Genomic DNA, 68,403 nt, shown 5'->3' with positions numbered 1-68,403 from the left:
GAATCTTGTTTGTTCCTGTTGGACTTGGTTTCAATAGACCTTAACTTTATCATGAAAAAACACACAAAACTAAAAAAACAACCTCACCCACATGGGGCAAGTGACCTATTAAGGAACTCTCTAAATCTATCAGCCCCGGCCATGATCCAAAGGATACATTCATTGACCACTATTTAGATAACTAATGTTACACTAGGGTTGATGGTGTTGAACCCATTTTTTAGATAAAGAAAGATTTTATTGAACTCAGCCAATTACATCGAGATGATACAAAAGCACTGAGCACACTTCCGGCCTCTGCATAACTAGGATGTGCACAGCCAAAACACACACATCTAAAAGTTTATAAGAAAAGAAATTACAGGAAGTACCGAAGTATTATGGGCCATCAATCCTAAGACTAGATCGCCACCCATGCCCCTGGGTAAAAAAACTCCCTGACAACCTGTTCCAAGCATAGACATCTCATAGTAACCGAATCTCGCGAATCCAGTTTCTGTAGTATAACCCAAGTGCACAACCAATAGATAATTAATAAAGAGTAAATTGCATCTTGGGCTACTTTTTCTTACCTGTGTTGCAACTTGGACAAGGGTAAGTAAAACTTTTCACTTTGGACCGGTTATCTTTACACAAGGTTTCAATTTGGACTCTCTTCTTCGTCCAGCTCCCTTTTTTTTCTCTCTTTTCTTTGTACAGCTCAAGGTCTCTTTCTCGATTAGGTGTAGTGCATGAGAAGCAAAACCCTTCACAACATAGCCGCCTGCCGAAGTTGAGCTCGAGCTCAAATGCAGGCGGCACGGTGAATGGTGGAGCTTGAGCGCCGCAAAACTTGCTGAAGCTCGAGCGGCACATGTGGAAATTTAGCGCAGCACAACATGTAGCACTAGCGGAGGTCGAGCATGGACTTGAGCGTGGCTGTCTGCTACTTGGCCTAGTTCTTATTGTCAGTTCAGCAAGTAGCAACAGTTGTCTGTCATTGCTGGCCAGCTTCTTCGTATGCTAGTTGCTACAGTAGGAATACTTCTTGTGCACCCTCTGTTGTCCTTGAAATTAATCCACAAGCACTAGCTACTCGATGATTGAAAATGCAAACTACCCCTTGAATTCTTTGGAAGACTTTACAGTTTGGAGGAGAGAGGAGGAAAAGAGTTGGAGGAAGAAGAAGGGAATCCAAATTGAAACAACATGTAAAGATACCCGGCCCAAAGTGAAAATTTTGGCTTTAGCCTGGTCCAAATTGTAACAATGGTAATCAAAGGTGGCTCAAGGTGCAATTCACTCTTAAATAAACAACCTACACAGGAGAAGAAATAACTTTTCTGTCCAAAACTATATCATTTCTGCATAACCAAAGCGACCAACAAGCAACAAGTAGCAGCCGCCCCTAACAGAACATACGGTTGTAAATCTTTTTGAACTCTCCAAAGCCAACTAGTAAACATGTGCAAAACACTATGTGGTGTAGTAATTCCTAACACGACATAAATGATTGACCAAACTAAGTTAGCAAAATGACATTCAAAGAACAGGTGTTTAATTGTCTCCTTGTTGTGACTAAAACAACAATTTTGATTGCCTTGCCAGTTACGTTTAGCTAGATGTCTTTGGTTAGCACAACTCCACAATGAAGGTATCAAAGAAAAATCTTGACCTTCAGTGGCACCTTCAATTTCTAGAGGCGTCTATTTATATTTGGGACACCACTATGAACTAGTGCCAAGTAGTGAGTTTTCACAGTAAACTGCCTATTAAGGGTCAAATTCCATCCGAACTCATCTTGCTCCTGGCTTAGTTCAAAATTAGCAATCCATGGTAATAAGTTATTCCAAGCTACTAATTTTGAACCAATTAAATCTCTTCTCCATGAAAAGATTGGAAAGCCAAATTGAAAGACATCTGCAACGGTACTCCATTTATGACTTAACAATATTGTAAAGGCTAAGGTACTATTCTCGAAGGGTTGCATCTCCCAACTATTTGTCTTCCCAGAATCTAATTTGGAAGCCATCCTTAATTATAAATGATTTGAAACGGAAAAAGTCTTGTTTCACCTTTATTAGGCTAGCCCAAAAATGTGAGTCTCCAGTTTTCCACTGAACTTGAGAAAGAGCTTGTGAACCCAAATACTTATTCCGTGTTGGCTGTTGCCAAACTCCATCCGTAGTAAGCAACCTATATAAAGCTATATTTTAAATTTCCAGATCATGATTTCCTAAACCCCTTGGTCTTTAGGGCGGCAAAGAATGTCCCATCTAGCAAGGCGGTACTTCTTTTTCTTACCATCACTCTGCTAGTAGAACCTACAGCGATAATAGTCAAGCTTTTTGTGTACCCCTTTTGGTATTGCAAAGAAAGACATTATATACATTGGGAGGCTACTAAGCACTGAGTTAATCAGAGTAAGTCGTCCTCCAATAGATAAAATCTTTCGTTTCCAGCTACTAGGTCGCTTCTCAAATCGTTCCAACACATCTTTCCACTCGACATTTCTTAGTTTCCTATAATGTATTCCAATACCCAAGTACCTAATAGGACATTCACCTATGGAGAAACCAAATAGTTCAGTATATTCTTTTTCAAAGGATTTAGCTTCACCAAAGTAATATAATTCACTTTTATGGAAGTTTATCTTAAGACCTGATAGTTGCTCAAAAGCATAAAGCAATAGTTTCATGTTGCTAGCTTTCTCTAAGTCATGTTCCATAAAGAGAACCGTATCATCGACATATTGCAGGATACAAAGACCACCATCAATGAGATGCGGCACTACTCCTTTAATTTGCCCATCTGCTTTGGCTCTTTCGATTAGAACAACCAACATGTCAACTATGATATTAGAGAGCATTGGCGATAAGGGGTCTCCTTGTCGTAAACCTTTCTTAGTTTGGAAGAAATGTCCAACTTCATCATTGACTTTTACCGCCACACTCCCTCCCGAAACAAAATATTCAACCCAAGAGATCCACTTAGGCGAGAAACCTTTCATCCATAAGGTTTGCAACAAAAAAAGCCATTTGACCTTATCGTTGGCTTTCGCAAAGTCAACTTTGAAGATAACCCCATTCAACTTCTTACGATGCAGTTCACGTATTGTCTCATGAAGGACAACAACGCCTTCAAGAATGTTACATCCTCGCATGAAGGCAGTTTGTGTAGGGCTCACCACATGGCCTGCCACAGAATTAATTATGTTTGTCGCGACCTTGGTGAATATTTTAAAGCTTACATTCAATAGATACATATGTCTGAATTGTTGTATTCTATTTGCTTCTTGGACTTTCAGAATGAGTGTTATTATCCCAAAGTTGAGACTAAACAATGGGAGATTTCCTGCATAGAGTTCTTTGAACAGATTCATCAGATCAACCTTGATGATATCCCAAAATTTTTTATAGAACTCCGCTGGAAAACCATCCAGCACATTTTTTGGAATAGGAGATCCGAGGAGCCATGTTTGGGATGTTGTTGAACCCATAATTGTTTATATGTTTCTATTTCCCCGAAACCACCAAAAGAAATGAGCGAGTTAAGCTTTTTTTTTGAAGTCATTGTCTCTACCTCTAAGGCTCTTACTGCCTTGGACCACCACCTTGAGAAATTGGTTGTATCTTGAATTGGAGCTATGGAAGCTAGCCCCAACCTTTGGAGGATTATATACCAAACATGCTAAGAAAAGACGCATTCGACCAGTAGATGATGGATGGTTTCCACTGCCTGATCACAAAGTGGGCAAGCAGAGGGATGTGGCAGCCTTCTCTTGGCAAGGCAATCAGCTATCCAGCACCGGTTATTAAACACAAGCGATATGAAGAACTTGCACCTTAGTGGCGACCAATTCTTCCAAATTCTTCTCCAAGGTGCGAACCTAATTGTGCCAACAAAGAAGTAGGCTGGTTTGCATGTATTTGCCGGTCCTATCAAGCTTCCAACTATATTGGTCAGAGATATCATTTTGTAGTCTCACACCAGCCACCAAGTCCCATACCTGAAGGTATTCCAAAATGACTTGGACAGAAAGCGCTCCTTTGATATCCGTAGCCCATCCATGGCTTTGATCGTTTGTGCTAGCTGCAGCAGTGCAGCAGTAGCCGGCAAGTAGCACAGCCTTGTTTATGCTGCTACAAATCAATTGTTCTGTGTAGATTTGGGCTGGCTGGCTGCGGCTGAGCTGCTGTAGCCAGCACTACCAATCAGCCTCTATGATTCTTCAAAGCCTGCACCACAACACGGTTTTTTATGACCTTTTTATGAACCAATTTGATAAGAATAGGAGGCACCTCCGCCACAGTCTTGCCTTATAACCATCTATCTGACCAAAATAAGATTTTTTTGGGGAATACGCGAGAGGCGCATCTTTATATTAAGAAGGAATAAAAGTATTTACAGAGCGGGCCAAAAGCTCAAAAAAAAAAAAACGAAAGGGACAAGATATAGGAGGGGGAAGAAGAAGAAAACAGAAACCTAATCTCCCAACGAATTTGGCGACCTATCACCCGACATAGGGATTGCCATGGCCGGTATTGCGGCTCTAGCCAACCGCCAAAGATCCGCTTCGCCCGTCATAGCCCTAGCAATTTCAGCCCATGTCCTGCTCTTCTGGCTGAAGACCCGATTGTTTCTTTCTTTCCAAATCGTCCACGCCACCAAAGTTGCAATGGTGTCGAACCCCCGGCGATGTTCCTTGGCCATTCTTTTGCGACAGTCGCACAACCAAGAATGAAAAGATTGCTCATTGAGTGTTAGACACTCTGTTAACGCCAAAATTTGGTAAGCCCAAAGTCATCATCGGCTTAGAGTAAATATCGGCTTTAGAGTACTGGAATTAGCCGATGGGAGTCGTCAAGTCGCCAGCAGTTGTGTTCTTGATGGAGTTGGATCAATTAATGGAAGCTTATCTAGAAGAATCCGAGTTCGAGGAGGATGCGGCATGGCAAGTGTATCTATTAATTAGGAATAGTTTGTTAGTTTCCTTGTATCTTTAGGAAAATGTGTTTAGTGTCCGGTAAGGACTTTATGTTTTCCTTTTTATCTTTAGGAAGGTTTCTTTCTTGTCCTACAAGGACTAGTATCTCCTAATGGGTATAAATATGTACACCCGGGGTTATTGTAAATTATCTCTCGATTAATACTACTCTCGGCGCATCGCCACCCTCTTTCCTGAGGTTTTTACATATCAACCGGCGGAATTTGGCACCTGACGCAGGGCTGCATCGGTTTATTTCGATCTCCGGCGAAGGGGTAAGTCCTACGTTCCGCCGGCTAGTGAATCTATCAGCTACATTGGTGTTGTTCAAGGCTGCATCGCTTTGATCTCTTGGATCGCTCTAGTTTGGTTGATATATTTTCCTACCTGATATCTCAATTCTATCTCTAGTTGCATTGTGTTTAGAGACGCATCGGTTTAGTTGGGACTGTCTCGGTTAGGTCCGATCTTCTGTCTTAGCCGATATATCTCTACAATCATAATGTTGTTATAAATAGATTTGTTATATCCATCACATTAGATAGATCTATCGGCTCATCGAGTATTAGATTATCATATACAATCTCGTGTTGCATCGGTTAGGTTCGACCTACTAAATTGTTGTTGATAATATAAATCTTGTTAAGACGATAGGTTCATGCTAATGTTTTATCGGGGTGCTAGCCGATAAGTTATTTGGACGTTGCATCGACTTGTAAGGATTGCATGTACATATAAGTTGGATTTAGCCGATCGCAACAAAGGTTTCACTGTTTAATCTAATCATGTAGATTGTATGACATCGGACCTCCAGCCGATGTATGCTTTAACCTTCGGATCAGTGCTTATATTGCTATATCATATTGTTAATCGATTGGTTTCTACTGGATTATATTGCTATATTATATTATCATCAGCCGATTGCCTTCATATCATTATATACATTGGACATATAGCCGATTGCTCAAAACCCTATCGCTATTGGCTGGTATCGGCATCGGCTGGAACTACTCCATCGGCTTGTCAGCCAATCGGCTATTTGATCTACTGTTTACATATCTTGTCAGTTGCAGGATCAAACTGACTGGCACGCCCGCATCTCATCAATCTTTGGACCTGCACTGGAGCTAAGCAGATCTCCCAGGCCAGTGTGTGTTTTTCGCATCAACACTCTCAGAATGACCAATAGCTATAAGAGCAATCCACCACAGCTGGCGAGATTCCGGGCAAGCGACCAAGAGATGATCAATCGTTTCATCGCATTGATCGCAAAGAAGGCAGCGAGCCGGGTGCGACAACCCTCGACTCCGAAGGCGATCCGCTATCCAACAACGAATGAGGACGACCAACCACAGGAAGTACCGACAGCGAGGGGGCGCTAGAGACTTCCAGATTGGCTTGTGCTCGAGGCGAGTTCTTCCAACGAAGCAAAGACGATACGCCAAGCGTGCGGAGTACTTCCCCGAACTCTCCCAATGCCAAGAGATCGTGTCCGGTTCCTCCACAAGCTGCAAAGATCGAAGAAGGTCCTAAAGCTTGAGATACTCCAGGATTGCATGGATCCCTAGCGCCGCACAGATGTCTCGAATCCACCTCCTGTCTTGCAAAGCCTCAGCCACCATTTGCCTGCTCCGGAACCGAGCGGGAACAGCTGCATAGACGGCCGGCGCCAACGAGGAGCCCTGTAGCCAACAATCCTCCTAGAACAGCACTAACTTCCCGTCGCCCACTGAGCATACCATAGAAATCGAGACAAGGTTGCGTTCCTTCTGCGAAACTGGGATGTTAAGTCCCTGCCACGGCTTATCCGGCGAGGTTCTTTGTTGCCAGAGCCATCACGACCTCAATGCTATACCCAATCTCTCCAGATCGAGGATACCCAGACCACCGTACTCTATGGGCGAGCAAACTCGAGCCCATGCAACCCGACAGACACCGCTGCTTGCCGTGGCCTTGCCGGCCCAAAGAAATCCACGGCGGATCTTATCGATCCCCTTGATTACCCACTTTGGCGCATTGATTGCCATGAGCAAGTAGATGGGGATTGAGCTCAGAACTGCTTTCACCATGGTGGCCTGACCAATAGGAGTCATCAAGTGAGACATCCAGAGAGGCAGTCGACGGCCGATTTTGTCAATTAGTGGTTGCAAATCCTCCTTCTTTAGGCGAAAGATGGAGAGAGAGGGACTGTCCATTCCCAACCTTTTCTTCCATGGCCATATCAAACACAGCATGAGCGTTGCGTGGTACTTGTAGAGGCATCAATCTTTATAGCTTAATATTATAATATTTCTTTCAAGTACAGACTAAACAAGCTCTATATTTTCTGTGGAAGTATGAAATATGGGTAAACATTTTAATTTTACTACTGTTCATTCTACTTAGGAATTTGGTGGCAAATAATTTTGTGGTTGATAGAGACAATGAAAGCAGGTGTGTACATTTCTGAATCTCAAGTATAAATAATTATCCCTCCATCCGAAAATATAGCTATCTTCATTAAAAATTTAGTCCAAAATATAACTACTTCTCCACCTATTCCATCTCAATCAATCATAACCATCCCTCATTTAATTTGTACACATAGCTTCTCATCTTTGCCAATCATAATCTTTCTCCATTTAATTTTACCCCTCTCCTTAATCCCTAAAAAGGACTAAAGGTAGCTATATTTTGGGCCAGGGTAATATATTCCCTCAGCTTCTATGCATTGAAAATGTTGATTTTCGCATCTGCAGTAATGTCTTACCTACGGGGCTGATGTGCCTTCAGCGAAATGTGGTCTGTTCTCTTGGTTTTCCACAATGTGAGCCTTTCACCCTTTGCAATATCAGGAACATCCAATATCACAAACATCCTTAGTTTTTTGTTCTTTTCTGGGGGAGGAAAGAATGTCCTTAGTTAAGAAACATTAAATCTGAACTGCAGATTTTACTTAATTAGTCAATACTAATATTAATTGATCTTACTTGCAGCTGCCTCCTTAGCTGTGAACTGTGGTAGCAACAGATTCATATCAGGCTCAGATAATTTCAGGTACCAAGCTGATGATTTCAATCTTGGAGCTGCATCATATTATGTTGCAGGACCACTAACATGGGGTGTTAGCAACGTTGGAAAGTTCGTGGATGCACCAAATGGAAGTTACATAATCTACAGCTCGCGCCAGTTTCAGAACACCCTAGATTCAAAACTGTTCCAGACTTCAAGGATGTCGCCATCATCTTTAAGATATTATGGTATTGGACTTGAGAATGGAAACTATACAGTCACTCTTCAATTTGCAGAGTTTGGAATCGAAGACACGCAGTCTTGGAAGAGCCTAGGGAGAAGGGTTTTTGATATATATCTCCAGGTTGGTTCTTGTCTAGCTTATAAACTTTTTTTTTGTTTAGCTTACAATCAATTCAAGATTTTCTTGTCATGTTTTTTCTGCAGGGTGAACGTCAGGAGAAGAACTTTGACATCAGGAAGGCAGCAGGCGATAAATCTTACACTGCTGTTAAGAAGTCATATAAAGTTCCTGTGACCAAAAACTTCCTTGAGATTCATCTCTTCTGGGCTGGCAAGGGCACTTGCTGCATTCCTGGTCAAGGCTACTATGGGCCCACAATCTCAGCTTTGAGTTTAAGTAATCCCCTTGACTACAAAATCATGGTTCCAATATGAAAGCGATGTATTATCTTGGGTTATCTATTGCACTCCACTGTAAATTACAATTTTTCTAACAGGTGGACTTTTTTTTTGGGGTCAAATTCACCCCTACGGTGTGTGATTCGGCAGAAAAAAACAAGAGAACTAGCAGTGAAACAGGTGTAATTGTTGGAGTTGTAGTTGGTGTGACAGTGTTAGGTTTGGTAGTCCTTGCTGGAATCGTTATGTGGAGACAGAAACGGAGAAAGCTATCACTGGAGCAACAAGGTACTGGGCACATGGTTAATAATGTACAGTATCCTTAACCGAGCAAACAGGAAGCTAATAAATTGATGGTATCTTTTGTGTTTGCAGAGCTGTACGGTATTGTTGGCAGACCCAACGTATTCAGTTATGGTGAACTAAGGTCCGCAACTGAAAATTTTAGTTCCAGCAACCGTCTTGGTGAAGGAGGATATGGGGCAGTTTATAAGGTTAGTGCATCTATACTATATATGAAGAAGTTGTTCTGAAGTTTTACCTAAGAAATTGATTTATCAAAGATACATATCATTGTACAAATTCTGTTTGTTATGCATAACAGCTAGATTCGTTGCATTCTATTTCTGCTCTAAGATGACGCATATGTAATTAACAAAATGGGGAAAAATTATGCCAATATATCCATTACAAAATACAAAAGATGTTCGGCATTGCAATACCTGAAGCTTGCATTTTGGTGAATGCAACCTTGCAGGGTAAGCTAACGGATGGAAGGCTAGTGGCAGTGAAGCAGCTATCTCAAACATCTCATCAAGGGAAAAAGCAATTCGCAACTGAAATAGAAACTATATCCCGAGTGCAACACCGTAATCTCGTGAAGTTGTACGGCTGCTGCCTTGAAGGCAATAATCCACTGCTGGTTTATGAGTACATGGAGAATGGAAGTCTTGATAAAGCATTGTTTGGTACAGGTTACTTTCAGTTTGATGCAACTCAGATTCTGAGAATTTGTATTATAGTAGATAGAAATCTAAAGTTCAACCCCCGCATTTGTAGGAACTGAGAAATTGCATATAGACTGGCCAGCACGCTTCCAAATATGCTTAGGCATTGCGAGAGGTCTGGTTTATCTTCATGAAGACTCAAGCATCCGTGTTGTGCACAGGGACATTAAGGCCAGCAATATCTTACTTGATGCCAATCTCAATTCTAAGATATCAGATTTCGGGCTAGCCAAACTTTATGATGACAATATGACTCATGTTAGCACGAAAGTTGCTGGAACATTGTAAGCATTCTGCCTTTGCATTATTTTTTCAAAAATTTTCATAGCATTTTATTGGTATGCAAGAAACAAAGGGTAATCCCTTAAGGGGCAAAAGAGGCTTTCCTGTCTTTATACTGCATGATTTGGTTATTTGGGGATTGGGGTGCTGTGCTCTACTCAGCAGACAATCTGAATTTAGTAAGCAAACTTTCGTACGAGCCCCTTGAAGACGTCAAATTACATCAACAGCTTACAAATTATTATGTACTAATTCCTAAGATAGTTGTGTTTTTTTGCTCTCCTTTGTCCAGTGGTTATCTTGCACCTGAGTATGCCATGAGAGGTCGTATGACTGAGAAAGTTGATGTCTTTGCATTTGGCGTGGTCTTATTGGAGACTTTAGCTGGCCGGCCAAACTATGATGATGCACTTGAAGAAGACAAAATTTATATCTTCGAATGGGTAAGCTCTCGGTAGCTCAATGATGAATTCTTTCTCGGTCTGGTCTTTGTGTTATTGGCATAACGTACTCCGAAATCTCTACAATTGATAAGTGAATCCCTGTGCGAAATGTTCACAAGTGAAGTGAATCTCAAAACTAACCACGCAATCAACAAATTAAAATAATGGTATTTGGATTCACACGAAGACAAAATAGCTTAAAAAAATCTGAGCTGTTGGATAGAGGAAGTAGTAATCCTACTTTGTCTACAAGCCTCCTTTTTTTTGCGGGGGAAGAAAGGGGTTTTATTAAGCTTCAGAGAAAGGATTACAAGCTCAGCAACACACACCGGCGCCTTCAGGCGTAAGACCACTGCCTCCCTATTCCGAATGGCTAGCTGAGCAAGCTCTTGAGCCACCTTATTTGCACCCCAGCGAATCAGAGCCGTGCGAGCTTCAGGAGCAGCCCGCAGACCCGCTCTCGCTTCCCTGATTAGTGGCCAAATCTGGGACAACTAAGAAAAAAGTATTAAGGATTTGGATATAATTCCGTAGTTTATTTTACAAATAGACCCTCATACTCTATCTACATAACGTTCCTAAAAAAAAAAATACAAGTAGATCATTGATTTATACAAAGATCCAACGGCCAAAGAACAAAAAGAGCAAGATATAAGGTTGTGCATATAATTTTACAATTCGCACCTTAAATAAAGATTTTATTACAAATAAACCTCGTCCTTTAATAAATATTCATGGGTTAGACTAAGCTTCACATCATTTGAAGTATATATATTAGTGGTGAGCGTATATGTATATCTGTGATGCACTAATGTGGCTATCCGCTATGTACCCGTCGAAAGGTACTTAATTTACTCATAATGTGGGTGTTGTTATGATTAATTATCATTGTAAATCAAAACTCATTGTTACTACGAACAACATATAGAAACATTCAATTAAGAGGGAGGTTATAGTTACACGGACACGCAACTTAATACACCTTGCGAGGTATCACAGCTAATACAGTAGTTTATAGTTGCCACCATGGCGTTGCAATTATACCATCTTACCATAGTTTGCAATTTGTTAAGCGAAAAAAAAAGCATTTGTTCTGCCTCAACCCTCGAGCATTCAATTATACCATCTTACCATAGTTTGGCGCACAGATTTGTCACTTTTTTGTACACAAAACTGCAGCTATCCCCACGTTACTTCATCAAATATGCAACCGCGAGATTTTTTTTTTTTTGAAGAAATAAAACCGCAAGATTTAACATACTCATGTTTATATGCTGCTTTAACCGTTTAACACAATTTTCTGGTTTTTATCATCATTGCTTGATTATGTATTTGTCTTACTGAACAATACGGGATATCGAAATTCAACCATTTTATTGTAAATTGCTTTAAGATCATGGTGAAAAAATGCATTTGATTTTGCTCTGAAAATAACAGCAGAAATTTCTGAACATGCCATCTCTTCAGGTGTGGGGGCTGTACGAGAGCGACCATGCTCTTGATATCGTAGACCCAAACCTCACAGAATTCAACAGGGAGGAGGTGCTCCGTGCCATTCACGTGGCCCTCCTCTGCACCCAGGGCTCACCTCACCGGCGGCCGGCCATGTCGAGGGTTATGGCGATGCTCACCGGCGACGCCGACGTGGGCGAGGTGGCGGCGAAGCCCAGCTACATCACGGAGTGGCAGCTCAAGGGCGGCGGCACCACCACTTCCGGTTCCACGATCAGCAGCACCGCCGCCAACGGGTGGTCGAGCTCGGCGCTGCCGCCGAGGGCCACCTCGCCGAAAATCTCGTCGCCGTTCTTGAGCTCCGTCATCGAAGAAGGCAGGTGATGACTTTCGCGCCGCCGCTTGCCGGTGCTTCGTCGGATCAAACTTCTCAAGAAACTGTGACAGATAATAGCTGTTATGCTGTTGCAAGGGTCAAAGGCTTTGTGAAGAGCTTATGTTTGGGATTATACGTACATTTACCGATAATTGTTTTCTAAAATTTTCACAGATATAATTATAATAATATAATCGTAGTGTAATTATATATAACTTGCATGTAACTACAACTTTTATAAATTCTTTCGTAACATGTTATTTCCATAAAACAAAGACCGTGGCGGACAACAATTGAAAATTATGTAAAAGTTTTGTTGTTTTACCACTAAAAAATTTATGTAAAAGTTACATACAGGTTGTATTATAGTTAAATACAGTGTAACTACATAACGATTGTCAAATTTTTTAGGAGAAAGATTGTAAAAAAATATATATAGTGAAATTGAAATATACTATTATTTTTCAGGGAGTCGAAATAAAGCAAATATAGGAATATAATCTACACTGGGCCGTCTACAAGGTAGGCCCACGAAACAAACGAAGAGGGCTGTCATCAACTTGGGCCGTAAACTTGCCTTATCCGGATAATATGGGCTCAATTTTAGCCCAACTTCTCAGTGCAGCAGGCCTTCGGTGGTGGCCGTATTAGGCCCATGAGGACCAACAGCAATTTGATCGCAACCAATTCAGCGATCCAATTTGAGCTACAAAAATGGCCCAGAACTTCAGTGAGGGCCTGTGGAGTATGCTACCATGAGTCCACGAAGACAACCCACGACAACCAGCGATAAGTGGACCGCTGTCACTGGTAAAGGGGGGAGAGCTATAAATCGGACGTCCGTTCATATAAAAAACCGAACGGTCAAATGTTTCAGTTGACCGTTGTTGCAACATTAAGTTATACGTAGTGAAAAAAAAATCAGCCCCTGAAACATATAGCAATTTTATGAAACACAGTGAGAACACATGGTGCAACATACTGCTATCACGTATGAAATAATAAGTTTTTATTGTTTGAAATATATGTTTTTCTTTCATCAGAATATAATCATGCGATATCTTATTGTCAAGATTTAATTATAACGAATTTAACAGTGTGATCAAATCGTTCATCGGATAAATGGTTTAGAAGAAAAGACATTTTTAAGATCACTAATACATGCATGCATACATGGTGTGGGAGGGAGGTAATAGAATTGCAGGAGAGATAGTAGGGGTATGAACATCCCATACTTTTTTGTTATCATTGGTGAAACATTGAGTTATACGTGGTGAAACACAATATTCAGTTAGTGAAATATTTAAATTTTTTTACGAAACATAATTAACACACATGTTGAAACATATTGCTAACACGTCTAAAACATTAAATTTCACGGATTGAAACATATGTTTTTCTTTCATCGGAATGTAATGATATAATATCTTGTTATAAAGATTTAATTATAACAAATATAATAGTGTGATCATATCATAGATTGGATATGTAGTTCAGAAGAAAAATTATTTTGAAAATTATTATAGCATGTATGAATATGTGTAGTTAATAGGAAAGTAGTAGTTTGCTTGTCCGATTTTTCTTGTTGCGTCTGACGCCTGTTACTAAGCATTTCCGAGAGAAAGGATGTGCCACATCGTACAGCAGTATGGTATCCCATCCCCATGCTCTCTCGAAAAGATCTGCACAGGACAGCAAAGATAAGTAAATTTCGATGAAAACGGGGCAATTTAAATCCCTCTACTCTGGAAAACATTTCAAATATTGCATCATCGTCGAAATCACATCGCTGTTCAACACTGGCGGACGGAGTAGTTAGTTAACAGCTACCACCAATTTCAATGGAGGAGGAAGAAGATCTACCTGGGTGGTTGATGATCTCGAAAGGCCGCGCTGGCGGGTGGTGACCGAGTTTCTTGCGACTTTCCGCGAGTATAACAGCTGGGATCAGCATCTCCCTAGCGGTTGCTCGAAACTCGGCTGCACTGGCACTCCAGTGTGCCTCCATTTCCGGGGTAGCTTCGATTTAAAAGTCTAAGCTGGTAGCTTCGATTTAAAAGTCTAAGCTGTTTATCCACTAGACCCCCTCAAGTCTCAAGCGTGAAATATTGTAGTGGGATGCAATTATTTTATTTAATTTGTGCGCTAGCCAGGATTTGAACTCGAGACCTCTGGCTCTGATACCATATTAAGTTGCATGCACCAGCCAGTTGCACCTAAAAACCCAAGCTGATAGGGAAAGACGGGTAATTCACTTTATACACTCTAAGAGAGGGAAGGTGGCTCCCCGCTGGACCGTTGGTTAATTGATTCAATCCCCATTCTTGTTCTCGATGCGAGAAGTGCAACCGCGGCGGCTCGCTGGAGCGGCAGGGCTTAAAGAGGGATAGGAGTAGCTTCCTTTTCGAGGCCTACATATTAGAGTAGCCCGTGGGCCGTGGCCCATACAAAAATCGCACCAGTGCGGCCCAAGAATGTTTACATCATGCTGTTAGGGAATAAGTTAACTTAGGTCTTGTCCCCGAGTTGTGATTCTTCCCAAAAACAACAATATATAAGCCGTCCACAATCTTGCAAAACCAGATCAAAGTTTGCAGTATTGCTTCTGATTTTGGCCGACGTGGCACTTTTAACTCCGATCAGTTGTGTTGAGTAAGCGTAAGACACACGTGGGTCCCACATCCGCATGTTAGCAGCCATTTTTTTCTTCCCCCCTCCACCCTCTCCCTTCTCTTCCCCATCCCGCCTGCACAAGGGCGGCGGCGTACCCCGAGAGAGAAGGGAGGAAGAGAAGAGGGGAGGAGTCATGGTGCCCTTGGTCGTTCCTGCTCACAAGCAGCGAAGACAGTGAAGCGTCGAGCGCGAGAAGGTGTCACAGTTGTTGGGTTGCTCGTAGGCGTTGTAGACGAGGGAGAGAGGAGGGAGGGAGAAAGAGGAGAATGCTCAGAGGCGGGATGGGGAAGAGAGGGGGTGGGGAAAAATGGCTACTCACATGCAGGGCATGCGTGCCACGCTGACTTAGCACAGCCGACTGGAGTCAAAGTGTCAATGTTGGACAAAACTAGAAGCAATACTGCCTTGGTATGAAATTTCATCCAATTTTGCGAGTTAGGGGATGGTCTATAACTGATATTACAGTTTATTGATGAATTTCAAACTTAACGAAAAATTTGAGAGACTCAGGGCCGTTTTGGATTGGAGCCAAAACATGCCCTACCAAAATTTTGGTAACTTTAAATAGTAAACATGCTAGTTTGGATTGAAGCCAAATAATTAGTAGTGCCCATACTCAATTTGGTCACATTCTAGAAACTTCTTCATCGTGTTTCTTTGTTGGACTAGCGGCGGTCGGTCACGCTTAGCGGTGGCCGGTCCGGTGCTAGACTTTTCCTAGTTCTGTGTGTTGGTATTGTGGGTGTGTGGGTGGTAGTATATTTTTTTCTTTTTCCTGGTTACAACATTCTAGGGTTGTAATCTTGTAATTTTTCTCCTGCTCTATCAATAGAATTTCACACCATCTTGTGCGAGTCGTTCAAAAAAAATATATTGGTATCAAATCAAACATGGGCTAGCCTACTTTGTCCTACTAAAAAAATTGGTGGTGCCAAAATTTGCTTAGATTTTAGTACTACCAATGAATTGGTAGGGTAGGGCAGAGAACCAAATAGGCTCTTAAGAGAAAGTTTAATAGTATAGCCAACTACTAGCCCCAAATCATCTATAGTCAATGTAATAGCCAATTTATACAATAGTTGCTTACTATACCATTAATGCTTGGTCTCACTTATCATACACATATTACGTCTTGGAGTCCGTGCTGCAGCTGAGCAGGTACAATAGCAGACTATAAGCCATCTATAAATATATTTTAAGGAGATAAAAGAGCAGTGGGCAACATATCTGTAACCAGCTGCAGCACGGACTCCAAGATACATGTGTGTATGACAGGTGGGACCAGACATTAATTATATAGTACTTCCTCCGTTTCACAATATAAGACTTTCTAACATTGCCCACATTCATTTAGATGTTAATGAATCTAGACATATGTACATGTTTAGATTCATTAATATATATATATATATATATATATATATATATATATATATATATATATATATATATATATATATATATATATATATGTATATGGGCAATGCTAGAGAGTCTTACATTGTGAAACGGAGGGAGTACATGCTTACTGGTAACTATTGTATAAATTAGCTATTTAATTGACTATAGGCTGCCATCATAAAGCAAGTGCTTTGGCTTATCAGCCAAACTAGAACTTTCCATTTCAGCCAAAGAATTTCCATTGATTGGTTTATTGCTAGATGCAGGATCTTCTGTGGCTTACATGATCGTAGCTCACGGTTGATAGTAGCATATACATATAATGGGTTTAGGAATTGGGGATGCAGCAGGAAGGGTCACATGATTAGTTTCCACACACAAGTATGCATATAGTGCTGGGCCCACAATTTTAGCTGAAAAGCCACAGCCTTATAAGCCAAACGATGGGCTTCGGCTGAAAAGAAAAGGCCCAAGCAAGCCATCCGATGACAACCATAGATGATTTGGAGTCAATAGTTGGCTATACTTATTAATGCCGTTAGCATCCACCAACCTGGCTGCTGGGCGACGCTGGCTGGGTCTTCTTCAAGTTCCTCCACATGCCCATGGCCACTTTTCTGGAGATACTAACAGTTTATTATTATTATTTTAGAGATACTAACAGTTGTTTCAACATCTTGCACATTGCGCAAATTGACAATTGGTTTGTACTATGTACTACTTGTATGCCGTGTTAGATAGATCTCCCTCCCCGGCTCAAGGGGGCCTTGACCCGCGCCCTGATCGGGGGCGCCCAGCCCAATGGCTGGTGGGCCCCCGTCACACTGTGCCATATAAAGAGGGGTGGAGGACGGGACGGGACAACACACAAGAAACGAGGTTCGTCGCCGCCGCCGCCACTCCACCCCATAAACCCTAAACCGATCTCGAGGGGGCGCAGCTAGTGACGGGAAGTCCACCGCCGCGCCACGCCCCGTCGACGACGCCTACGACCGGCCGCTGCCTCGACCGCCGTCGCCACCGAGCACACCGTCGCCGCCGTCCTCGACAAGCAGAGCGACGACAACGACGATGGCCGGGACTTCCTCCTCATCCAACACGTCAACCGGTCACATCCCTAAACCCTTTTCCCTTAATCTCTATTGTTGTTCAATCATCCATCGCAAATAGAACCACCCGACTAGATCTAAACCTAGGTGATCCAATAGACAACCCTAACAATGGTATCAGAGCAAGACCTAGAGTTTAGATTGGTTCGGGAAAGAAATCCAAAAGAAAAGCAAAGAAAAGCAAACGATCCAACGGATCGAAAAGATCGAAACCCTAACCCTAATCTTACCTCGTCGCCGGCCGTCGATGACGCCGGCCACGGAGGGGGGAAGGGCAAAGAGGCACCGCCGAGGAGCCACTCGACGGCCGCGCGCGCACCCGCAGGTGCACGCACGGGCCGGCGAGGGGGCCCGCGGCGGCGCCGCCATCTCCTTCGGCCGCCGGTCTCCTCACTTCACTCGGTGGAGGGGTGAGACGGTGGGGGAGAAGAGAAAAGAGACTCGCCGCCGCCGGCTGTCGCCGACGCGCACGGGAGTCAACCGCCGTCGGCCGTCCTCGACGCCGCGCAGAAGAGATGGAGAGGGCAGACAGCTCCCGGGCCACAGCACGACCGCTCGACGGCGGCGCACTCACCCTCGGGCGAGTGCGCGCACCGGCGAGAGGATGTGCGGCGGCGCCGCCGCTCGTCGTCGCCCGCTCGAGCTCCAAGAGAAAAGAAGGGCCGGCGCCGCGCCGCCGTGCTCGCCGGGCGCCGTGTCGCTCCGCCATGCCGCCGTGTCGCCGCAGCTAGGGTTTCGGCCGGCTAGCACGGCTAGGGTTTCGGCCGGCGGCTTGGGGTGGGGGGGTTTGTTTCCCCGAAAGAGGCGCCCGGCCGTCCGATCGAAAACCTAAGATCGGACGGCCGGCAATGGCTGGGCCAGTTTTGGCCCAAGAGGGCGCGCGAGGGGAGCCACTTTCCCCGCCCAGGCCCAGGTTGTGGCCTGGGGGGGAGGGGGCACCCGCGCGTGGTGAAAGCCGGCCATGGGCCGACCGGCAAAGGCCGAAAAAGTTCAATTTTGGTCCCTCGGGGCCGAAAGAAAAAGAAAAGAAAAAGTTTAATAAAATCCCCTCTCAGAAGCTTTTTTAATTATGTATAATTATTGTGATTATTTCTAAGCAATTTGAACCAATGTGAAAATTGTTTAGAGAATAGATAAATGTGAGAAATGCTTCTGAATATGTATTTTGTATATTTTCATGCAAATTACAATAGAATTTTGAATTGTTTTTTGAATGTTTTACCTCTGTTTAAATTTGAACCAACGGGAGAATTTTTACAGAGAGTAAACAACATAGTTTTTGTTATTGTTTATATGAATTGTATATAGATCTTCCGCTGCAAATAGATGAAATAGATGAAAATTAGTGTTTCTAAAATTAAATTTCGAACCAACGGGAGATTTTAATTTTAGGAACATTAATTATGTACTATAATGTTGTAATTTTCTGACAAACGTTGGAAATTGCAATGTTATAGTTATGGCTCTATGTGTTATGTCTATTTTCTGCCCAACGGTGATGTAGACTTAATACATAATAATTTTAATGTTAATTTTGTTCTCACAATACATGATTATATCAGGTGGCTACTCCTTGATGGGTTACATTAAAGATATTCCGATCCTGAAAGGAGATAATTACGAAGAATGGAAAAGAGAACTCGACCTTGCTTCTATCTTGGGAGAGGTGGACTAGGTGTTGACTACCCCATGTCCTATAGAACCTGCTGAAATTTTCAGAGGTGAAAATGAGTCAGATGTTGAATGGCAAAAGAGAGAGAGGGACAATGCTTCCCTCATCATGTCGTATGACATTGAGCATGCGAAATGGTCCTTAGCCAACAAGAACTGTTTGGCTACGGTAAAGAACACGATTGAGCCAACTATATTGGGCTCAATCCCAGAGTATGACACCGTCTCTAAGTACCTCAAAAGTATAAAGAGCCAGTTTACTGGTTCTTCAAAGTTTCATGCGACACAGCTGATAAAGTAGCTTGCGATAGAGAGGTACCATGGAGGTGGTGTAAAAGACCACATTCTTAGGATGAGCAACATGGCTTCCAAGTTGAAGCAAAAATATTTGGGCATCTCAGATGACTTTCTGGTCCATCTGGTTTTGTCCTCATTGCCAAAGAACTTTGACAACTTTGTTGTCAACTACAAAATAAGTACAGAGAAATGGAATCTTGAAGAGCTCATCTCTAATTGTGTGCAAGAGGAGGAAAGACTCAAAGAGATCAATGGTGGCTCCATTAACCTTGTTAAAGATAACAAGGAAAAGAGCCACAGGTCACCCTCCTCAAAAAGAAAACAGCCTCAGCATCTGCCTCAACAACAACAGTTAACAGTTGAGACAGGATCAGTGTCTCCACTGCAAGAAGACAAGACATTGCAAGAAAGATCGTCCTGACTTCCTGACAGTGATCATGGCAAAGAAAGGTGAGAACATTATTACATTTGTAAATGAATCTCATTATGATTGGTTATTCTAGATCCACATGGTAGATTTATTCTAGAGCAACTATTCATGTGTGTAATTGTTTAAAGGGATTCCGTTCAATGAGGACTATGCAAAGAAGTGAAAGATCCATTAGAGTTGCCAATGGAGTTAAAGCAAAAGTTGAAGCTGTTGGAGATCTTCGCCTAGAGCTCGCGAATGGCTTCACACTTTTACTTCCAGATGTTTTTATGTCCCTTCTTTGCAAAGAAATAAGTGTATCCAAATTAGATTTTGATAGATATGATTGCCATTTTGGAAATGGCAAATGTGAACTATGGTATAATAATGAATGTATTGGTCTTGTGTTGCAAGATCAGCTTTATTTGTTATCTCTTTTTGAGAATGTGAATGTTGTGTCCTCGTTGACAAAAGAAAAGAAAGCGAACTCCTGATGTCTCATCGAAATTATGGCACTAACTTTTAGGCCATATTTCGAGGGGGAGAATTGAGAGACTGGTTAAGAATGTAATTCTTCCTCCATTGGAGTTCTCAGTTTTAGAACAATGCATACAATGCATAGAATACATCGGTGCCCAAAACACCGTATGAGCTATGGATCCTCCGTGTGTGGGGGAGTCCTGCAAAGGATAAAGTATTTAACCCAAAACAGTAAGCTGCCATTTTATTGGCTATTCTGAAAGATCAAAGGGTCATCGTTTCTACTGTCCAAACAGTTATACAAAGTTTGTAGAAACGAGACACGCCGTCTTCTTGGAAGACGAAATGATTAGGGGGAGCTCGGTAGTTCGAGAAATTGATCTTGAGGAGAGGCGGGTGTTTGTACCCGCTCCGTCGACTCAGGAACCTTTCTTCTCTCTACCTGCTGATGTTGTGCCAGCAATGCATGCCGTTGCGGTACCAACACCTGTTGTTATCTCTCCTGTGGCAACAATGAATGAAAGTGAGGAACCTGTTTTACAGGATTCAACAGAAATTATTGCCACACCAGAGGAGGAGTTGCAACAGCCTCAAACAGATAATGTGCCAGAATAGGAGGCCCCTAGAAGGCCTGAAAGAGTAGCATATGGAGGATGATCCCACCTCATATGAAGAGGCCATGAGAAGCGCTCGCTCATCTGAATGGTTGGAAGCCATGAAAAATGAAATGAAATCAATGAAATTATATGATGTCTGGGATTTAAAAAAAATTCCTAAAGGAGCCAAATCAGTAGGCTGTAAATGGGTCTACAAAACCAAATATGACTCCAGAGGGAATATAGAAAAGTTTAAAGTGCGACTTGTGGCAAAAGTTTTCAAGCAAAGAGAAGGCATTGATTACAATGAGACTTTTCTCCAGTCTCTTGTAAAGATTCCTTCATGATTATAATGGCACTAGTGGCACATTATGATTTGGAATTACATCAGGTGGATGTAAAAACGGAATTTCTAAATGGTGATTTGAAGAAAAAAGTATACATGTTACAACCGAAAGGTTTCGTCATGAAAGGAAACGAAAATATGGGATGCCGTATAAAGAGATCCATTTATGGATTAAAGCAAAGCTTCGAGACAATGCTACTTGAAGTTTGATGGAACAATAAAGATATTTGGGTTTCAAGAGAATATCGAGGACAACCGTATTGATTCAAAGTCGTATTGATTCAAAGTTAAGAATGGGAGATTCTTAACTCTGTATGTAGATGACATTCTACTGGCTAGTAGTGATGTCAGTCTACTGCAGGAAACAAAGAAATTCTAGTCCTCAAACTTTGACATGAAAGACCTCGGTGAGGCTTCATATGTTTTGGGCATAGAGATTCACCGAGATAGAACAAAGTATGCATTGGGATTTTCTCAAAAGGCATATATAGAAAAGTGTTGAAGAAATTCAATATGTACAGATGCAGTGCTACACCTGCTCCTATAGTCAAAGGCGAAAAGTATGGGGCATCGCAATATCCTAGAAATCAGTATGAGCTCAATAAAATGAAAACAAAGCCATATGCGTCAGCTATAGGAAGCCTACAGTACGCGCAAGTGTGCACACGACCTGACTTGGCATTTGTTACCGGGTTACTTGGCAAATTTCAAAGTAATCCAGGCCCAGTGCACTGGAAATTGGTATAGAAAGTCTTGCATTATTTGCAAGGAACAAAAGGTCTCATGCTGTCTTACAGAAAATCAGAATCGCTCTAGATAGTGGGGTATTCAGATTCTGACTTTGCAAAAGATAATACAAAGTCAACATGCCGTTGTCTGAATGGTGATTTGAAGAGGTGAACAAGTTGGTCCTTGCGCATGCATGTTCCCCTTCTGCTATCTCAACCGTGTCTGTCTATCATAATCACGTCTCGATTTTCTGTCTATCATAATTTAATCACCTCTCTCAGAAGACTTCAGGAGTCAATGGAGGGTGGTAGTCTGAGCTAAAGATTAGGTAGAGGATCAGAGGCAGAGAGGAAGAGTGAGCTAGGTCGATCGATGAGGTTTCAGGTTGAAGGCAAGGTGATCATCTGGTGATTCGGCTCCCATCATGGCTCTCTCTGTGCTCCTGCTGCTTCTTGCAGCGGTTGCTCAGGCTCAGAAAGCACCGACGGCGACGACTGATCCGAATGAGGGTAAAACATTCTCTCTTTTTTCAAAACTGTTCTCTCCGACGATGGAACTAGCTGTGATGAATCATCTCGAAATTCAGTTAAACCAATCCGTTTTTCGGTTTCTGTCTTCCTCTTTTCCTTCGTGATTCCGGCTGGTTTTCGACATCTCTGTTTTTTTTTTTACTGTGTCTGACTTCTCCTGAATTTTCTATCGTTTGCCCACTAAATTTCTGCATTCGAAAACTTGTTTTTTTTTTTCTTAACGTAAACGCACTTGCGAAATCGCGATCCAGATCAGGCGACCTGTAATCCGTTCTACAGTTTCTGGACGCTTCAGAGTTGACCTACGTTGTCCTGCGCTTGCTCCTGGCTTCCTCGCGTCCGATCGGCTCTGTTCTGGGTAATCGGACGGTCGAGGAGTAGCCAACCGTTTGCTCATAAGTTCTCTCTTGACGTGGCGTTTTGCAGCGGAGGCGCTGAACGATGTGTTCGCGAAGCTCGGGCAGAAGGCGGCGGCGTCATGGAACACCACCGGCGATCCGTGCAGCGGCACGGCGACGGACGGCACCGACATCAACGACTCCAGCATCAACCCGGCCATCAAGTGCGACTGCTCCGACCAGAACAACACAGTGTGCCATATCACCAGGCTGTAAGTGTTCCCACGGTTTGGCACCCTTCTTTAGTCTCTGCATGCACACGAGGTGTTCGACGGAATGCCTAGCTTGCAATGCGTGCACTCCAACTACAAACTGTCTGATTAATAATGTCTGTGCGTAAATTGAGAAGGCGAAAACTAATGCGTTGCATGCTGATGCAGGAAGATTTATGATAGGAATGCAGCTGGCCAGATACCAGAAGAGCTGCGGAACCTCACACGCTTGACCCATCTGTATGAACTCCCAGATTTCTTACGTGGAGTGGTCATGATCCAAAGTACTGCATTCGTAGCGCACAATATGATTTAGTTTCAGGATAGTTTGCCATCCAACAAAAAAAAACACGAATATTAGGGAATGACCTAATATCAAATAAATAGAAGGGGTGAAGCTTTGAATGGTGGGCTAGCCAGAAGATCCCTGGGTGTTTCTCTACCATCCAACATTCTCCCAATGTTTTACGCATTCTAGTTCTATTTTCTAGAATATAAGAAAATCGCTACAGAGTTCAGTTGGCGTTTTATTGATTAGTGATTATCATCATCTGTTATTGTGAGCGCTATTTCTTATAGGATGTTGTAACTTTAGAAGTGCTAGTTAGTTACATACTCCTGCTTACATTTAATTTACAACAGTTGAGCTTCACACGAAATTTCATCATGGGATGAATAAAATCAAGAAAAAACCATCTGACAGAAACTCAAACATCTCATTCTAATATCGAACAAACTGACGTTGATACCTGTTTTGTTCTTGATTCAGGAATTTGTCCAAAAACTTATTGATAGGGCATATTCCATCATTCATAGGAGAGTTGACTTCTATGCAGTACATGTGAGATTGAGAACTCAAAACATTATTACGTTAAATGCATTTGTTTTGCAATAAATCTCACAATTTTCTCCCTTGAACACACTAGCTCTTTTGACATCAATACATTATCTGGACCTGTTCCAAAGGAGCTCGGTAACCTTACAAATCTCATATCACTGTAAGAACTATATTTACATCCTTTTGTGGACCTAATTCCTCATACAACTATACTATCATGAAAAAGCTTATAATGTAATTTTGTCTTACTATAACCTTAAATTTATTTAACTGGGCAAAAATTATTAGAGAAGCAGTGAAGCAAAGCATAAATTGAGAATATATGCCAATTTCCTCGCGTTTATGCTATTCAATGAAGGATTCTAGAATTCTGAGCCGAAGAACAAATGGCATATTTATTTGTTGTGACATTCTTTTATTTGTGTATTGGAGTTTAACTCAGTTGGAAGAAAAACTATGCTTATAGTGTTAATTCAATTCTAATACAACTTTATGTTTTTGTTTTTGGTTTATCTTCAGGGGTTTCGGCCCAAACAATTTTAATGGCTCCCTTCCTTCAGAACTGGGGAGCCTGTTCAATCTTGAGCAATTGTGTGTTTTAACTAATTATTTGTCACTAAATTTATTTTTCTATCAAAACATTTTATTTTCTTGGACTACTCAGCCTAACGTGTTCTGCTATTTGTATCTCTCGATTGCAGGTACATTGACAGTGCTGGCTTAAGTGGAGCACTACCATCATCGTTTTCCAAGCTGACAAGAATGAAAATATTGTATAGACCTATAACAAGACATGTTCATGTTGATATGGATGTTCCATTCGATTAAATCTTATGTGCTCTATATCCTTTTACTTGTGCAGGTGGGCATCAGATAATAAATTTACTGGGCAAATACCAGATTACATTGGAGGCTGGAATTTAACAGACCTGTAAGATTGGTATTAACCTCTATGCATAGTACAGTATTTTTTTTCAAGATGACAATAGTGAAGCTGTTAACATTTTCATGTTATTTCAAAGAATTTGAGTACAGTTTGCTACAGTATCCATAAACTGAGCTTTAGCTTGAGAAAAAATTAAGTAGGTTTTTTTTTTTTTTGAAACTAAACCGGCAGGAGAGCTTGAAGGTCAAATACTATCCACTAAAGGTTTTTTTTTACTATAAACCTACTTAAAGAATACAAGGTCAAGTACCTTTAGTGGATAGTACTTGACCTTGTATTCTTTAAGAGATTTCTAGAATATTCTTTCATATGAGTGAGCTGAGTCGCCTTTTAGAGGCCTATTTAATATATCTTCAGTGAGCATAAATATTCTTCTCTCGCCCGGCGAATAAATATTCTTCTCTCACATGAAGAGATGGGTGCTAGTTTTGAATAAGGTACTAGTAGTATTGGCAAAGATTGGATCTGTTCCGCCATAATATACTGTGAAGAAATTGTACGTTAGCTTACATTCTTTTGTTTTTACCCCTGGAGTTGTTATCTTTACTTCTGTCACTTCAAGTTGGCTTAACAGTAAATTATTGTGTTTAAATGACTAACTACACCTATGAATTTGTAGGCGGTTTCAAGGAAATAATTTCCATGGTCCACTTCCTGCTACTCTTTCTAATCTTGTCCAATTAACAAACTTGTAAGTTCCTAATGCTGGCAAGAATAGTGATGCATTGTTCTTATATATCAATGGTTGCAGGGGAAAATGAATAAACTGTTTCTATGGTCCAGGCGAATTGGTGATATAGAAAACGGAAGCTCATCTACACTGGCATTTATCAGTAAAATGACATCTTTGAGTACCCTGTATGCATAAATCTCATTCACTTATCGCTCAAACTACAGACTGGATTTCAATGTAGTTCATGACAAGTTTTTAGCTCCTATAATATGTAGCATCTTTTTTTTTTCAGAGTTTTGAGGAACTGCAGGATATCTGATAGTCTTGCATTAATTGACTTTTCGAACTTCTCGAATTTAACCCTACTGTAAGCATTTTATTTCTATATTAAGTGTGTTTTTGAAGTGAAGTGAAATATTAAGTGTGTTTTATGCAAATATTTAGATGCAATTGCCTCTGTCCATTTTCTCTTTCTTTTTAAACTTCTACAGGGATTTGAGTTTTAACAATATCACTGGCCTAGTACCACAAACCCTGTTGAATCTGAATTCTCTCAACTACCTGTATGGATTATCCTACCTTCCAAAGCTTCTATATATCTTGTAATAGAAGACTTGTTTATTTATTTCTCTCTCTCTAATGTTTGCAAGTTTTGTATGATCAGATTTCTTGGGAATAATAGTCTATCAGGAAGCCTTCCAAGCTCAAAGGGACCTTCACTTACAAATTTGTATGTTAATATGGCTTGATCTGGTTTATTTGAACAGCAAAAGGAGACTGTTTATTAATTTTAGTGAGCCTTCGACATTTCATCTTTTGCAGAGATTTCTCTTACAACCAGCTCTCGGGAAATTTCCCTTCCTGGGCTAGCGATAAAAAATTACAATTGTAAGTACCAACTTCTGGAGTTTCTTAACAGACTGAACCAAAACCAGCCCAATCAAGGGCATGTGTGGTCAAGGTTAGGCTTGTGAGCTGGCTTATTTGGTTTGTAGTATATGCATACTAGCATTACTAGTGTATTTTATAAATTTGAAAAATATATTTTTGGCACATCTAGTATAAGTCTTCATAAAGTAGTTGGTTCTTTAAGACATCTATGTTCAGATTCTTTGGGGAAGTGAGACTAACCTTAGAGCTTAGCACTGAAACTCGGTCAAGCTAGAACAAAAAAGCTCTAAATATGCCATGAAAGAATGGGATGTCTGTTAACTCTTGTATATTATTGATTGAACTTAGGTATTTGGTGGCAAACAATTTTGTGATCGACAGATCCAACAGGTGCGTCCATATGAATATCTTGTCAGTAATTTTGTATAGTTACTAGGTTTTCTCAGCTTCTAGTTTGGATTCAAAGTGTTGACGTTTTACACCTGCAGCGTCTTGCCTTTGGAATTGGAGTGCCTTCAGCGAAACACAACCTTTTCTCTTGGTCCTCCAGTATGTGAGTCTTCCACCTTTTGTGATTTCAAGCTTGTAATGTGTTAAAGAACTAGTTCTGCAATGGCAGATTTATTAAATAATGCACATTGCTTGCAGCTTCCCCCTTTGCTGTGAAATGTGGTAGCTCTAGGTCCATGACAGACTCAAACAATAACTTTTACCAAACTGATGATGCCACTCTTGGACCTGCATCATATAATGTGAGAAAAACAAGTTCACCAATATGGGCTGTTAGCAATGTTGGAAAGTTCATGGATACACTAGCATCAGATGGGAATTACATGATCTTCTATAGCAGCCAGTCTCAGAATACACTAGCTTCAGAACTGTTCCAAAGTGCAAGAATGTCGCCATCGTCTTTAAGATATTATGGTATTGGACTTGAGAATGGAAACTATAATGTCACGCTTCAATTTGCAGAGCTTGGGTTCACAGAGTCTCAATCTTGGAGAGGCACAGGGAGAAGAGTCTTTGATATATATGTCCAGGTAAGTTCTGCAGGAACCTATACATCAAGATTTTTTCTAGAGAAAATTCCTTTATGTGCTAATGACTTATCAATCTATCCCATTCATGCCATTAAATTTCCCTAATGCTCTACATGCCCCTGTATATCTTAAATAGTAGGTGTTATCCTGAACCTTTATGTTAGGAATCACAAGTAGCTTAATTGTCCTTTTGAGCTTAGTCAGCTTGCCAGTTTCATGGAAATCGCTGGCACTAATTTAAAAAAAATCATCTTGCCTTCCATTCTTTGAATGCCTTCAAATTTGAAGGAATTTTTTAAAAGTTGAAGTTTAGAATATTTTGATGATTTGGGTAATTTGGCCACACTCCAAAAGAATAGTTATAACTAGAAAAGGAATTCCCTGATGAGGTTTCGATCTGGATGGAGAGGATTCTCACTTATGGTTATGAACTAGGGGAAATATTTTTTTCGCCGGGCCGGCGAAGACAGCTGGCCGATGTATATTAACAAAGAGAGGGAGAATGTACAATGTGGCACAATGCGTCAATGCATCGCCTTTACAAACATAATGTAGGTTTAGGGGTCAAAAACCTTAAGCTGTTCAGCAAAGCTCTTCGCCTAAAATGGCTAGCAACCAAAAGGGAGCACCTTGATCGCCCTTGGACAGCAGGGGCGGAAAAACCACCAAGAGAGATGCAGGACCTCTTTTACTCGGTGACAAGGCAGCTAGTTGGGGATGGGAAAAACACAGACTTCTGGAGGGTGGCTTGGTTGCAAGCGGGGAGTATCAAAACAAGTTATCCGCTACTTTTCAGCCACATCGAGTGCACTGGCTTGACCGTGGCAAAAGGTTTACACAACCATAAATGGGTGCGCGACATCATGGGGGCGCTCTCCAACAGTGCTCTAGCAAAATACTTCAAGGTGTGGGATGAAGTCCAAGGGATGCAGTTAGGGGGGAGGGGGGGATGATGTGACAATGTGGAAGTGGGCAGCCAATGGAAAATTCACTGCATCCTCTGCCTACAGCATGTTCTTTATGGCAAAAACAGTCGCTAGATGTGGCAGCTTGATTTGGCAGACAAGGGCCCCATCGAAAGTGAAGTTCTTCATGTGGTTGGCGGAAAAAGGACAATGCCTCACTGCAGACAATCTCAGCATTAGAGGATGTCCGCACCAACAGACTTTGCAAGTTATGTTCGTCACAGGACGAAAGCTGCAACCACTTGTTTGTAACTTGCCCCTACACGACGAGAGTCTAGAGGATGATCAGGGATTGGATCGCCTCAGTCTTCCAACTACCAGCCAAGTCGGGTTTGGACCTCGGGGATTAGTGACTAAGGGTGCGACTGAGTTTTCGGACGCACTACAGGGAGGCCTTCGATACTTTGGTTCTCTTTGTGTGCTGGATGCTGTGGAAGGAGAGGAATGCACGTATGTTCCACAACCGGGAGAAATCTGCTGGCTTTCTCTTTGGTGCCATCAAGGAGGAGGTCGTCATCTGGAAGGAAGCTGGGGTTCTTAAGGATTTGGGAGAGTAACAGCCAAGCCATAACTCCTTTTTCTTGTTTCGGGAGGTGGTTTCCCTAGCAATCTCCATTTGGTGCCTGACAGCCTCTTTTCGGGTCTCATAAACTTGAAAATTTGTACATACCCCCAATCTTAATGAAATTTAGTCGGCCTTTCTTTCGGCTGACCCGGCAAACAATTACAGGCTAAATTCTCGCAAGATGTTGCTACGGCATGACCCATCGAACTAACAAGGCCTGCCACTTTCCAGGTCTCCCATTCATCCCCCATGGCGGCGCAAAGCTGGGGTACTGTGGCTGCATGCCCGTCGAACACCCTCACATTTCGTTCTTTCTAGATCAACCAAGTTACAAGGATAACCCCGGCATCGAATGTTTTGCGATCAACTTTAACAACGGATTTCAGGGCAGCGAGCCACCATCCAGCGAAATCCGCAGACGGCGTTGAGCAGGATAGACCCAGGAGAGCATGCACCCGGACCCAAACCTGCTGGTGTAGGAGCAGCCCTGGAAAATGTGTTGACATGTTCCGTCGTCGTTGGAGCAGAGGTGGCACACCGGTGCAAGCTGCCACCCGCGGCGTTGCAGATTGTCGGCAGTTAAGCAAGCGTTGCGCGCAGCAAGGAACATAAAGAATTTGCACCTCGCCGGCACACGCGACTTCTAGATGATCTTGCCAAGAGGGAAAGTTGTCCTGCCTGCCGATAGCAGCGAGTAGGTTGAGCGCACAGAGAAAACTCCATCTGGGGCTGCCTTCCATATCATCTCATCTTGTTTTTTTTTTTGGGGATACGCAAGATGCGCATCTTTGTATTAAGAGAAATAAAGAGTATTTACACGAAGCCAAACAAGAAAATAAGAGTGGGACGGGAAGACAGGAGAAGGACCCAAAGATCTTAAGCCTATTCTCGCGCCAGCATATGGAAACGACCTAAACCAAGACCTAAATGGTTAGCACCGGTAGCGCCGCATGTGCCAACCGCCAGAGAGTTGCTTCCGCCGCCATAGCTCAAGCTATCTCTGACTAGGGCCTTTGCTGAGAGTTGCAAACCCTATTGTTTCTCTCTTTCCAGATTGTCCATGCAGTTAGAGTTGCGATTGTGTCAAATCCCCTTCTTCTAGCCGCTCCCACTTTAAGGCGGGAGTTGCAAAGCCAGAGATAGAAGGAGTCTTCATTCAGGGGGATACACTGCGGTAGACCAATGCTGGAAAGGACGACCCACCAAAGTTGGCGAGACTTTGGGAAAGCGACCAAGATGTGATCAATAGTCTCTTCATGTTGATCACAAAGGACACATCTATCCGGGTGAGGCAACCCCCTAGAACGCAGGTGGTCCGCCGTCCAGCAGCTCCTTTTTGCGACCAACCAGGCAAAAAACCGGCATCTCGGGGGGGGCGAAGGTCTTCCAGATGGGTTCGGATTGGAAAGGAACCCTACCTAGAAAGAGTGCCCGGTATGCCGAATGCGAAGAGTAGACTCCCGATGCATCTCATCTTGTTTCACCGGATCAAGGGAGATCCCTGTGACCACATCCCACAGAGTCAGATATTCGCCCAGCACCTGTACAGAGAGGCCACCTCTGATGTCGGCGACCCAGGAGTCTGCCCCGTGCTGAACCGCCGGCGGCGAAACAATACAACATCTTCTTATCTGCCGGCGGCGCAAAGCGCGTCCAAGGTCGCTCCGGCTGCGTCCGGTGCAACCAAATCCATCGAGCATGGTGGGCAATGCCCATTAGGCGAAGATTTCTTATCCCCAGTCCACCCTGCTTGAACAGAAGGCAAAGCTTCTCCCAGGCTACAAGGCTGCACAAGCCTGCAGCCTCTTCATCCCCTTTCCAAAGAAATCCCCTGCATTTCTTCTCAATTTCACTGATCGCCCAGGCAGGGAGCTCCAAAACGGACATGAAGTAAAGAGACAGGGCCATTAGAACGTGTTTGATCAGGGTTAAGCGAGCATCTGGAGATAAAAGCTTGGGTTTCCAGCCAGCCAAGCATTCAAGCTTTTGGCAAGTCTATCCATTATTGGTTGGATCTGCACCTTTGTAGGTTTGCGAACAGAAAACGGCAGCCCAAGTTACACAATTGGCAGCAATTTGATTGGGCAAGCAAGCACCCCAGTGACCTCTTCCACTTGTGCATCGGTGCAGTGTATTGGCGTTAAGGAACTCTTCAGCAGATTGGAAACCAGGCCCGAACTAGGGGAAATATGGTCTTCATTTTTAAAAAGAATGGTCAAGTAAACAGCTGAGCACGTGTGGGAATGTGGGATAAAAAAACACAGAGGAATGGAGCAAAACTCTTCTTTTTAACTATGAAAAGGATGTAATGATAACTCACAAGCACATATTTTTTTTAATCTTACAGTCAGGTCAAGATTCATTTGACTTGTTTCTCTTGCAGGGGGAGCGTAAGGAGCAGAATTTTGACATCAGGAAGGCAGTTGGTGGTAAATCTAACACGGCTATTAAGAAGGATTACACTATTCATGTCACCAAAAATATCGTTGAGATTCATCTTTTCTGGGCTGGCAAGGGCACTTGCTGCATTCCTTCTCAAGGCTACTATGGGCCTTCTATCTCAGCTCTGAGTGTAACCCCAAGTACTCTTCTTAACTACTATGTGTTTTCTGTATAGTTTATATGAATACACTAATAACAAAAAGATCCATTGTATAATATGCTGAATGTTCTCCTTTGCAATATCAGAGAGAACTGAGTGAAAAATTGAATCACTCTAAACATACCGATTCAATTGTAAAATCTCTTCTTTCTTTTTTTTTTCCTAACTAGTGGACTTGATGTCAGATTTCGCCCCTGGGGCACGAAATGCTGCACAGAAGAAGAGTAGTAGTAAAACAGGTGTAATTGTTGGAATTGCAATTGGTTTGACAGTTTTAGGGTTGGTAGCACTTGCTGCAATTTTTATGTCGACACAGAAAAGGAGAAAGCTATCCCTGGAGCAACAAGGTACATGTCACACTAGGTTCATGACCGTTTGAAAAAAAGACACACTAGGTTCACAATTTATTCTTATCTGACCAAACAGGTCATGCTAATTGCTGTACCATTTTCTGTGTTTACACTTTACAGAACTATACAGTATCGTTGGAAGACCTAATGTATTCAGTTATGGTGAACTAAGGTCGGCAACTGAAAATTTTAGCTCTAGTAATCTTCTCGGTGAAGGAGGATATGGTGTGGTTTATAAGGTTAATTCATTTCAATTCTATTGTATGGATATAAATTTGATATGAACTTTTACTTCTAGAACAGACGTATCGACAATCTAAATAAGTTTACTGGACAGCACAAGGATACATCCATTTATTCAAATTGTTATTTGTTATTCATAATGATAATTGTTAGATCCTTTTAGTTCAAGTGTTCAACTCTACCTTTGAGTTTTGTAAATTGCTTTTCTCCTTGTACATACTTCTCCCCTTTTCCAGTTTCCACTGTTATTGATATATACATAGGGTCTTCCTCTGCATTGTTTGATTTTGATTATACAAATTTTCTTCTGTATATATTTTCTACACATAAATGGCACATGTTGCTAGAACGGGGAAAATATTATTTCACTGTACCCATCCAAAAGGGTTGTTTGACAATGCTCATTTTGGCTGCTATTGTGCAGGGTAAGTTAATAGACGGAAGGGTAGTGGCAGTGAAGCAACTATCTCAAACATCTCATCAGGGGAAAAGGCAATTTGCAACAGAAATAGAAACTATATCCCGAGTGCAACACCGTAATCTTGTGAAGTTGTACGGTTGCTGCCTTGAAGGCAATAATCCACTGCTGGTTTATGAGTATATGGAGAATGGAAGCCTTGATAAAGCACTGTTTGGTACAAGTTTCTTTCAATTCTAGGCAACTAGAACTCTGAGAATTCAGGTTTGTTTAGAGACCTAAAAGCTTAACCCTTCATTTGCAGGAAGTAGGAAATTGAACCTGGACTGGGCAACGCGCTTTGAGATATTCTTAGGCATTGCAAGGGGTCTGGCTTATCTCCATGAAGAGTCCAGAATCCGTGTTGTTTACAGGGACATCAAGGCTAGCAATATTCTACTCGACACCAATCTCAATCCTAAGATCTCAGATTTTGGGCTGGCCAAACTTTATGACGACAAGACGACACATGTCAGCACGAAAGTAGCTGGTAAGTACATTTCCATATGTTCCCGACCTGTATATTACAGATACATTTCTGTAACGCATGGCAATTTTCACACTCTTTTGTCTAGTGGTTATCTTGCACCTGAGTACGCCATGAGAGGTCACATGACTGAGAAAGTTGATGTGTTTGCATTTGGTGTGGTCCTACTGGAGACTTTAGCTGGACGGCCAAACTATGATGATACGCTTGAAGAAGATAAGGTTTATATTTTCGAATGGGTAAGTTCACTAGCTCACTGGTGAATTATGAATATACTAAAACCAAAGCAAGCAAAACAATACGGTATTTATATTATTGGCATAATCTACCCTGAAATTTCTACTGAAGATATAAAGAGTACATGTCATCCTATTCCTAGATCTCGTCCTGCAGCAAATTGGTTGCAGATATTATGATGAATTGATGATATAGGCCTTGTTTAGATTCAAACTTTTTTTTTTAAACTTTCAACTTTTCCGTCACATCAAATGTTTGGACACATGCATGAAGCATTAAATGTGGAAAAAAAAACCAATTGCACAGTTTGCATGTAAATCGCTAGACGAATCTTTTGAGCGTAATTACGCCATGATTTGACAATGTGGTGCTACAGTAAACATTTACTAATGACGGATTAATTAGGCTTAATAGATTTGTCTCGCAGTTTACATGTGAAATCTGTAATTTATTTTGTTATTAATATACGTTTAATACTTCAAATATGTATCCGTATACTTAAAAAAATTTAGCACACGAACTAAACACAGCCATAAATAACAAGCAAAAGTTGTCACCCATTTGATTTCAGGTGTGGCGGCTGTACGAGAGCGACCGCGCTCTTGACATCGTAGACCCAGACCTCACAGAATTCAACAGCGAGGAGGTGCTCCGTGCCATCCACGTGGCCCTCCTCTGCACCCAGGGCTCACCTCACCGGCGGCCGTCCATGTCAAGGGTGGTGGCGATGCTCACCAGCGACGCCGAGGTGGGCGAGGTGGCGGCGAAGCCCAGCTACATCACGGAGTGGCAGATCAAGGGCGGCGGCACCACCACCACCACCGGCTCCTCGTCCACGAGCAGCAGCGCCGCCAACGGGCAGTGGAGCTCGGCGCCGCCGCCGCCGAGGGCCTCCTCCTCGCCGAAGATGTCGTCGCCGTTCTTGAGCTCCGTCGTCGACGAAGGCAGGTGACGGCTTCGCGCTGCCGCTCGCCGGTGCTTGGTCGGATCAAACTTCTCAAGAAACGGCAGATAATAGTGTCAAAATTTTTTAGGGACTCGAAATAAAACCGCTGCTCAAAACCAGGAGGGAGACAGATTGTACCGGTTTTAATAATTGGGGAGTTATCTCACCCGGTTTTCCGATTAAGACATACAAATTAGAGAGAATCTCTTATATGCCACTAGAAATTGATTAGTTCCTTTATATGCCATTAGAAATTGATTAGTTCATTTATATGTCACTCAAAATTGGTTTCTCCCTTATATGCCACTGGTTAAAGTTTTTCCACCTTTTTATACCACTCCCAGTACTATCGTTGACTGTTAGTCAAACGTTAGTTTTTTTTTCCGTAAATGACCAATATGCCCTCTCAACTAAAAATGTGTAAACTTCAAAAAAATCATAACTAATTTATTTTAAATCTTTTTTGAGTGAACAAAATTTTGTTAGAACCAATGAAAAATGCTCTTTGTATTAAAAATATTATTGGAAAACTGCATATTTCATGCTTTTATCGAAAATTTATTTGTGATGGTGATGGCTAAAATTGCATGTGATGAAAAAAAATCAATTTTCATATGTTGTATCCAGTAACTATATTAGTACTAAGATACTTATTATTGGTTGTATACAAACTCTCAAGGGCAAATGCGTCTTTGTACTATAAAGTTAACGGTCAACTGACGGTGAAGTGACGGCAATGGCATAAAAGGGAGGATAAACTTGAATCGGTGGCATAAGAATGAGAAGCCAATTTGAAGTGGCATATAAGGGAACCGATTAATTTGGAGTGGTATATCTCTCTGCAAATTAGATTTGGCATGTTTTAAGGGAGTCAATGTGAACTTTTCCTCCGAAAATACGGGCTCTATATTAGCCCGAATTCCCAGCGCAAGTGGACCGGCGAGACAGCCCATGACAACTGTATACAGTATATCTGTGCCGTGCGTGCTTAATACTCTGCCTATTAAGCTCGCCTCTGGCTGTGTTTATTTGAGCGTAAAGTTTAGATTTTGGTTGAAATTAAAGATGATGTGATTGAAAAATTATGGGTGTATGATAGGTTGATGTGATGGAAAAGGACTGAAGTCTACACACGCTTTGCCTCCTCTGTTCAAGTGTCATCCATCACGTGTAAACAGATATGCCCGTTCAATCGCTCATGTTTTCCTTAGATTAGTTTCTTTCATGTTGAAAGAGGAAGATTAGTAAACTGTCAACTCAAAACTCTACTCCCTTCGTTCCAAAACATAGTAACCTAAAATTAAATAGAATATATTTTATTACTACAAATCTAAATAAAGATTATATCTCTGTATAGATTCGTATATTCATGGTACTCACTCCCTTGATGTGATATATTTTGGAACGAATAGAGTAGTAATCTGTTTCATTTGAGCCTACTATCTCTGTCCTAAAAAAAACGATATAGTACCGGATCTGACACTAATACGAATTTAAACATATCACATCCGGTTATATATTCGTTTTTTTATGGGACGGAAGGAGTAGGTTATTATATTTTCGATTAGAGGGATAACGATAAATGAGTGCACTTCTTTTTTTTCCCCTTAACGGCACCAATGCGCCATTGTCGTCAAACGAGCTATACGAAGACCATTTCCTATACTCAACAACAAAGTATCAAAATGCTCAGAGCTGCTACACACGCGAGCGCTCACAAAACAACGTGGTCAATTTCCTAGTCCTACATGCCCGCGGCAGCTGCACGGAGAGAGCGCGCAAAAGACCACCGTGAAAACTGAAAATTCTCTCTATAAAATAATGGATTTATGGACTAATCCTGCATACAACAACCGCGCACTTGTGTCGTGCGGCTCAAACTACCGTCGTACTCCCTCCGTCTCAAAAAAAAAAAAAAGACAAACCCTGGTTTCCGTGCCCAACGTTTGACCGTCCATCTTATTTGAAAAAATTATGAAAAAAAATTAAAAAGACAAGTCACACATAAAATATTAATCATCTTTTATCATCTAACAACAATTAAAATACGAATTATAAAAAAAATTTATATAAGACGAACAGTTAAAGTTGGACACGAAAACCCATGGTTTGTCTTTTTTTTACGGAGGGAGTATGCCAGTAGGCAGAGGCAGGCCCTATTTGGGGAGGGTAAGGTTTTGAAAATCTGCTGCAGCTTCTAAGAATGTGGAGGAGCTGGGTGTTTCAACTTCTTCTGAATTTTAGTTTATTTTCTGAATTCACAACTACAGAATCTGAGAATCTGGATGACAATCTGGACTATTTAGGGGGATGGAGATTCTGAACAAAGCTGCAGCAGCTAGAAACTCCCCAAACATGCCCGCAGACAGCAGTTTTGTCGCGGCATGAAATAAACAAGTTGGGCACTGCGACTGCACGCAGAGATTGCATCCTGTAAATATACGACGCGCTGCATTATTCTTGCAGAAATCTGATTGAGCAGCTGCTTGGAGGAGCCTTGTGTAGGTGGAGATCGAGAGAGGCGATTAACGGCTCAATTAAGGAGAGAGAGAGAGATGAGGAGGTTCATCAGGTCGAGGGTGAGGAGGCAGCTACACCTCCATGGCTCTGTGTTGCTCATCATCCCGCTGCTTCTTGCAGCAGCGGTTGCTCAGGCTCAGCAGGCACCGACGACGAGGACTGATCCCACTGAAGGTAATCGATCACGTCTGTCTTGATCCTGAATAAAAGGAAAAGAAATGTTATCTCTTAATCTCTTTATTATTATTATTTTGAAACTCTGAGATAACTGATAAATTGCCTTGAAATTTGTTAGAACAATCTGTTAATTTGGTATTCACGAAAATAATTCTGTTTGTTTGTTTGTTGTTGTTCATGTCTTGACACCTGGTACTTGATACTTCATCTATCGTCCATATCTGCTTTGCTGTGATTGATTCTTGGCCGTCCGATCGACACGTGCTTTGTCATCTGACGGTCCAGGAGTACCCAGTCGTGGCTTATTAACGGTTGGGAACTTGGGATGTGAACCCGTTTCTGATGTGGATTTTGCAGCGGCGGCGCTGAACGCGGTGTTCGCCAAGCTCGGGCAGAAGGCGCAGCCGTCATGGAACATCACCGGCGACCCCTGCACCGGCCGCGCCACGGACGGCTCCTCCACGGAAGACGACAGCTTCAACCCGGCCATCACCTGCGACTGCACCGACCAGAACGGCACCGTCTGCCACATCACCAAGCTGTAAGTGGCGTGCACGCGAGGTGTTCGACGGATTGCCTAGCTTGCAACGCGCATGCTGGTTCTTGCGCTGGTTGGTCGCTTGGCCGTTCCGGCATTTTTACCAACGATGTCAGTGCGTAAGTTGAGAATGGCAGAAGCTAACGATGTACTTGCTCATGCAGGAAGATATACGCCATGGATGCGTCTGGGCCGATACCAGAAGAGCTGAGGAACCTCACCCGCTTAACCAATCTGTATGAACTGTCAGCTTTCTTTCATGGAATGGTCATGATCCAAAGCATTGCCAATTTGAAGCGTTCTAGTTTTGCTATTCCTGTCATATTTCTTCAGTGCTTTTAGAGAATAGTTACAGAGTTCAATTTTCAGTTTAGTGATTACCGTCCATCATCTGCTACCGTGACTAAGGAATATTTCTTTCAGCGTTCTTTACATTTAGTTATAATAGTTGGGTTCCACTTCAAATTTAATCACGGAGGGAATAGAAACATCTCCTTCTAATGTTCAACAAAACTGACGTTTACCATATTGATTTTATATTGTTACAGGAACTTAGGACAAAATATTTTGACTGGGCCTATTCCATCATTCATAGGGGAGTTGACAGCTATGCAGTACATGTGATATTTATAGCTCAATACATTGTTTTATTAAATACTTTTGTTTTCAAATCATCTGACATTTTCTCCCTTGGACATAAGGAATTTTGGCATCAATGCATTGTCTGGATCTATTCCAAAGGAGCTTGGTAACCTTACGAATCTCATATCATTGTAAGAACTATATTTACATTATTTCGTGGCCCTGTTTCATCTTACAAATGCACTAGATTTCTAGTAATGAATAAACAACAAAACTTATCTATCTTTTGTACTCTGACTCTCCCACTGAATATATTTAAGTTTTACTCTTAAAAATCATGAGATGAAGCATCATATATAAATTTAATACATATGTCAATTTCCTCATGTTTACACTATTCAATGAAGGGTTTCCAAAATTCCGAGTTAAAGTAGAAATGACATATTCATCTGTTGTCATATTCTTTTATTTGAGTATTGAAGTTAAACTCAGTTATGAACAACTACTCTGATACTGTCCATTCTTCCTAGAATATAAATTCAAACAAACGATTTTATGTGCCTGACATGAGTCCTTTTTGGGGTATATTTACAGGGGTTTGGGCTCAAACAATTTTAGTGGTCCCCTTCCTTCAGAACTGGGGAACCTGGACAAACTTACGGGATTGTAGGTTTATTCAAGACTTCATCTTTTCTTTTACCAAAACATTTATTTCCTTGGGCTTCTCAGCTCAATTTTGCTGCTATTTGTATCCCTCAATTGTAGGTACATTGACAGTGCTGGCTTAAGTGGTGAGCTACCATCATCATTTTCCAAGCTTACAAAAGTGGAAAAATTGTAGGCCTCTAATATACGTATTCTTATTGAAATTAATCTTCCATACCATTAAATCTTATGGGTTGTATATCCTTTTCGTTGTTTAGGTGGGCATCAGATAATAATTTTACTGGGCAAATACCAGATTATATTGGGAGCTGGAATTTAACAGACTTGTAAGATTTTTTTTCTGGAACCTCAGGAATATGCCTTTAAGATTGCTATTAGTCACCTTTCAATCAACAGTGATCTAACCTAAAATGGTGAAGATAATAGGGGCGTTGTTACATTTCTCATATTGTTTCAAATAATATGGTCATATTTTTTTCTATAACTACCTTCGAGTCAGACTTTATACTGAGGAAACTTGAAGTAGGTGCTAACATGAGATGCATTTTTAAGCCTACTTGGCTCAGTGTGATTTTTAAAAGAGGATTGTTTTCTCATTTCTAGAGTAGCTTTTTAATTGACTGTGCTGAGTCACCTTCTAGGGGGCCCTTTATGTAAGTTTAGTGGTGGTTGAGAATTAGTAAACAATGCATCTTTCTTCTCTCGCTATTCATGAAGAGAGGGGTTCTAATTGGAAAGGTACTAGCTAGTATTAGTCACTAGTCAGCACTGAACCTCTTTTACAGTATTCCTTTTTTCAGCATAAAAGAAGTTGTGCTTTAGCTTCATGAGTTTACTTTCTTTTGTTTTTTTTTTTTTACCAAAGAGTTGATATCTTCTATCACTACTAGTTTAAAGTATCAGTAAAGAATTTTTTTTATCCAAATGACTAATTACAGCTATGAATTTATAGGCGATTTCAGGGCAATTCTTTTCAAGGTCCAATTCCAGCTACTCTTTCTAAACTTGTCCAACTAACTAACTTGTAAGTGCCTACTGTTGCCAATAAATGTGGTATACATCATTCTTTAAATACAATGTATTTTTAGGGGAAAATTGAATAATCAGTTTATATGGTGCAGACGAATCGGTGATATTGAAAATGGAAGCTCTTCACTGGCATTCATCAGTAACATGACATCTTTGAGCATACTGTACGTATAACTTTTCATGACCTAAACTACAGCGCTCAGCGCATAGTATTAGTAATTCGAACCAAGTTGTTAGACCTTACAGCGCATAACATCTTTCTATGCAGGGTTTTGAGGAACTGTAAGATATCTGATAATCTTGCATCGATAGACTTTTCGAAGTTTGCAAGTTTAAAATTACTGTAAGCATTTTATTTATACAATAAACTTATTAAAGCGCCATTTGTGCAAGACATTTTAAATCTATTGCTATGGACCATGCATTGAATGATGACCTCTTTCTCATCTCTTTTATTTTTTACTATTACAGGGATTTGAGTTTTAACAATATCACTGGTCAAGTACCAGAAGCCATGTTGGGTTTGAATTCGCTCAACTTCTTGTATGGATTATCTTGCCTTCTTTCTTAAAACCAAAGACCTATTTATGTGTCTTGCTAATGTTTGCAAGTTTTGCACAATCAGATTTCTTGGGAACAATAGTCTTTCAGGAAGCCTTCCAAGCTCAAAAGGACCTTCACTTACAACTTTGTATGTTCATATGATCAAAATTTGTTTGAACAACAAAATGAAGAGTTGTTTTTTTTTTCCTAATGATGATTTGGTATCTCCCTGTTTGCAGAGATTTTTCTTACAACCAGCTCTCAGGAAATTTTCCTTCTTGGGCAAATGAGAAGAATTTACAATTGTAAGTAAGAACTTCTGAAACGTTCATTAATTGCATGTTAGACTAGTGAACCAGTGTATTATGCTTAGTAAATGCATATGATCATTTGGTGTATCTGAAAGCTGTATTTGATGCATCCTGCTTGTAAGTCATTCACAAATTTTTTGGATCTATCATCTATAGGCCACCTATGATTTCAGGTTCTTCATGGAAGTGAACTTAAACTTACAATTTACCACAAGAATACACCACATATGATTCAATTTTATAGTTTAAGTTCATTTTTTCAAGGAAGACCAAAAATGCTCTTATTCTATGAAAGTATGAAGTATGAGGAAGCCTTTTTAATTCTAATATTGTTTATTCTTTTTAGGAATTTGGTGGCAAACAATTTTGTGCTCGATAATTCCAATAACAGGTGCATCCATATTCGAATTTCTTCTCACAAACTCAAGCATAAATCCAGATTCTCTCAGCTTCTAATTTCGATCGAAAATGTTGATGTTTTTCATCTGTAGTGTCTTACCTTCAGGGCTGGAGTGCCTTCAGAGAAACACGCCCTGCTTTCTTGGTTCTCCACATTGTGAGCCTTCAGCCATTTGAATGTGCTTACTTGAGATGCATGTTATCTGCAACCACATATCTACTTACCCAGTACTAATTTTTATTGATCTAATTTGCTTCCAGCTGCCTCCTTTGCTGTGAATTGTGGTAGCAACAGATCCATATCAGGCTCGGATAATTACGTGTATCAAGCTGATGGTGTCAGTCTTGGAGCTGCACAATATTATGTTACAGGAGAGACAAAATGGGGTGTTAGCAATGTTGGAAAGTTCATGGATGCACCATCAAACGGAATTTACATATTCAACAGCTCACGCCAGTTTCAGAGCACACTGGATCCAGAACTGTTCCAAACTGCAAGGCTGTCACCATCATCTTTACGATACTATGGTATTGGACTTGAGAATGGAAACTATACTGTCACACTTCAATTTGCAGAGATTGAGTTCGAAGATACAAAGTCTTGGAAGAGCTTAGGGAGAAGGGTTTTTGATATATATATCCAGGTAGGTTCCAGCCTAGCTGATAAAGTATACTTTACCCGGCAAAAAGATAAAGTATACTTTAGCTTATAATCAAGTCATGATTTTCTCTTGTTTTTGGTGCAGGGCGAACGTAAGGAGAGGAACTTTGACATCAGGAAGGCCACAGGCGGTAAATCTTACACTGCTGTTAAGAAGCAGTACCTCATCCCTGTCACCAAAAACTTTGTTGAGATTCATCTCTTCTGGGCTGGCAAGGGCACTTGCTGCATTCCTGCTCAAGGCTACTATGGGCCCTCTATCTCGGCTCTGAGTTTAAAACCAAGTACTCCCCTTAACTACGAATCATGGCTTCAATATGATTATGATTTATATTCTGGGGTCAACTATTGCATTTAATTGTAAGATCACATTCTTTTCTCTTGTCTTCCTGTTAGATTTCATCCCTACGGTGCGTAGTGCTGCAGCACAAAGGAAGAGTAGTAGTAAAACAGGTGTAATTGTTGGAGTTGTAGTTGGTGTGGCAGTTTTTGGTTTCGTAGCACTTGCTGCAATCTTTCTGTGGATGCAGAAAAGGAGAAAGCTATCATTGGAGCAACAAGGTACATGGTATACTAGGCTCAATGGATCCTTAACCGAGCAAAAAGGAAGCTAATAGATTGACATGCCTTTTTATGTTGCAGAGCTGTACTGTATTGTTGGAAGACCTAATGTATTCAGTTATGGTCAACTAAGGTCTGCAACTGAAAATTTTAATTTCAGCAACCGCCTTGGTGAAGGAGGATATGGGGCTGTTTATAAGGTCCGTTCATCTATAGTATACATGATTATGAATTGGTTATAAATTTACCTATGAAATAAGTTCTAGATAAATTAACTTCTAGATAAGAAGGGTACAGCTAAAAGATAGTATATGATTTTATGAATTCCTTTCTGTTATGCATAAATGACTAGATTCTTTGTGCTTTTTCTTCTGCACATAAAGGATGCTTATTAATAAATTGGAAAATATATTCCAATGAATCCATTACAAAAGATGTTCAGTACTGCAAAACCTGAAACTTGCATTTTGGTGAATTCTACCATGCAGGGTAAGTTAACTGATGGAAGGGTAGTGGCAGTAAAACAGCTATCTCAGACATCTAATCAAGGGAAAGAACAATTTGCGACTGAAATAGAAACTATATCTCGAGTGCAACACCGTAATCTTGTGAAGTTGTATGGTTGCTGCCTTGAAGGCAAACATCCACTGCTGGTTTATGAGTACTTGGAGAATGGAAGCCTTGATAAAGCACTATTTGGTACAAGTTATTTCAGTTTGATATGGCTGAGATTCTGTGAACTCAGATTTATTATTAGTCTATAGAGAGCTAAAAAGCTTAACCCTTCATTTGCAGGAACTGAGAAATTGAACATTGACTGGCCAGCACGTTTTGAGATATGCTTAGGCATTGCAAGAGGTCTGGCTTATCTTCATGAAGAGTCCAGCATCCGTGTTATTCACAGGGACATCAAGGCCAGTAATGTCTTACTTGATGCCAATCTCAATCCTAAGATCTCAGATTTCGGGCTGGCCAAACTTTATGATGACAAGAAAACTCATGTCAGCACGAAAGTTGCTGGTACATTGTAAGTTCATTCCATCTTTCTCACCTTTGTCTTTACAAACTACGGAGTACTAAAGCTAATGAGATTTTTGGCTCTCCTTTGTCCAGTGGTTATCTTGCACCTGAGTATGCCATGAGAGGTCGTATGACTGAGAAAGTTGATGTCTTTGCATTTGGCGTGGTCTTATTGGAGATTTTAGCTGGCCGACCAAACTATGACGATGCGCTTGAAGAAGACAAGATTTATATTTTCGAATGGGTAAGCTCAGTGGCTCATGATGAACTCCTAACCCATGGAAAAAAAATAATGATCTGGTCGTTGTGTTTATTTCGACAATTGATCTTTGTTATTAGTAGAATATACTCCAACATTTTTCTAAATATTGATAATATGAAACACACGTGCCATCATATGATTTTTTTTTTGTTCAAAACAAATAATTTAAACCTGTCTCTGATTTTGAGCGTCTCAATACTTTCAGGCCTGGGAGCTGTACGAGAACAAGAACCCTCTGGGCCTCGTAGACCCAAACCTCGAGGAGTTCAACCGGGAGGAGGTGCTCCGTGCCATCCGCGTCGCCCTCCTCTGCACCCAGGGCTCGCCTCACCAGCGGCCGCCAATGTCGAGGGTCGTGACGATGCTCGCCGGCGACGTCGAGGCGCCGGAGGTGGTGACGAAGCCGAGCTACATCACGGAGTGGCAGCTCAAGGGCGGCGACACCAGCTACATGGACAGCGAAGTCAGCTGGCAGTCGAGCTCGGCGCCGGGAGGACCGGCCTCGCCGCGGACCTCGTCGCCGTTCTTGAGCTCCGTCGACTAGGATGGCGGGTGCTTTTCGCGCCCGCACGCGCCGGGGAGGCTTCGTTGGATCAACTGCCCCTGAACTGAAAGTGGCAGACAACTTGTTTTTCTTTCCCTTCTGCGAGGAGCAGATAATTTTTTTGTGTGTCGAAACTGTTAGTCTGTGAGGCTGACAGCATGTGAAAGTTGCTTTCCAAGTACAGGCCGTGCACTGTGCTACTGTCTATAGAATTTTTTTTTGGATAATGATAGACTATTTTATTTGTTCACTTATACACAAGAGGAATTATTCTGCTTAATTACCACTCCAAAACTCCATGAATGCATGCCCCTTTCTAACCAAATTGGCCATCGCCATCGCCATCATCACCAAACTATGATCTTTCCAGCTCTACAGCTTGTCCACCACAAGCTACAAGACCAATTTGCCATTTTCAGCTAGTGGATTTTAAAGTCTTCCTCTTGGTATTTGCATGTCAATCAAATAAACCAAAAATTTAAAAAGAATTACATATATATTAATATATAATATATCACTTCACAAAACTTTTATAGTTGTAAAAAAATCCCTAAAAAAATTGTAAAATATATACTATTAACATATATTTATAGTCAATTTTATTTAAACTATAAGTAGTTAAATATATTTATAATCAATTTTATCTTTTTCGTTGCAATATATTGAAGTCAAATTTGATCTTACATATTTGTGAAGTGATATATCACGTATTAATCTATTTGATAAAACTTTTTTTAAAAAAACTTTCATAACCTAACATATGCAATATGCATACAATAAGGAAACGTCTTCGATGGTCGAGAATAATTTCGCTTTTCAGCGATCAAAGCGTCAAAAGCTACACATGCACGAGCCACCCCTTTTGCCACACACAAAAGACTCCCTTCTTTTTCAACGGCCGCATGCGGACAATAATCCATTAATCCCCCCCCCCCCCCCCCCCCCCTCGCGCCGCGGCGGCTACGGGAGCAGGGCGACCCCCCTCTCCCCCGCTCCGCAACAACCGCGCGCACATGCTGCTGAGCCGATCGAGACCAACCCGGCGCCTCGTTGGCCGTGCGTTGCATTGCATTGCATCTGGGAAAAGTTGCTTCTCCTTGTATTCACTGTAGCTGACAGCAACGTCTGCGTCGGCTGCGTGTGATGAGCTCAGCGATACTGAATCAAAATGGTCGCCACTGCGCTCGCATGCAGATTGCAGAAGAATTGCCGTGCTTGTATATACTAGTACTACTGTATGTCTCTCCAGGAATCGCTGCGGCGCGCGTCACTTTCTTCCAGGCACTGAGGATTTCATCTATCTATCTATCTCCACTGCCGTCACCGTCTCGCGGCTCACCGCTTCTCTTCTCCCGGAAGGGGAGGAGAGGTCTCGAGGAGGAAGATGGGGTGGAGGATGGCGGTGAGTCGGCTCCTCCATGGCTGTGTTCTTGTGCTGCTTCTTGCAGCGGCGGTTGTTCAGGCTCAGCGGGCGGCGACGAGGACTGATCCGACTGAAGGTGAGCCTTGCTTCGGTTCTGATTTGATTTCTGAATGAAATGGAAGTTTTTTTTTTGTTTTCAGAACTACTTGTTCGTCCTGATGAAATTAGGGGCTAGGGGTGTGAAATTCCGTGGGGAACTGGCTTGACATTTGGCCGGAAAATGCCTTAGAATTCTTTTTTTTTTTTTTGGGGGGGGGGGGGGGGGGAGTTTTTGCTGTTGGAATGAATAATTTACTGGATGATCACCCATCTCTGCTTTGCTCTGTACCTCTGTTTTGATTTCGGCTGAAATTTCCCCATTCCTGCCTTCTTGAACTTGAATTGCTGAGACTCACAAAATCTGCATCATTTTACAAGACTCAGAGCATGATGATCTGTTCTTTGCGTTCTACTGTTCCAGTCAACTCTGCATGCTTCACGATCTACCATCCATCCCTATCTGTTCCAAGAAGCTATCTGTCTTCTTCGAAAAGTTTTCAGTTCACATGCCGTCATCTCGTACTAGTATTTTTTTTTCCAAAAAAGAAAAGGCTTTTAGCTTTTAGCGCAGTCACCTATTCCTGGCCGTCCGATCATCTCGGCCTGGGCCATCGGACGGTCGAGAAGTCATATGCCCCCATCACTTACTACTTGGGATGTGGTGGTGTATTTGCATTTGCAGCGGCGGCGCTGAACGCGGTGTTCGCGAAGCTAGGGCAGCAGGCGCAGTCGTCATGGAACCTCAGCGGCGACCCCTGCACCGGCCGGGCGACGGACGGCTCCGCCATCGACGACACCAGCTTCAACCCGGCCATCACCTGCGACTGCACCTTCCAGAACAGCACCATCTGCCGCATCACCAAGCTGTAAGTGTGCGCGCGCGCGAGGTGTTCGATGAATTGCCTGCCTGCTCCCCGAGTCACGCAATGCAGTGCAGCTGATGGGGTGGGTGTTTGCTGGTGCAGGAAAATATATGCCGTGGATGCGTCTGGCCAGATACCGGAAGAGCTGCGGAACCTCACGCGCTTGACCGATCTGTATGTTTAATGGGCTCTCTCTTAAGTTTTAACTTCTTTAAGTCAGATGGTATATGATCCAAAGTGTTGCATCTGAAGCACGCTTTATGTCCATATGGTTGATATGTATTGGGTGTGATGGCAAGTTCAGTTTGCCATTTGTTGTCCCATTATGCCATCAATCATTTTTTTGCCAAGTTTATGTGTTTCATTATTTCCATTGTCACCCTTACTACCTCATTCCTATAAAGTTTGGTTCGTGACTTACCATTATCTGTCAATCCGTCATAGTGGCTACTATTTCTTATAAGCTATTTTAGTAACTTCAGAAGGCATTATATACTTCTCTAAAATAGTGTTAGCTTTTACAACAGTACAACTCGGTGATAACTTAAGTTATGAAATGAATAAAACTGGAAATAAATCATTTTATAATGTTCCACGAAATTAATGTTGCTGATATCTGATCTGTTTCAGGAATTTAGGACAAAATTTATTATCAGGGCCTTTGCCATCGTTCATTGGGGAGCTGACTAATATGCAGAAAATGTGAGATTTACAACTCATAAACATCATTGCACTAAATGTTTTACTTTGGATTGACTCACACCTTTTCTCTTTTGAATATACAAGGACATTTGGCATCAATTCATTATCTGGACCTATTCCAAAGGAGCTCGGTAATCTTACGAATCTTATATCACTGTAAGAACTATATTCCATGATTTCTTGACCCTATTTCTTCATACAACTCTACCAGACTATTAATCATGAGAAAATATGTAGATCAATTTATATTCTGCACTCACGCCCTGAATTTAATAAACTGTATAAAAATCATGAGAGAAAGCACCCTTTAAATTGAGAACATATAGCAACATCCTTAAGATTGCAATATTTAAATGGACTCCAAATTGTGAGTGAATGCAGAATGACATCTTCGTTTGTTGTGCTATTCTTTTATACTGGTAGACTTGGATTGAAACTCAGTTGGAAGGCTAACTGTGCTGATAGTGTTTCGTGCTTCCTACAACATAAATTCCAATCGGTGTTTTTTTTTATTTGTGTGGCTAATATCGTTTTTTGGGTTGAATTTTCAGGGGTTTGGGCTCAAACCATTTCAATGGTTCGCTTCCTACAGAACTAGGGAACCTGATCAAACTTCAGGAACTGTGCGTTTCTATATGGGATTCTGTTTTGCTTTTTGCTTACCAAAGTACCAAACCATTCTGTTTTCTTGGACTAATAAACTAAATGTTGGGTTTCTCTTAATTGTAGGTACATTGACAGTGCTGGCTTAAGTGGTCCGTTACCATCATCATTGTCCAAGCTTACAAGAATGCAAATATTGTACGACTACAAAAAAATGTCTTCTTGTTGGCATTAATGTTCCATGCCATTAAAAATTGTTTCTTATATGTCCTTTTATTTGTTCAGGTGGGCATCAGATAACAATTTTACTGGACAAATACCAGATTATATTGGGAGCTGGAATTTGACAGACCTGTAAGATTCCTATTAGCCCCTGGTCATTCAGCAGTAATAATTTTTTAACAAATATTTAAACAATAGGGATGATGTTACATTTTTCAATTGTTTCAAATAATATGGTTATGTGTATACAGTTTTCAATAACTACCTTCAAGTTAGGCACTCAGGCTTTAAATTGAAGAGAGCTGTAGATGTGAACATGAGATGCATTTTAAGGAATAATTAACTATTTGCCACTCTTACAAGTGTCAATTAAGGATTTGCCACTAGACCCACATGTCATAGACTGCGAGTGGCAAATCCTTAATTGCCACATCTTAAAAGTGGCAAAAAGTTAAATGCTACTTGGCTCAGTGTGATTCGTGAAAGAGATATTGTTTTTTTTGTTTCTAGTGTATCTTTTTACTTGACTGCGCTGACTCACCTTATAGGGGTCTCTCTATTGGTTGAGCATTGCTAAATAATGCATCTCTCTTCTGTCACTATTCAGGAATAGATGGTTTCTAATTTTGAAAAGCATTATTCAGCTTTGAATATCTTGTACAATATTTATGTTTTCACCATGAAAGAAGTTGTATTTTAGCTTCATGAGATAGTTTTCCTTTTTTAAGCAAAGAATTGATCTGTTCCTTTTATCACTACTAGTTTAATGTATCAACAATTAAATGATGATTTGAATGACTAATTACATCTATCAATCTGTAGGCGGTTTCAAGGCAATTCTTTTCAAGGTCCAATTCCCGCTGCTCTTTCTAATCTTGTCCAATTATCAAGCTTGTAAGTGCCTAGTGCTGCCAATAAATATGGTATTCGTAATACATAAATGTAGGAGGGTAAAAGTGAATAATTGGTTTATATGGTGCAGACGAATCGGTGATATTGAAAATGGAAGCTCTTCTTCACTGGCATTCATCAGTAACATGACATCATTGAGCATCCTGTATGCATAACTTTTCATCCACTTAATTAACCAAACTAATGCTCAGAATATTAAAGTAATTTGAACCAAGCTGGTTAGATCTTATAACACATAACATTTTATTTTTTTGCAGGATTTTGAGGAACTGTAGGATATCTGATGATCTTGCATCATTAGACTTTTCAAAGTTTGCGAGTTTAAGCTTACTGTAAGCATTTTGTTTCTACTATAAATTGTAGTCAAGCATCTTTTGTGCAATATATTTTAAATGTATTGCGATGGACCATACATTGTCTAATGACTGCTTTACCCTTTTTTTTTCTTTTGGCTATTACAGGGATTTGAGTTTTAACAATATCACTGGTGAAGTACCAGCAACCCTGTTGGGTCTGAATTCTCTGAATTTCTTGTATGGATTATCTTGACTTAAAAAGCCTATTTCTTGGAGCCAAAGATGAAAGACCTATATTTATGTGTCTTGCTAATGTTTGCAAGTTTTACCTGACCAGATTTCTTGGGAATAATAGTCTTTCAGGAAGCCTTCCAACCTCAAAAGGATTTTCACTTTCAACTTTGTATGTTCATACAATCCAAGTTCGTTTTAACAACATAATGAATGTTTAATTTATTTCTAATGATGATTTGCCATTTCCCTGTTTGTAGAGATTTTTCTTACAACCAGCTCTCAGGAAACTTTCCTCCTTGGGCTAGTGATAAAAATTTGCAATTGTAAGTACCAAGTTCTGACTTTGGAAACATTGATTACTTAGCTCCAGCCAAAGTAAAGCCATGTTTTATTCCCTAAAATATAAAAGCATGTTTAACCTATGTAAGGCTTGTCATCCAGCATTTATGCGTATAGCATACACATGTGATGAGCTAGCGCATTTGGTAAATCTGAAAGCTGTATTTGGTGCATCTAGTTTATATGTCTTAACAAATTTTTGGATCTATCATCTATAGGCCACTTATGATTAAGATTCTTCATGGAAATGAGACTTCCCTTACAACTTAGAACAAAAACAAATACTTTTTTATAGCTTAAGTTTTTTCAAGCTAGACCAAACAAGCTCTAATAGAGTTCATTCTACTTAGGAATTTGGTGGCAAACAATTTTGTGATTGATAGCTCCAATAACAGGTGCGCCCATATTTCTGATTTCTCAACAAGAACTTAAGCATAATTAATAGGTTCTCTCAGCTTCTAATTTGATTCAAATTGTTGATGCTCTGCACCTGCAGTATCTTACCTTCAGGGCTGGCATGCCTTCAGAGAAATATACCCTGCTTTCTTGGTTCTCCACATTGTGAGCCTTTCACCCTTTGCAACACCATGAATATATTTAGTTGAGAAACACTAAATCTGCAATCGTGGATTCACTTAGTCAAATACTAATACTAATTGATCTAACTTGTTTACAGCTTCCTCCTTTGCCGTGAACTCTGGTAGCAATAGATTCATATCAGGCTCAGATAATTTAAGGTATGAAACTGATGGTGTCAATCTTCGAGCAGCATCATATTATGTTACAGGAGCACCAACGTGGGGTGTTAGCAACGTTGGAAAGTTCATGGACGCACCAAATGGGAATTACATAATCTACAGCTCCCGCCAGTTTCAGAACACCCTAGATTCAGAACTGTTCCAAACTTCAAGGATGTCACCATCATCCTTAAGATACTATGGTATTGGACTTGAGAATGGAAACTATACGGTCACTCTTCAATTTGCAGAGTTTGGAATCGAAGATACACAGTCTTGGAAGAGCCTAGGGAGAAGGGTTTTTGATATATATGTGCAGGTCGGTTCTTGTCTAGCTTATAAACTATTTATTTATTTATCTTACAACCAAGTCAACATTTTCTTGTTTTATTTTTTTGCAGGGTGAACGCAAGGAGAAGAACTTTGACATCAGGAAGACAGCAGGCGATAAATCTTACACTGTTGTTAAGAAGCAATACAAAGTTCCTGTGACCAAAAACTTCCTTGAGATTCACCTCTTCTGGGCTGGCAAGGGCACTTGCTGCATTCCTACTCAAGGATACTATGGGCCCACTATCTCAGCTCTGAGTGTAATCCCTGCAGGTACTCCCCTTAACTACAAATCATGGTCCCAAGATGGATTTTCTAGGATCAATTTTTGCATACCTCTGTAAGATCCCATTTTCTCTTTTCAATCTAACAAGTGTCCTTGGTTCAGATTTCACCCCTACAGTGGGTAATACAGCACAGAAAAACAAGAGTACTAGTAAAACAGGTGTAATTGTTGGAGTTGTAGTTGGTGTGATGGTTTTAGGTTTGGTAGCACTTGTTGGAATCTTTATGTGGAGACAGAAAAGGAGAAAATTATCACTGGAGCAACAAGGTACATGGCACACTAGGCTCAACAATATATCCTTGACTAGGCAAACTAGAAATTAATAAATTGATGTACATTTTTATGTTTGCAGAGCTATACAGTATTGTCGGAAGACCTAATGTATTCAGTTATAGTGAACTAAGGTCTGCAACTGAAAATTTTAGTTCCAGCAACCGCCTTGGCGAAGGAGGATATGGGGCAGTTTATAAGGTTAGTTCATCTGTAAGTACATATATATATTCGAAGTTTCGAACTTGTTATGGAATTTTACCTACGAATTAACTTATTAACATCTAGACAAGTAGCGTACAGCTAAAAAATACATATGATTGTATGAATTCATTTCTTTTATGGATAATTGGTTAGATTCTTTGTGCTTTCTATTTTTTGCACGTAAATGATGCATATTAATAAATCAGAAAAAAACATTCCAATATACCCATTACCAAATATGTTCGGCTTTGGCATTGCGATCCCTTGAACTTGCTGTTTGGTGAATGCCACATTGCAGGGCAAGTTAACTGATGGAAGGGTAGTGGCAGTGAAGCAGCTATCTCAAACATCTCATCAAGGGAAAAAACAATTTGCGACGGAGATAGAAACTATATCCCGAGTGCAACATCGTAATCTCGTGAAGTTGTATGGTTGCTGCCTTGAAGGCAATAATCCACTGCTGGTTTATGAGTACATGGAAAACGGAAGCCTTGATAAAGCATTGTTTGGTACGAGCAATTTCAGTTTGATGCAACTGATATTTTCATAATTCAGGTTTATCATAGTCTACAACCTAAAAGCTTAACCCTTCATTTGCAGGAACTGAGAAATTGACCATAGATTGGCCAGAACGTTTTGAGATATGCTTAGGCATTGCAAGAGGTCTGGCTTATCTTCATGAAGAGTCCAGCATCCGTGTTGTGCACAGGGACATCAAGGCCAGCAATGTCTTAATTGATGCCAATCTCAATCCTAAGATCTCTGATTTCGGGCTAGCCAAACTTTATGATGACAAGAAGACGCATGTCAGCACGAAGGTTGCTGGCACGTTGTAAGTACATTCCTTCTTTCCCACCTTTATGTTTACAATTTTTCATACTTATGTTGGCGGTGGCTTTTTTGGCTCTCCTTTGTCCAGCGGTTATCTTGCACCTGAGTACGCCATGAGAGGTCATATGACTGAGAAAGTTGACGTCTTTGCATTTGGCGTGGTCTTATTGGAGACTTTAGCCGGACGGCCAAACTATGATGATACGCTTGAAGAAGACAAAATTTATATTTTCGAATGGGTAAGCTTAGTACTTAGTAGCTCACTTATGAACTCTCAAGGACAAATTATAATCTGGTCTTTGTGTTATTGGCAGCATATACTCTGAATTTTTCTAGTAAACACAAGTGCCATCATCCGATTTTATGTAAACATGCAAAAATAAAATAAAATCTGGTTATGCCCCTATGATCTGATCATCTGAATACTTATCATCTCAATACATTCAGGCCTGGGAGCTGTACGAGAACAACAACCCTCTGGGCCTCGTAGACCCAAAGCTCAAGGAATTCAACCGGGAGGAGGTGCTCCGTGCCATCCGCGTCGCCCTCCTCTGCACCCAGGGCTCGCCTCACCAGCGGCCGCCAATGTCGAGGGTCGTGTCGATGCTTGCCGGCGATGTGGAGGTGCCCGATGTGCTGACAAAGCCGAGCTACATCACCGAGTGGCAGATCAAGGGTGGCAACACCAGCTTCGCCAACAGCGCCGTCAGCGGGCAGTCGAGCTCGGCGCCGGGATCGACCTCGGAGCAGCAAGGCTCGTCGTTGTTCTTGAACTCCGTCATCCCGGAAGGCCGGTGATTTTTCGCGCGGGTCTGACTTGTCATGAAGTGGCAGATGACAATCTCGTCTTGTGAATACTGTCAGTTTTGCAGCGCAGATCGCTGTCCTTATCTTGTTTCACTTTTGAGCTTATTAGCCAGCTTGCCATTTTCATGGAGATCGCTGGCACTAATTAAAAAAAGGAAAGTAAATGCCTTCAATTTTTATGGGAATTTTTAAATGTTAAAAGTTAGAATATTTTGATGATTTGGGTGATTTGGCCACACCCCAAAAGAGTTGTTATAACTTTAACTAAAAAAATCCCTGGTACTATGAACCAGCGGGATACGGTCACTTAAAAAAATAGTAATGGTCAAGCAAACAACTGAGCGCATGCGGGATAAAAAAACATTCATATTAAGTACTCCATTCAGGTTGACAAAGTATTGCCAATGTATTCTATGGTCCAAAAGTAGACCTATACCAAAATAATCGTCTTAACCGCATCAAAATTTAACAACACATAATCATCTAACGAGTTATGGTATAATCAATAGAGTTGTCGAAATCAGTAGATCAAAACCAGCTAGCAGAGCATATTTGAAAATTAATTCATATTAGCGAGAAAAAACCATTAGTATATTTCTTGCTCCAGAACCTGTCGTCCACCCCAACTCCACTAGTTATACCAGACAATTTCCCATTCAAAAGCTACTTACCCCCATCCATGACCATGAACCACCTCTTTGCCAACGCTATTTTTAGATAATTCTTTGCCAACGCTTTGACTCTTTCCCCAGTTTCCCCTCCTTTTCAACATTCGCAACCCACGTGGACAGAGACCCCTGACCCCTCCCGCTCAAAAAAAAAAAAAAAGAATACTGCAACAACCGCGCTTAGAGCAGGAACAATAGCAGGCTATAAGCCAGCTGCAAACATATTTTAAGCAGATAAATGAGGAGAGAGAAGGGGAGCGGGCTACAGATTTGTAACCAGCTGTAGCACAGACTTCAAGACGCAGTGTGTGTATGACAGGTGGGATAAGATATTAATAATGTAGTATGTAACTATTGTATGAATTAGCTATTAGATTGGCTATAGATGTATTGGAGCTAATAGTTGGCTATACTATTAAACTTGCTCTTAGAGAAAGTTTAATAGAGGAGTAAGCTGTCAACTCAAAAACCTGACAAGTATAATAAAATACTATTTCACCAAATAGCTAATCTGTACAACAATAGTCTACAAGCTGCCTCCACTCAATACCAAAACCTTTCTTTTCTTTTTTTATAGTGTCATGTCTACACGTGTCATCTTCTCATCCACAGACTACTAATCACGTGGACCCCACAACTGCATGGTCCAGTAGGAAAACGATGCTGTTGCTTTTCTTGCCTCGGCACACGCGTGGAGTCGGCAACTAATTAGAGCAAGTTCAATGGTGTAGCCAACTACTAGCTCCAATTCATCTATAGCCAATCTAATAACTAATTCATACAATAGTTGCTTACTATACTATTAATATATGGTCCCACCCGTTATACACACACTGCGTCTTGAAGTCCGTGCTGCAGCCGGCTATAGATCTGTAGCCCGCTCCTTTTCTCTCTCATCTTTTCTCTCTTTGCTTGCTCGCTGCTGTTTCTGCCCTATTTTTTTAGGGGCTTTTAACTATTTGCCACTTTTAGATTTGGCAAATAACTATTTGTCACCCCTATCTCAATGACATGTGGGTCCACATATGTCTATGACATGTGGGTCCAGTGGCAAAAAGTTAATTGCCACATCTAAATGTGGTAAATGGTTAAATATCTCAATTTTTTTATGCAGTTGACTGTTGACAGCAGCAGCGTTGCCGTTTGATGAGTACTGGTACTATACTACTATTAGCAGTACAACAATTTGGTCAGAATAGTAATGCAAGAACTGCTTACTGTGTATTGTGTGTGTGTATATTGTCTCCAGTATTCGTCGCAGCGCGCGTCCCTTGCTACGACCGACGATATCGTCGTCACCGCTTCGCTTCTCCCAGAAACGGAGAGAGGGGAGGAGGCGAGCAGAAGGCGATGAGGGTGAGCCATCTCCTCTTCCATGGCGGTGTGTTCCTGCTGCTTCTTGCAGCCGCGGTTGTTCAGGCTCAGCGGGTAGCAACGAAGACTGATCCGACTGAAGGTGAGCACGCGTGCCTGCCTGCTTCGATTCTGATTTCTGAATGAAACGGAAGTTTTTTAATTTTGTTTGTTTGTTTGAGAAGCGGTTCGTCCTGATGGAGTTAGTTGAAAATGTTGAAAATATGGTCATAATTCGACATGTTTGCTAGTTGACATGTGCAACGGAAATTGATCTAGTGAAAGTGCTAAACATGATCATGCTAATGACTACAAAAACATCATCTAGAAACATTTAACACTATAGTTAGAAATGCGATATACCTGAATAACACTCTAGCTCTGGATGAGGCATTGTTGCCTCCATTGATGTTGATGTTCTCGTCACCAATAGGAGTGCCGTTACCGCCTCCAGGTGTGCCGTTGCTGCTAGCGCCTCTATCATTTCCTCCTCCAGTAGACATGCCGTTGTAGTGGAAGTAGTCAAAGTGAACGATGCAGATGAAGAAGACGACGTCGTGCAGAACCGACGCAGCAGAGCAGTCGCGCTAGGAAGCGCTCCCCAAAAATTTGATCACCTGCCTACCCGTATAGATACTCTCCTAAACACTTGTGCACGCAAAAAGTGCTCCGAACTGGAGAAGCAGAGGTGCAACACAGGAACAGAAGAAGACATACCACCGATGATAAAATAGTGCACGTGATCATAGTTGTATTTCCTCTATCTATTGGTGTTAGGCTTATATAGTGCATGAGTGGTGGTGGGCTTATATAATACATGAGGGGGAGATGAATCAATTTGGGTCCTTTGATAATCAAATCGGATTGAATCGTTTATCCATTGTGAGGTCTATCGGTGATGGGCTTATATAGTATAGTTCGTGAGGGGGAGAGGAATCAATTAGGGTCCTTCGATAAGTTTATCTGTTGTTCAAGGTCTATCGATGGTGGGCTTATATAGTGCGTGAATCAATTCGGTGGTGGGATTATATAATGCATGAATTAATTCGGTGGTGGGCTTACATAGTGTGTGAGGGGAAGAGGAATCAATTCGGGTTTGAATCGTTTAACCGTTGTTCGAGTAACAGTCGAATCTTCTGATCGCCCTCGCCCTGGCCTGACTCGGCGCGCATGTGCGGTAGTCCCACCACAATCTCAACCGGTCAACAAGTGCTCTCCAGTAGTAATAATTTATTTAAGTTGAGATCTTTCCATATAAATTTTTAATGTGGTATTAATCCCTTAACACTAATTATAATCCCATAAAATTTATTAGGAATAAATTAGGCCTACCCCATTTATTCTAACATGATTCCGTCTTCAAATTTAAGAGGGGAAAATCCGCATTTTCGGGAGTCTTTGCCTTGAGATTCTTGTTTTTGGGGATTTTTGTTGCTGTTGCTGTAGCCTGTCAGGAATGAATAATCGCTTGATGATAATCCATCTCTGCTTTGCTACGTTTGGCTTGTGCTGAAGATTTTTACGTTGTATTGAGTTGTTGAGCTTGAATTGATGCTTGCCATGAGAACACCTGCATCCTAATTTTGAAGCCTGCAACTCTGCAAGGTGCAAGCATGATGATCCTGTTCTTGAGCTGTACTGTTCCAAGTTCGCTATCTTTCTCCTTCCAAAAAAAAATTCAGTTCACACGCCGTCGTCACCGATCGACATGATTTTTTTTTAATTATTGGCCACCTTCGTTTTTAAGTCTGAAACCATGCTTGTTCAAGCCGAGCCATTTCGGCGTGTTGACCTACTCCTGGCCGACCGATTTTCTCGGCCTAGACCATTGTAGACCATCGGACGGTGAAGGAGTTCCAAGGATATGCTGATAGTTATAGCGTGGATAGTTACTTGGTTTGGTGTGGTGGTGTTTTGGGAGATGGATTCTAATAACTGAGTGTACGTCCACCCGTTTATTACATATCAATTAGATGGTTGCGAAATTTTTTTAAAAAAATTTGGCAAGATAGATAAATATGTAATATATCATTACACAAATATCAAATTCAACTTCTATAACTTGTAACAAAAATAACAAATTTAATTATAAATATACATATAGTAATTTAAGTTTTGTTTGTTATTTTTATTATAATTTGTAGAAGTTGAATTTTAAATTGCATGTTTGTGGATTGATATATTACATATTAATCTATCTTGTTATTTTTTAAATTTTTTATAACCATTTAGATGACATGTAATAAATGTGTGGACGTTCACTCAGCTGTTAAACAGTTTTCCCGTGTGTTTTGCATTTGCAGCGGCGGCGCTGAACGCGGTGTTCGCGAAGCTCGGGCAGCAAGCGGCGGCGTCATGGAACCTCAGCGGCGACCCGTGCACCGGCGCGGCGACGGACGGCACCGACTTCTCCGACCAGAACACCACCGCGATCAAGTGCGACTGCTCCGACCAGAACAACACCGTGTGCCATATCACTAGGCTGTAAGTGTTCCCACGGTTTGGCACCCCTCTCTCTCTAGTCTCTCCACGTACACGAGGTGTTCGGTGGATTGCCTAGCTTGCGATGCGAACACAATTCTTTTGATGCTCTCTTGACAGTTCCAACTGCAAAGCGTCGATCGGATGACTCGGTGGTTTGTCCTCTTGTCTGGCCAATATGGTCAGCGACAAATTGAGAAGGCGAAAGCTAATGCTTTGCGTGTTGATGATGCAGGAAGATATATGCCAGAGATGCAGTTGGCCAGATACCAGAAGAGCTGCAGAACCTCAAGCACCTAACCCATCTGTATGACCTCTCAGCTTTCTTACCTTAGTGGTGTAAAAGATGGAATATGGTGTTCGAACGAATAGGATATACCGTCAGGCAATTTATCAGAATATGGCCAACGATTAATCGGAGTTATATGGTAGACATTCACACTATATTTACATATTGATAGTTTTCATGGTTCTGGACATATTGGAACACACTCTGATATCAAAATAACAAAAATGTCATTATATTGCTGTTTTGATCATAATCCTAAACTATAATGTTGTTAGTAACTCATATGTCGTGGAGTGGTCATTTCACGCATATGCTTGATTAGTTTTGGGATTTTTCTTTTTTGTCCAGAAACCTTGGGATAATTTGCTGTGTGATAGTGCATTGTGCATATAATTCTAGTTTTTGCCAAAATATAGACGTTCTTGATTTACTATTCCCATCAGGACTTACTTCGTTAGAGGATTTCTACATAGTCCAGTTGGTGTTTACAGAATCACCATCATATTTCATAGTGGCTATAACTTAAAAAGGTTCAGCAACGCCTTTTTGTGTTTTTCTCTTTTTTCAGAGTGTTTCTTTGTGAAGCGCTCTGCTGTACATATTTTCTCTTCTTCTTAATGAAATGAAACGCGTGGCTCTTGCATTTTCGAGAAAAAAAAACTTGAAAAGGTGTTATGGAACTTACAACTCAACCAATCATCTATACTCAAAACTCATCTCTTTCAGAAATTCAACAAAACATGTTGTAAATATCTGATTTGGTCAAGTTTCAGGAATTTATCACAAAATGTTTTGGCAGGGCCTATACCGTCATTCATTGGGGAGTTGACTAATATGCAATACATGTGAGATATATAACTCAAAACATAATTACATTAAATGCATTTGTTTTGCAATAAGTCTCACATTTTTCTCCCTTCAACACACTAGGACTTTTGGCATCAATGCATTATCTGGACCTATTCCAAAGGAGCTCGGTAACCTTACAAATCTCATATCACTGTAAGAACTGTATTTACATTATTTCGTGGACGTAATTCATCATACAACTCTACTATCATGAAATGCTTATAATGTAAAAATCATTAAAGAAGCAGTGAAGCACAGCATAATTGTGAATATATGCCAATTTCCTCATGTTTATGCTATTCAATTAAGGATTCCAAAATATTGAGCCGGAGAGCAAATAGCATATTCATTTTTGCAACATTCTTTTATTTGGGTATTGGAGTTGGACTCAGTTGGAAGAATAGCTATGCTGACAGTGTTATTTCTTCATAGAATATAAATTCCAATACAACTTTATGTGGCTGACATGGAATTTTTTTGGGGTTTATCTTCAGGGGTTTTGGCTCAAACAATTTTAGTGGCTCCCTTCCTTCAGAAATGGGAAACCTATTCAAACTTGAGGAATTGTGCGTTTAACTAATTATTTGTCGCTATGTTTTTTTTTTATCGAACCATTTTATTTTCTTGGACTACTGAGCCTAACGTGTTCTGCTATTTGCATCTCTCAATTGCAGGTATATTGACAGTGCTGGCTTAAGTGGAGCACTACCATCATCGTTTGCCAATCTTACAAGAATGAAAATATTGTATAGACCTTTCAAAAGACATGTTCTTGTTGACATTAATGTCAGATTCCATGATATCTTATGTCATGTGTATCCTTTTACTTGTTCAGGTGGGCATCGGATAATAATTTTACTGGACAAATACCAGATTACATTGGGAGCTGGAATTTAACAGACCTGTAAGTTTGCTGTTAGCCTCTCTATATTGTACAGTAATTTATTTTTTTAAGATGAAATCAATGAACACAAAGGGGAGTTAAAAACTTTTCATATAATTCTAAAGAATATGGGTACAGTTTGCTATAGTTTTACACTGAGCTTTAGTTTGAGAGAGAAAGACTAGATTTAAGGTAACACAAAAAGTCTTTACTGGTATTTCATACTTGACCTTGGGTGTGTTGAATCGCCTGAGATCTCTTTATTTAATAAATAAATCCTCAATAATGCATCTTGCTGACTCACCATCCATGAAGAGATTGATGCTAGTTTTGAATAAGGCACTAGTGTTAGTAAGCATTGATTCTGTTTATATCATTTCTATTTACACTGGAAAAGAAGTTGTGCTTTAGCTACGTAAGTTTGCCCTTTTTTCTTAGCACTACTAGTTTAATTTGCCACTGAATAAATGATAATTTAAATTAACAAACTACTCTTTCTACATCTATGAATCTCTAGGCGGTTGCAAGGGAATTCTTTTCAAGGTCCACTTCCAGCCACTCTTTCTAATCTTGTCCAATTAACAAACTTGTAAGTGCCTACTGCTGGCAAGAATGTTTATACATCGTTCTTAAATATCAAAGGTTTCATCAAGGGAAACATTAACAACCTATTTCTGTGGTGCAGACGAATTGGCGACATAGCAAGCGGAATCTCCTCTTCACTGGCATTCATCAGTAGCATGACATCTTTGAATACACTGTATGCAAAAATTTTGTTCACTTTCACGATTCAAACTACGGTTCAGATTTTAATGTAGTTCAAACCAAATTGTTAAATACTATAATTAAATAGCATCATTGTTTGCAGGATTTTGAGGAACTGTATGATATCTAATAGTCTTGAATCTATAGACTTCTCAAAATATGCAAGTTTAACCTTACTGTAAGTATTTTATATTTATAGTAAACAATAGGCAAGTGTATTTTGTCCAAGATATTAGACGAATTGCTGTGGATCAAGCACTGACCTCTGGCCATTCTCAATATTTTTTAATATTACAGGGATTTCAGTTTTAACAATATCACTGGCCCAATACCGCAAGCCCTGTTGAATCTGAATTCACTCAACTATTTGTACGGATTATCTTTCTTTCCAAGCTTATTTCTTGGAATAGAAGGGTTATTTGTTTATCTAGCTAATGCTTGCAAATTTTGTATGATCAGATTTCTTGGGAATAATAGTCTTACAGGAAAACTTCCAACATCAATAGGACGTTCGTTCAGAGTTTTGTATGTTCATATGATTCATTTATTGTAACAACAAAATGTGTTTGATTTATTTCTAATGATGATTTGGCATTTTATTTTCTGCAGAGATTTTTCTTACAACCAGCTTTCAGGATATCTCCCTTCTTGGGTTAGTGGGAAAGATTTACAATTGTAAGTACCAACTTCTGAAACCTCCATTAACTAACTAACTTCAGCCAAATTGAGGGCATGTTTGGCCTATTATTAGGCTTTTGAACTGGCGTATTAGGATTACTTTTGATGCATTTGCTTATAGGTCTTCACAAAGTTGTTGGATCTATAATGTCATCTGTGATTCAGATTCTTCTGTTAAGGGTATACTTTCAGATTATAAGTTATTTTGACTTCGTTCAAAGTCAAACTACTTTAAATTTAACCAAGTTTAAAGACAAATATAGTGATATTTACAACACCAAATTAGTTTCATTGAATCTATAATTGAATACATTTTTTATAATATATTTATCTTGGTTGAAAATGTTACTACTTTTTTTATAAACTTGATCAAACATAGAGGAGTTTGACTTTGACCAAAGTCAAAACGACTTATAATCTAAAACAAAGGGAGTTGATACTAACTATTACTCCCTCCATCCTAAGATATAACAACTTTTACCCCCTCAGGATTTGTCCCAAAATATAATAACTTCTCCACCAACATTTTCTTCCCAACAAATCACAACCCTCCATTATTCACTTTCCCCACCTACCTCCACTACTTATCCAATCACAACCCTGCACTATTCACTTCTACCTACTTTTTTAATAACCATGTCCAACTCTAAAACTTGTTATATTCAGGGACAGAGGGAGTAAGAGGTATTTTGGGGATTTCCTCATCTCTGTTATACGGAGTACAACACATATTTGCCTTTTAGGTTTAGGTGAATGCAAAATTTAAATTCTCAATTTAACTCTTCTTCACTAAACTTAGATTAAATTTCACTTTGGGTCATCAGATGTTCAGATTTGGTCTACCCTTTAACCAATGTTTTTACTTTGGATCAGATAATCTTACCTTTGCTGTAATAGTTCAATTCCCAATTAACTCTTCTTCACTAAATTTAAAGTAAATTTCACTTTAGGCCACCTTTTATTACCAAGTGTTTTATTTTATACTACCCTTTAACCAATGTTTTCATTTTTCCTAGATAATCTTATCTTTGTTGTACTTTGGACTACTCTAACTCTCTTCATATGAACATCCGGTACGCCGGCTCTGATTTGTCACTAAACTCCCACCGCTTTGTATAGATAATTTATTTGACATATCACAAGTTTGATGTGCATAAACAAAAGGGTGATTCAAAATGACACAAAGATAAGATTATCCAAATTAAAGTAAAATTATTGATTAGAATGCGATTCGAAACAGAACACCGGTAATAAAGGTACCCAAAGTGAAATTTTAGGGGTTGTTTGGTTAAGTACCACACATTACCACACCACATGTTAGGCATGCCACATATTGTTAGCTTAACGTTTGGTTGCTTATTTCAGTTATGGCAAGCCACACTTTTTTTTTCTGTAGTCCTACATGTCATATACTTATTTTCTAGACAAACATTGCACACCTATGGCAAATTGAGTTGTGGCAATGTTAGGCAACAACCAAAGTTGCTTTCCTAAGATCGCCGATCTCCAACATCGCCGGCATGGCTCCCCGCCGGCGAGCGATCGTCGTCGTCGTCCATCCTCGCCGTGCACCATCACCAGGCCATCTCCCTTCGCCGGTCACATCTTCAGGTCATCCCCGGCCACATCGGTCGTTGCCGGGGCTCAACATTACCGGATCCAGCGTCGCCCAGCCATCCCCGGCCGGATCTGCAGCCGTCCGTCCTCCTCGTCCGTCAGCCGCCGGTTGCTCGCGGATCCGAGGACACCGCTCTTCTCCGCCGGGCAGCCGCCGTCCATCGCCGTCCGGTCGCAGCGCTCGTCGATCTGTGCAGCAGCAGCAAAATGTTCGTCGTCTTCGTGTTCATCAAATCAAGCAGCAGCACGTCGTCCATCTGAGCATCGAGAAGCAGCAGCAGTAGCAGACTAGCAGTCGTATCTCTTCAAGCAGCAAACAACGAGCAGCAGCAACAGCAGCTCTTCGTATCCCTTCCAGATCCAGCTCCAATCGTCGTCGGTCTCGTCGCCCATCACTGTGAGCCGCCGCCTCCATCGCCGGCCAACCCATCCTCTCCATCGTTGTCCCATGCTCCCGCCGCGGATCTTGTCAATGCCTTCTCTGTTGCTCTGCTGATTTCGTGGATTTTGTTGTTTTTGGCAATTGGTCTGCAGCTCTTTTCCAAAACCTCAATCAGGAACGCATCAAACTGCCATGGTGCTCGTCCAGTCGTCCTCCTCAAAATGCTGCTGCCAGAAAATCAGTAAGCGTGCACTTGTTTGCCATGGATCTAGAGTGCATGCTTGCTAGTGCTAGCTAGTTTAGTTTGCACCTGTCAGTACCACTGTCCACTGAACTAGTAGCTGCAACTTGCAAATGGTTATTAGTTTAGTTAGTTGCAATGGTCTCAATTGGGAGTATAGTCCATGTCCATCTGAGATATGCATCACGTGTTCTTCCACAGGTGTCCAGTGTCCACTGCCGTGCTACTGTCGTCTACTAGTTCAACTCCTTTGTTATCCATTGAGTTCACCAAAGTCTATTGCATATCATCAATTCATCGAAGTCATTCCTGTCAATCACCATCATCGTCATCACCTTATCATCATCAATGTCCTATCATCATCGCTAACTCCCTGTCGGAGTTGGTATATCACGTCACCAGCTTCCCGTCGAAGTTGGTATCATCATCATTCAGTGAAGGTCCGAAGAACAGTTTGTGAATGGCCTTCATCATCATCGTCATTGTCTCTGAATCAATGAAGAGCCAAAGAACAATTTGTGAGGGCTTTTTGTACTGAGGGCTGAAGAATAGTTTGTGAAGGCGCAAGATCCACTTCACATCATCAATGCAATAGTTTGTTAAGGGTATAGATGTTAAGGGGTATTTTGGGGATTTTCCAATCTCTTCTGTACAACATACATTTGCCTTTTGGGCCTAGGTCAATGCAATAGTTCAATCCCCAATTTATCTCTTCTGCAGCATCTTCATGGAAATGAGAATTAACCTTACTACTTAGCACAGAAACAAATCCATTTTTGTAGCTTAAGTTTATGTTTGTTCAAGCTAGACTAGACAATATCTAAATATTGCTATGGAAACATGAAGTATAAGAACCCTTTTAATTTTTGATACTGTTCATTCTACCTAGGAATTTGGTGGCAAACAATTTTGTGGACAATGAATTAAATAATAGGTGCGTCCATTTTCTCCTCAATATCGCAAGTATAATCAATAGATTCTCACAGCTTCTAGTTTGGATTCAAAATGTTGATCTTTTGCATCTGCAGTATCTTACCTTCAATGCAGTACCTGAACTGCCTTCAGAGAAGTACACCCTGTTTTCTTGGTTCTCCAAAGAGTGAGCCTTTCAACCCTCAATATCAAGAATATGCTTACTTGAGAAACACCATTTACTTAGAACATTAGTAAATGCTAATACTAATTGATGTAACTTGCCTGCAGCTGCCTCCTTCGCTGTGAACTGTGGTGGCCCTCTCACCTCAGGCTCAGATAATTTGCGGTATCAAAGTGATGAAGTCAATCTTGGAGATGCATCATATTATATTACAGGAGAACCAACATGGGGTGTTAGCACTGTTGGAAGGTTCATGGATGCATCAAATGGAGGTTACACAATCCGCAGCTCACGCCAGTTTCAGAACACATTAGATTCAGAAATGTTCCAAAATACAAGGACGTCAGCATCATCTTTAAGATACAGTCACTCTTCAATTTGCAGAGTTTGGGTTTGAAGACACACAGTCTTGGAAAAGCCTAGGGAGAAGGGTTTTTGATATATATCTCCAGGTTGGTTCTTGCGTAGCTAGCTGATAAGCTATACCTTTTGATTTAACTTGTAATCAAGTTGAGATTTTCTTTTGTCTTGTTTTTGTTGTAGGGTGAACGTAAGGAGCAGAATTTTGACATCAGGAAGGCAGCAGGTGATAAATCTTACACTGTTGTTAAGAGGTCATATAAAGTTCCTGTGACCAAAAACTTCGTTGAGATTCATCTATTCTGGGCTGGCAAGGGTACTTGCTGCATTCCTACTCAAGACAATTATGGGCCCTCTATCTCGGCTCTGAGTTTAATCCCTGCAGGTACTCCTCTGAACAACAATTCATGGTTCCATTTTGAAAACAATGTATTTTCAGTGATCAACTATTGAGTTTCATTGTAGGCCTTCATTGTAAGATAACATTTTATTCTAACAAATGGACTTCTTTTCAGATTTCACCCCGACGGTTAGTACTAGCATTTCACCAGAAGGAAACAATAATACTAGTAAAGCAGGTGTGAGTACTAGTAAAGCAGGTGTAATTGTTGGAGTTGTAGTTGGTGTAACAATTTTAGGTTTGATAGCACTTGCTGCAATTTTGATATGGAGGCAGAACAGGAGAAAGAGAAAGTTATCATTGGAGCAACAAGGTACAGGACCACTAGGTTCAACCGAGTAAATGGGAAGCTCATAAAGTGATGTATCTTTTTATGTTTGCAGAGTTGTACAGTATTGTTGGAAGACCCAATGTAATCAGTTATGGTGAGCTAAGGTCCGCAACTGAAAATTTTAGTTCCAGCAACCTTCTTGGTGAAGGAGGATACGGGGCAGTCTATAAGGTAATTTCATCTATAGCATATAGATTGTGAGTTATGACATTTTTTCAATGAAGTTATTAACTTATAAACATCTAGACGAGTAGTATATTGCAAAAAAGCTGCATATGACTGTGTCAGTTCCTTTTCTTTTATGTATTATTACTGATTATATTCGTTTTCCATTCTATTTATTCACATAAATGATGCATATTCATAAAATGGGAATGCATATACCACCGTATCCATTACAAAAGATGTTCTTTTAGAAACATTACAAAAGACGTTTGACATTGCAGTACCTGAAACTTGCATTTTTGGTGAATGCCACCTTGCAGGGTAAGTTAACTGATGGAAGGGTAGTGGCAGTGAAGCAGCTATCTCAAACATCTCATCAAGGGAAAGTGCAATTTGCAGCTGAAATACAAACTATATCCTGAGTGCAACACCGTAATCTTGTGAAGTTGTATGGTTGTTGCCTTGAAAGGAATAACCCACTTTTGGTTTATGAGTACATGGATAATGGAAGCCTTGATAAAGCACTGTTTGGTACAAGTTATTTCAATTTGATGCAACTGGTATTCTGGGAACTTGGATTTATCGTAGTCTATAGAGACCTAAAAGTTCAATCCTACATTTGCAGGAACTGGGAAGTTGAACATAGATTGGCCAGCACGCTTTGGGATATGCTTAGGCATTGCAAGAGGTCTGGCCTATCTTCATGAAGAGTCCAGTATCCGTGTTGTGCACAGGGACATCAAGGCCAGTAATGTCTTACTTGACGCTTATCTCAATCCTAAGATCTCAGATTTTGGGCTAGCTAAACTTTATGATGACAAGAAGACGCATGTTAGCACAAAAGTTGCTGGTACCTTGTAAGTTCATTCCATCTTTCGCACCTTCATGTTTACAAATTATTTTCGTACCTGTGCTAACGGGATTTATGGCTTTTCTTTTATCTAGTGGTTATCTTGCACCTGAGTATGCTATGAGAGGTCGTCTGACCGAGAAAGTTGATGTCTTTGCATTTGGCGTGGTCTTATTGGAGACTTTAGCTGGCCGACCAAACTATGATGATGCTCTTGAAGAAGACAAGATTTATATTTTCGAATGGGTAAGCTCAGTACAGTAGCTCATGATTAAATCTTAACCAATGTAAAGAAGATATAATAATGGTCTCTCTGCTTTTTTCAATTGATATTTGTGCTATTGACAGAATATACTTCAATATTTTCTACTAAAGATTGGCAATACTCCCACCGTCTCAAAATATAGCAATTTATAGCATCTAAATTTATCCTAAAATATAATCAATTCTCCACCTACATTCTTTTCCCAACCAAAAACAACATTTCACTATTTAGTTTCCCTACTTACATTGTTACTCTCAACCAATCATATTTTTTTCCTATTTAATTTCACCAACTTCCTTAATACATGCGTCCAATTCTAAATTTTCTTATATTTTAGGACTGAGGTAGCAAGCATTGAACACACTTCTCATCATATGGTTTTATCGAAACAAGCAACATTTATCTGATTTTGTCCCCACGATCTGAATACTGACCGTCTCAATACTTTCAGGCCTGGGAGCTGTACGAGAACAACTACCCTCTGGGCGTCCTAGACCCAAGGCTCACAGAATACAACGGTGAGGAGGCGCTCCGGGCCATCCGCGTCGCCCTCCTCTGCACCCAGGGCTCACCTCACCAGCGGCCGTCCATGTCGAGGGTCGTAACGATGCTCGCCGGCGACGTCGAGGTGCCCGAGGTGGTGACGAAGCCGAGCTACATCACGGAGTGGCAGATCAAGGGCGGCAACACCAGCTTCATGGGCAGCGACGTCAGCTGGCGGTCGAGCTCGGCGCCGAGGGAGATCATCTCGCCGCAGGATTCGTCGCCGTTCTTGAGCTCCGTGGAGTAGGGAGAGGTATGGTGATTTCGCGCTGCGCTCAGGTGCTTCATTCATCGGATTTAACTTGTCCTGAGAGTGGCACACGATCTTATTGTGTGTGCATGTTCTTCCAAACTGTGTCGCGTAAGGTGCATATTCGAAGTACTCCCTTTATTCTCTTTTGATCATCATATTTGTTCCATGCAGCAAGACCAAAGAGAGAGAAACACATATTTAACTTGCATGCGAGAAACACATCACCATATTTAACTATCATATTTAACTATTGTATGAATAAGCGATTAGATTGTCTATAGATGATTTGGAGCTAGTAGTTGGCAGCTTGCATCGGCAACGAGGAAAGGGAGAGAGATGAGGAAGGGAGAAAAGATGAGAGGGGGACAATGTGGGTCCCATTGTAATATTTTTTTTATTTTTATCGGACACTCACTGACATGTGGGTCCTAACTTTTTTTTTACTATAAATGATACGTCAACGCTACGTGAGACGAGGACCCAACCACATAGGTGTCACATAGAAGAAACAACTATCTAAACTATCGTTGGACCATTTGCACTGATTTTGGGAGTTGATGGACACTGGCCAACCCCTCCTTCCCATTCCTGGCATGCAAAACAAAGTTTATATTATTACATGATTAATTAAGTATTAACAATCTTTTTTTTAAAAAAATGGATTAATATATTTTTTTAAACAACTTTCATATAGAAATTTTTTTTTTTTGTAAAAATTACATCATTTAGTAGTTTGAAAAGCATGCGCGCGGAAAACGAGAGAGTTTGGTTTG

The 68,403-nt window shown here is 40.9% G+C and overlaps 4 protein-coding genes across 8 annotated transcripts in view; 3 read left to right on the top strand and 1 right to left on the bottom strand.

Moving 5' to 3' along the window:
- LOC127772268 (probable LRR receptor-like serine/threonine-protein kinase At1g56130) overlaps window positions 1-12,462 on the top strand; it is an 18,917-nt gene extending 6,455 nt beyond the window's left edge. Inside the window, exons 15-24 of one of the 3 annotated variants that reach the window (XM_052298287.1) lie at window positions 7,352-7,399; window positions 7,705-7,772; window positions 7,942-8,321; window positions 8,405-8,597; window positions 8,750-8,887; window positions 8,975-9,093; window positions 9,357-9,573; window positions 9,659-9,890; window positions 10,181-10,331; window positions 11,799-12,462. In XM_052298287.1, the coding sequence (XP_052154247.1) occupies window positions 7,352-7,399; window positions 7,705-7,772; window positions 7,942-8,321; window positions 8,405-8,597; window positions 8,750-8,887; window positions 8,975-9,093; window positions 9,357-9,573; window positions 9,659-9,890; window positions 10,181-10,331; window positions 11,799-12,167 (1,915 nt within the window). In that variant the 3' untranslated portion in view covers window positions 12,168-12,462. The remainder of the gene's footprint in view (window positions 1-7,351; window positions 7,400-7,704; window positions 7,773-7,941; window positions 8,322-8,404; window positions 8,598-8,749; window positions 8,888-8,974; window positions 9,094-9,356; window positions 9,574-9,658; window positions 9,891-10,180; window positions 10,332-11,798) is intronic. The other 2 variants (XM_052298288.1, XM_052298289.1) reach the window with 2 other exon arrangements.
- Window positions 12,463-22,139: 9,677 nt separating this feature from the next.
- LOC127772269 (probable LRR receptor-like serine/threonine-protein kinase At1g56140) lies at window positions 22,140-44,314 on the top strand. Of its 2 annotated transcripts, XR_008017347.1 has the most exons (24): window positions 22,142-22,379; window positions 22,827-23,010; window positions 23,179-23,250; window positions 23,780-23,851; window positions 23,937-24,008; window positions 24,368-24,439; window positions 24,550-24,621; window positions 24,711-24,779; window positions 25,414-25,485; window positions 25,578-25,652; window positions 25,760-25,834; window positions 25,959-26,030; window positions 26,132-26,197; window positions 26,290-26,355; window positions 26,707-26,748; window positions 26,847-26,911; window positions 27,007-27,398; window positions 31,312-31,510; window positions 31,716-31,877; window positions 32,001-32,119; window positions 32,548-32,758; window positions 32,846-33,070; window positions 33,156-33,306; window positions 33,876-34,016. XR_008017347.1 is itself a non-coding variant. In XM_052298290.1 (23 exons), the coding sequence occupies exons 1-23, from the start codon at window positions 22,295-22,297 to the stop codon at window positions 44,061-44,063; spliced, it is 2,958 nt and encodes a 985-aa protein (XP_052154250.1). In that variant the 5' UTR covers window positions 22,140-22,294; the 3' UTR covers window positions 44,064-44,314. The 2 variants fall into 2 exon arrangements, 1 of the variants encoding a protein (XP_052154250.1); XM_052298290.1 differs by lacking the exons at window positions 24,368-24,439; window positions 24,550-24,621; window positions 24,711-24,779; ... (14 more) ...; window positions 33,156-33,306; window positions 33,876-34,016 and adding exons at window positions 38,833-38,904; window positions 38,991-39,059; window positions 39,686-39,757; ... (13 more) ...; window positions 43,351-43,501; window positions 43,725-44,314 and having other exon boundaries at window positions 22,140-22,379.
- A 723-nt stretch (window positions 44,315-45,037) lies between these two features.
- Window positions 45,038-68,114, top strand: LOC127772267 (probable LRR receptor-like serine/threonine-protein kinase At1g56140). 2 transcript variants are annotated; one of them, XM_052298285.1, is made up of 24 exons: window positions 45,038-45,562; window positions 46,208-46,391; window positions 46,491-46,562; window positions 47,019-47,090; window positions 47,175-47,246; window positions 47,642-47,713; window positions 47,820-47,891; window positions 47,979-48,047; window positions 48,738-48,809; window positions 48,898-48,972; window positions 49,085-49,159; window positions 49,289-49,360; window positions 49,461-49,526; window positions 49,615-49,680; window positions 50,047-50,091; window positions 50,193-50,257; window positions 50,373-50,752; window positions 50,835-51,036; window positions 51,152-51,316; window positions 51,402-51,520; window positions 51,822-52,032; window positions 52,124-52,355; window positions 52,443-52,593; window positions 52,802-53,334. In XM_052298285.1, exons 1-24 carry the CDS (start codon window positions 45,448-45,450, stop codon window positions 53,150-53,152), a joined length of 3,075 nt encoding a protein of 1,024 aa, XP_052154245.1. In that variant the 5' UTR covers window positions 45,038-45,447; the 3' UTR covers window positions 53,153-53,334. The 2 variants fall into 2 exon arrangements, with proteins under 2 accessions (XP_052154245.1, XP_052154246.1); XM_052298286.1 differs by lacking the exon at window positions 52,802-53,334 and adding an exon at window positions 67,286-68,114 and having other exon boundaries at window positions 45,040-45,562.
- On the bottom strand, window positions 53,213-55,785 carry LOC127772272 (uncharacterized). The gene is made up of 3 exons (XM_052298292.1): window positions 55,546-55,785; window positions 55,048-55,321; window positions 53,213-53,302 (listed from the first exon to the last, which is right to left on the bottom strand). The coding sequence occupies exons 1-3, from the start codon at window positions 55,683-55,685 to the stop codon at window positions 53,285-53,287; spliced, it is 432 nt and encodes a 143-aa protein (XP_052154252.1). The 5' UTR covers window positions 55,686-55,785; the 3' UTR covers window positions 53,213-53,284.
- Window positions 68,115-68,403: the final 289 nt, after the last annotated feature.

The sequence above is a fragment of the Oryza glaberrima genome, chromosome 4, assembly GCF_000147395.1.
Source record: "Oryza glaberrima chromosome 4, OglaRS2, whole genome shotgun sequence".
Classification (NCBI taxonomy): Eukaryota; Viridiplantae; Streptophyta; class Magnoliopsida; order Poales; family Poaceae; genus Oryza; species Oryza glaberrima.
Note: the sequence above shows the minus strand (reverse complement) of the source record. Positions and strands in the feature narration are given on the sequence as shown.

Bases quoted from the DNA above. Each gene is read 5' to 3' on its own strand.
- LOC127772269 (XM_052298290.1), top strand. From the start codon at position 22,295: ATGGCTCTCTCTGTGCTCCTGCTGCTTCTTGCAGCGGTTGCTCAGGCT. The intron at 42,438-42,725 runs GTCCGTTCATCT...TCTACCATGCAG, and splicing joins GATATGGGGCTGTTTATAAG to GGTAAGTTAACTGATGGAAG. The intron at 43,502-43,724 runs GTAAGCTCAGTG...CAATACTTTCAG, and splicing joins AGATTTATATTTTCGAATGG to GCCTGGGAGCTGTACGAGAA.
- LOC127772272 (XM_052298292.1), bottom strand. From the start codon at position 55,685: ATGTCTACTGGAGGAGGAAATGATAGAGGCGCTAGCAGCAACGGCACA. The intron at 55,322-55,545 runs GTATATCGCATT...CGTTTCATTCAG, and splicing joins AGAGCTAGAGTGTTATTCAG to AAATCAGAATCGAAGCAGGC.
- LOC127772267 (XM_052298285.1), top strand. From the start codon at position 45,448: ATGGGGTGGAGGATGGCGGTGAGTCGGCTCCTCCATGGCTGTGTTCTT. The intron at 49,361-49,460 runs GTATGGATTATC...TTACCTGACCAG, and splicing joins CTGAATTCTCTGAATTTCTT to ATTTCTTGGGAATAATAGTC. The intron at 51,037-51,151 runs GTACTCCCCTTA...TCCTTGGTTCAG, and splicing joins TCTGAGTGTAATCCCTGCAG to ATTTCACCCCTACAGTGGGT.